Here is a 72,089-nt window from a genome sequence, read left to right as displayed (position 1 = left end):
TGGCAATAACAAAGTAAAGAAGGGCAGTATTGACATTTCTTAAAGGTGAAGGGGAAGGCTGACCAAGTCTGTCCTATCTCTGTCCTCCTGTCTTTAATTGATGTCTTCGATACTATCCCGTCCCCAAGCTTAGAAAATGAAGTTACACCCTGAACGAGGGTCCCCTTTTTTCATGTTACCCATTTATTGTTTTTTTTTTTATTTTAAAGATTTTAACTTTTATAGTATATCATTAAAATATATATATATAAAAAAAGTGTATAATGACGGTCTATAAAAGCAAGAAAAATAATACTCTATCAAATTATCGATCGTGATTTTAAAATATAATTAGTATCTATAAACGTGCGTCGCACATTATTAATGTTACATGATGGTTTAAATATTTATTTATATAAAGTAACAATAAAATTTAATTAATGAGTGGAATTTTATATGTAATAATACAACAATTATCTAAGTGCCAGAAATATTATTACATTAACATAATACATTAATTCGAAATGAATGGCCAATATCATTAGAACTTACATAAATGATCAATTTTAGTCATGTTAAGTAGATAATTATGTATTGTAGTTTAAAGGTATCTAATGTGATGGTATTTCACAAAACACTTCTTTATAGACGATATTTTTTTTTTTGTATATGTTCCCTTCTAGTGCTTTGGTTGCTCTGCCATAACCGGACCTCTTGTTGACGATATTGATATCTCTCTTGAAAGTGCAACATATAGTTATTCGTGCAAGAAAACATAACGTTGTAAATATAGTCCAATATTTATGATGTTTGTCCTTGTGCTTTATTTATTATAACTACAAAACATAAACATACTGAAAATGATTTTCACACAAATTTAAAAGGATATAATTTTATTTCGGAAGACGAAAGTTGAATTCGGGAATAAACACATAGTATTTAGAAGCACATTGACCAGTGTCATAAGTTCTGCATGTATGCCGTTATTGTCAAAACTTCTATGTATCATATGTGTACTATTACATAAGTTATTCAATAGATCTAAATTTCCATGCATATGTTTAATGACTAAATATTAGTTCATCTCTTGTTTTGAATATTTAATCTTAATTATAATTTTAGTCACCATAAATTTTATTTTCAAAGAGCAAAAGATTGATGTGATCTTTCACTTTTGATCTTTATGTCTGTAGAATCATTAGTGGTATTGACTCTTACCAACCATTTTTTTCTCTTTCTCTCACATTTATATTTTTAAATATTTTCTTAGTTGTTTAATAATTGGGTATTTTTAAATATTGACAAACATATTTTCTTCAAAATCAACCTATATGCAATGGAAAATCAATTTTAACTTAGTCTATTATATATATGGTGACACTAATATACGTAAGAAATAGTGAACTTGACAACAAGCATGTACAGTAGAAGACCATTTGGTGTTAAAGTATTTAAGTATTCTTCTTGATTGTAATTGTTGGTATCATCTTCTGCTAAGTCAAAACTGAAAAATATTTTTTTGTTACCATAAAACTTAGTAATCAACCTTTTATTTAGTGATCAACATATTCATTTCTGCTAGCTAAGATAGTCCTTTAATTTCTATCATGTAATTTGCACAAATTGTGTTTTAATATACCGATGAAAATATTTTCCTTATTAAATGCACTACTATTTCCACTGGGGTTGATAATCAAGTGTTATAGAAGAACCAAATCATCTTTTATTGGATGATCCTTTTCGTTTCCGACACGAAGCAGAAGTCACTAAATGTTAGATCTGTTCTCACTTTTATATTTCTTGTCATTTGAATATTTTTCAATTAAGGCCATAAGTATAATTTTGGTAATTAGCTTTTACAATTTCTGCTTTCGTCTATTTTGGAACTATTAATCGTACTTGACAAAAATCACCTCCCAAACTATTAATTTTTCACCAAACGGTTCATTGAATATCCAATATATCTCTAAAACTCTAGGTGACTGTTTCGATCGTTTGACGCTTAGCTAAAAACGCTTCATCCCATATTATCACTTTCGCTTTCCTCATAAATTTAACACTATTGCTCTGCTTTGATATATTTGTGTTGGTTATTTCAATTATTTGAAGAGGTATATCAAATTTAAAGTGAGTTGTATGACCTCATAATAAAATCGTTATTGGTACACCACTTGTTCTTATTGCTGACAATATCATGCTTCTTGATCTAACAATTTGCAAGTAATGCATGACATAGGAATATTATTTCGATTCCGCCAGAGGCATATACAAAGGATAATCTCGATATACCAGAGTCAATTTTTATAATATAGTCTTGAAAACTTATTCTTGTTAAGAATTTAGCTTTGATTGTGCTTCCTCAAACACTTGTATGCCTTCTTAATATTATACTAATCTTTTTTTACTTAATGATCTAACTTTTTTAATCTCTAACCCTCTTTTTATGGAATAAAGTTATGTACCATAAGATTTTTTAACTTAAAAAATAATATTACTCATATGATGTATTTAAAAAATAATTTAATTGGATTCTCTTGCTAAATAATTAAATGAAAGATTTGATTATTTCGTTTTAACATAAAATATTATTTATTTTCTGTTGATTTAGATTCTTAATATTAGTTCATCTCATGTTTGAATATTTAAGAGTAATTATAGTTTTATCCATCATACATTTTATTTTCAAAGAGTAAAAATATCGATATGGTATTCCACTTTTAGATCTTTATGTTTGCAAAATTATTAGTGGTATTGACTCGTACCAACCTTTTTTCTTTTTTTTTTCTCACACATTTATATTCGTAAAATTTTCTTAGTTGTTCTTTAATAATTGGGTAGGAAAGCAGTTCAAATATAATATAATATTATATTCTCCTAGGATTTTTTTCTCTCAATTTCAATGCTTTATACCGTCCGTATAATATTACTTTTATTTTTTCTTGATATGCAATATTATAGAGTGGTATGTATTGAGTTATTTATTAACGTATGTCTTTTTTTCTAAAAATTGGTTTCCTAACTATCCATCAAACCATTAATACATATTCACTTTTTTTTTTGCTTTAATTAGACACATCATTTTTTGACATGTTTGTAGTATCGACACAGGTAATTTTGAGATAATGAGATTGAATTCTAACGCTACCATGATTGCTAACTTGTAGTATTATATGTCTATGCCCGAAAGTAAATATACTAATAGGATTTCTAAAGGTAATCATGAAGAATTCCTAGCATGTAGTATTATGTCCTAAACCTAATAGAATTATAAGGCTAATGTCTAGAATTTCGGTTTTATCCTTTTACTATAAGTTATTATGCTTAGTATTATAAGGTTATTTTTGTAAACCGTATTGTACTCATGATTTTATAATAATATAGATTATCTCAAATTACTTCCCGCGATCCACAATAAGTAATTATTTTATCTTTTTATTTTGGTCCAAAATAAGTACCCACTTACATAATCAAGAAGGAATTAATTTTATTTTTTCAAAATTTTTCCTTATTTACATATTCCAATGTGTCAATGTAACAATTATTAAGGTTAATTTAGTGAATACATCATTTTTATCTAGAAGTTAGTATTTCCTTAATGAGTGTGCCAAAAGTAAACTAGTCACTTATTATGGACCGGAAGGAATATTTATTATTTTAGAAGTTCAATACAAAATTAGTTATATTTTCCCATTTTACCTTTAGTAGTAATTGTTCTTGAAAATGAAAATAGTATATAAATAGAGTTAATATTTAATGAAGAGAGGTTATATCTTAAGATATATTATCTAGGATAAAATAATCCAAAACTCCTTCTAACTAATGTTTATTAAGGGACGAATAAAAAAAATGACAAATAATTTGAGACGAAGGGAGTATGATCAGTTAGTTCAAATGCACCAATGTAAAAATTATTGTCAACAATGATATAAGTTAAATCTTTGTTTCCTAATCTATACTCATTCTCTAAATTTAGTATAACATATTCCAAAAGTAGATAAATGAGAAAGATAACAATAAATCAAAATTAATGTGAAAGGTTAAACGTGATGAATCCTTTAAATATTAGCGAAAAAATTTAAACGGTGAATTTAATACCAATATCAACTAATTTAAATAGTGACAAGTAATTTTAGCACACTCTCATTTTTTTTTACTAGTGTATTAATTTGTCATACTATGTAAAAGATTCCTTCTTTAGTTGAGTTGACAAATCTTTTGGTGTCATACCCAGTTGGTCCCGCAATTGATAGTCTAAGTTTTCTCGTTGCTGAAATCAAAATACAGTAGTGTTATTTCATTGTCAAGTTTTTACCCTATTCATGTTATTATTATATATATCTTCAATCTCGTGATTAGGGGTGTTCAAACCGAACCGAAAAATCACACCAAATCAAAAAACCAAACTAAGCCGATTAAAAAATCTGACTAAGTTTGATATTGAGTGAAAAAACCCGAAACAAACCGACATATAAATATATAAATTTTATTTATATTTTTAAGACTTTATAGTGATTTTTCTTTAGAAAATATAGAAATATTTGGGATCCTCTCATGTATTAACCTTGAAAGTGTAAATTAACGAAAAATTATTGTTAGACGACTAAGAAAATAACTATCATGTGTTACTAAAAAAAATGCTCCCATTAGAATATTTTAATAGATCATATTTTTGTCAATTTTTTCCATATTTATTAAACATATATTCACTTATCAAAACTTTATCTATAATTTTAATGAAGTAAGATTGAAATAATATACATGTAACAAAAAACCCAAAAACCCGAAAAACTCGACAAAATCGAACCAATCCAAACCCGATCCATATATAGCCCTTACTCGTGATATACGTTTGCTTATCATTTTTGTCATTCTCTTCTTCTGATATTTCTCTTATCCTCATTCCTGGAGTAAGATATTATCCTAATTATTCTTAGTGCAGATCTTGCTTTTTCTGATTTTTCATCTTTTCCCCTTTTTTGCTGACTTCCTGGTTATGATTTTGAGAAAAATGTACCTGATGCTTATATTAGGTAATTTACTGATAATTTTCCCCTTTTCCCCTTTTGCTTTTTTATTTTTTTCTTTCTTCTTTTCTTTTCTATCACTTTTCTGGTTGACAATCCTCCCAAATACCTTTGTCGATATTTATTTTACAATAGTCCCTCATATGATGCAGTTCGATTGGATATATAAAATTTAAGAAATAAAAAATTATTTTTAAAATATATAATCTTAAATACGACATAATAGTTGTATAACTGCAAAATATTTAAAATTTGTCAATTAAAATTTTGAACGGACTAATAAAGCAATAGTCTTATTCTTTTTGGAATGGAGGAAATATATGTTACGTTTTGATAAGTGCTAAAAGTTACAACGTTCGACATCAGGTATATACTAGGATACCAAGACTATATGATTAAATTCTCTCATCTATGATTTTATCTTATTTATATTGTTAAATCCATGGATCGTGCTATGTAAACCCTAGCTGAGAAGGAAAGCAATAGAAGCAGGAGATGAGCTAAAGTTAGAAATGCAAAAATCAATTTTGTTATTACTGTGTATACATTGTACAAACAACCCATATTTATAGAAGATAACCGACTTTATACATCTAACTACCTAGAGTTAAATAGACTAAACTACCCTTAGTTTGTTATACATAAAGTCACACCTCTCACCACACTCACCCTCAAGCTAGGAGGTGTAAATACATCAAATCAGCCTATTGTTCTCTTGTCCCAACATACATGGTTGAAACTAGTCCTTCCAATATCTTCTCCCTTATGAAATGACAATCTATATCAATATGTTTTGATCGTTCATGAAATACTGGATTTGCTGCAGTCTGTATTGCTCCCTTGCTGTCACAATAAATGTTCATAAGCAACTGAACCTCGACTCCTATCTCCTTTATCAACCACACTAGCCAAACCAATTCAGCAACTATGGCTGCCAAACTCCCGTATTCTGCTTCAGCAGAATACCGTTGTCTGCTTCTTAAACTTCCAAGACACCAACGAGCTGCCTAGTTTGATCAAGAAACCTGTTACAGATCTTCTAAAGTGTTGACATGCAGCCCAATCTGCATCACAAAATGCCTCCAATGTGCCTGTGGCTTTGCTGGACATCAATATGCACTCCCTAGGATGGTTTTTGACATATTTAACAACTCTCATTGCTGCCTCCATGTGTGATATCTTTGGTTGCTGGAGAAACTGACTTAGCATCTACACACTAAATGCCAAGTCAGGCCTTGTCATAGTCAAATATAGCAGCTTGCCTATTAGTCTTTGATATACACTTGGATCTGGTAGTAGTTCATCCACAACATCATTTAAAGTACCAAGATAATTATCATACTCTTTGGCAGTCAACTTTGCATTCACTTCTAGTGGAGTATCTACCGGCTTTGTTGCTCCAAGTCCAAGTTCAGATATAATCTCCAAAGCATATTTTCTCTGATGCATAAGAATCCCATCTGCAGATCTGACAAACTCTATTCCTAGAAAGTACTTCAACTCTCCCAAGTCTTTCATTTTGAATGCCTGTTGTTGTGCTTTCTTTGTCTCTTCAATTAGATATAGGTAGATACCAATGACTAGCATGTCATCTACATCCACCATCACTATTACTGTGCCTTCAGTAGTTTGCTTGATGAACTAAGAGTGATCATTTTAGCTCTGAGCAAAGCCAAATTGATACAAAGCTTTTGTGAGTTTCTCATTCCACTGTCTAGGGGCCTGTTTCAGACCATATAAGGATTTATGAACCATACAAAGCTTCCGTGAGTTTTTCATTCCACTGGTTAGGGGCCTATTTCAAGTCATATAAAGATGTATGAAGCATGCACACTGGTTGAGACTCCCCTGGCTTCTGAATCCTGATGGCAATAACATATAAATCTCATCAAAGAGATCACCCTGAAGAAAAGCATTATACATATCTATTTGATGAATATGCCACTTCTGAGCTGCAACTATTGATAGAACAGGCCTTAAAGTCACCATTTTCACTATAGGTGAAAAAGTTTCCTGATAATCAATCCCCTCCTTCTAACTGTACCCTTTAGCTACCAACCTGGACTTGAATCTCTCCACTTCACCTGATGCTCTGTATTTGACCTAATATACCCATTTACAACCAATTGAAACCTTACCTTCAGAAGAGAGACAATGTCTCGGATGTGATTGCTTTAAAGTGCTTCATTCTCTGCCTTCATAGCATCTATTTATCTAAGATCTTGATGGGCTTCAGCATATGTAGCGGGTTTTGCAAAAGAGGAGGAGGTTACAAGATAAATTTGGTATTTATGAGACAAACCATTGTAGGAGACATAGTTTGCAATAGCATATGGTACAACCTCATGTACATTTAGTGATACAAAATCCTTTATCCAAATAGAAGGATTCTTTGGACTAAAAGATCTTCTAACTTCTTCTTCTACAACTGAGGGGATAGCTAGCAATTGTTGAGTAGATGGAACCTGCACTTGACCCTGATCAGGACTGTCTCCAGTTGGATGAGCCAAGATTGATTCTCCTTCACTCTCACTTGCAACATTATTGTCATGAACATTTTGATTTGTACCACTGGCCACATCTCCTGTATCTGAGTGTGTTAACTTAGCCTTATGCTCACTGTTGTGGCTTATCTCAGAAACTTTTGGGATCCCTGATAGTTGAGTATAGTCTGCAGGAACATCTAATTGTAGGAAGATTAGTAGATATTTATTTCTTATCTATCTAAAAGGAAAGACAGTCTCTTTGAAGACAATATCCCTGCTAACAAAGAAAGAATGATTAGTTAGATTTAAGAGTACATAGCCTTTCTGAGTTGCAGCATAGCCCATCAACATTGTTGGTATAGCTCTTGACATGAATTGTCCTTTTCTTGAACTGCCTTGGCATAGCATAAATATCCTAGTACTCTGATATATTGTAGTGAAGGTTTACTTTTGTGCAGCTTCTAGAAGGATGACACTCTATTAATGACTGAAGAAGACATGCTGTTGATTATGTGTACTGCAGCTAGTACACAATGTCCTGGTATTTCAGAGGTATATGAGCTTGAAATCTCATTGCTCTAACAACCTCTAAAATATGTCTCTGCTTTATGTCATCTATATCATTTCGCTGAGGAGTATATACACAGGTTCTTTAATGAATCATTTCACGATTGCTAAATAGATCATTGCAAGTTGAATTCACAAATTCCAATCTATTGTCTGTCCTGATAATCTTAACACACTTGTTATGATGTGTTTTTACATAACACAAGAAGAATTTTAAGACCACACATATATCTGACTTATACTTTAGCAGAAATAACCATGTCATTCTAGAGAAGTCATCCACCGAAGTTAGGAAGTATTTATTTCCATCAAATGTAGGCACTCTATAAGGACCCCATACATCTGCATGTATCAAATCAAAACATTCTATGCTTTTAATACTGCTACTAGAAAAGGGAAGTTTAGTTTGTTTAGCTAATGGAAATACATGACAATTATCCACAATTGTAACACAGTTCTGAGTTTTAACAGGGAACAACTTCTTTAATACTATAGAAGATACATGTCCTAGTCTCCTATGCTACAAGTTAATGTCATGCTTCTCCTTATGTTCTGTAGTGTCCTTGACTATTAGTGTTATTTATGGATTGCTCTTATTTATGTGAGAGATCAACATATAGAGACCATCATGTTTCTTACCAATCTCTTTCACCCTCCCACTGTAAAGATCCAGAAATAGGCAGAAATCAGGATAAAAAGCAACACAACATTGTAAGTCTTTAGTTGCCTTGGATACTGAGAGTAGATTATATCTGAATCTTGGAACATGTAGGACATTTTTGAATATACTTCTTGCTGAAATTGGACTAGTACCCATGTGTGTAACATAGACTACATCTCCATTTGGTATATATACTTTCTTAGGATTACTAGGTTTGATCTCTTCCGATTTAGATAACAAGTTTAAATCAGACACCATATGATTTGTAGCCCTTGTATCAATGATCCACTCCGGAAGCTTATTACTCACTAATAAAATATAGTTAGTACCAGTTATGTGTGCCATATTTGTTGAGGGAGCAGTAAAAGAGCTTTTGTTCAGCATTTGTAAAATCTGTTCATATTGTTTCTTAGTAAATGTGCATGCCACTGGTTGTCTTCCTAATGTGCTGTCTCTTGAGGTTGATGGTTGCCTCTGTATTTGCACTCCAAACTGAGGTAAATTCTACATTTTTTGAGACTGATTCTGTACCTGCATAAATGGATGTACCTGATTATAGAAGGTCTGATTTGGCTCTTAAATACAAACATTATAGGCTGCAGATCCCCTTTTATTCTTAGACTCTAAATCTTGTGGATAACCAATGATCTTTCAGTAATTCTTGTTATTGTGCCCTGATCACGCCCAACTCTAGTCCTAAAAAGGATAAGCGGTCGCTGCAAATATAATCTTGTTTAAAAGTTCAGAGTCGAATCCCACAGAGAACTAAGGCTTAGCTATATCTGTTTAATATCACTAAAAAGACAAGTTTAAACAATTTTCTAAATTATAAAGATTGATATTTATATTTCTAACTAATTTACTAGCAAATACTATAAAATGGTAAAATTATCAACTAACGAGACAAAGAGTTGGAGACTAAATTAAGGAGGTCTAGAGTTATGATTTTCCAAATTGTCGGAATCCTTCTAGTTATGTTCCCTACAATTTTGCCAATGTATTCTCTATTGATCGTGAGCACTTTAGATGTCGTAATTCTCTCTTGAGCAACTATAACAATTTACTAGACATATTCTTTCGAACTACTCTAGTTGGCTTTATTTAACCGCTCATTATGACCACATCAAGGCTTTGTTATTTCTAAACCTACATTTAAACCCATTGTATTGATTTCTCACATATGTTAGGAGTGACATTGTTCAATAATTACCTAAATATGTACTCTCTCTCGAGCACTGCGCACTAAACATGCACAGTCAATTGATGGTCATTCAATCAATAACAACAAACACGTAGTTGAACTAGTAGAAAAATCCAACGGCTCAATTATATAAAAACATAACAAGAATTTATCCTACAAAAGGTTCTATCAAATTCCCATATAACAAATTAGCTATTCATAATAGTATGTAAAACTACAATACTACAAGTCATAACCAACAATGAAAAAATAGGAAGAGGAAGGAAAAACTCGTAGAAGAATTCTCCGCCTTGCTCCTATTGTGTTTGTGCCTCCTTAGGTCGAATCTGTGTCAAAAATTGATCTCCTCCCCTCAAAATACCATTTTTCGATGTATATATACCAGTAGGGTCGGGCCCAAACTATTATACCTTTTCCTACGCAACAAAGGACAAGTTTCCAGGCCTGGACGTCCGCGGCCCGGGCGCAGTATTTGGCAAGTCTAATTTTTCAGTCTGCGTCAGGTCCGCGGTCGCGGTTTCGACCGCGTTTTTCACCCTTTTCCATTTCGAATTCGAAAAAAGTAAAACATAAAAGTTGTAGCCCTTTGAGTATATTTCCAACCATATATTGTGGAGCCCAAATGGAGTTCTGAGCAAAAGGTTATGTGCATTTTACTAGACAGTGCGCAATATGCCTACTCGATTCTTCGTTTTGTTGCTCTATCATCCGTTGATCCCCGAATACGATCCCAGCTTAATTCCTTGGGCTTTTACTCAGACTTCAAAGATCCAAATCACTTGAATTCATTCCATAACATCTACGTAGCTCGGAATCACTCATACAAGGCATAAAACACACAATTAGTGCAAGACACTAGCGTTTAAAGCTCAAACTCAATTAAAGTGCAATAAATTTGAGTGTAATAAGCGACTAAAATACGTAATTATAGCCTATTATCAACACCCCATACTTAAACCATTGCTCGTCATCGAGCAATCAAACTACATTTTTTATAGACACGACATTTTTAAATAATTCTCCTAACTCATCACACCAAGAGTATTTAAAATAGACTAAGCACAAAAGCGTAACATCTTCACCTCAAGATTTGACTCACAAGTACCATGCATTATTCACAAATCACCCACTTACTCTACTATAGAGGTCACTAACATTACCTTTCCTTCATGAATCAAGTGCCCTCACACAACAAAAGAGAGTAGTTCCACACAATAAAATTTAAGAACACTTAGGAACTCAAGATAGAAAGAATTCACTCACTCACAGAAATAACATTCATATGCCACAAAAGATGCACCATAAGCTTGCCCATAGTGTACTAATCCACTAATCGAGCACATTCAATCTAGGATCAATTAGGACTTTATTTGGTTGTAATGTAGGCTACGGGACGGGTATGATACATTTAGATATAGGAGTGACTACACCTCCCTAAGCACTTTAATACATATACTTTAACATTCAAACCCCATACTTATGTCAAACCAAAACTCCACCTTCACATCAATGTATATTACCCCATTCTTCTTTAAGCACACTTACATCAAGAGCCACCTCTTATCAAGGAATTATTTTTTCGCAACAATCCAAATATTTTTTTTTCAATTCAAGTGGATCTTTCTTTTTCAAAACAGTGCACATTTCTCCTTATTTAATTAGTTCCACTCAAAAGCCAAACCAACCACCCCACACTTTAACCTTTACAAAGTTCATAAATAATTCAAGTGCTCATGGGAGGTTACAATGGTCCAAATAGATGGTTAATTCAAATAAATGGGTAAGGCTTGTAATGTGGTTGCATAAGAAACAGGATTACAGGTTCAAAGGGGTTAACTACGATACATAATAATTAGACGGGTGAAATATACATATCTGGCTCAACAAAGAAATGCCTATATCACTTCCTAGACTGAATAAAATTACTATTTCGCTTTGCAAACACACGGGGCAAGTACTAAGCATCAAATGCAATGCACAAAATAATACCTAAACCTCACACACACATGACACATAACTCACTCAGGATTGGATTTATCAAGACACTCTAGTCAAAACAGTTAAGCAAATTTAAAAATCATACAATATAAGGCACTTATACAAGAGTCAAAAACTGAGCCTAAGCGTCACAACTAAAGTACTCACTATTCTCAAGACATAACAAAGTCAAGAGATATTGCTTCAATTCTAAACACAACACAATGACTCCTATTTCTAAAAAAAACTAACTACACCCGATTAAAATAAAGCCCTAGGAAAAGAATCGCATCACAAAGAAAAACCAAGGGGGAATTGCTACACTACCTAACAAAAGAAAATCTTTTTATTTTATTTTTAGACTTAAATCTCTCAAGAAAATTGTCTAATAGATCCATCATCGGGAAAAGTCCAATCTTTTCTATTTTAAAAAAAAATATTCAATTAAACTAACACAACTAAAATAACATAGAAAGTCACCCGGACAATCTCCTCACCGCACACTTAAAATTGCGCATTATCCCCAATGCACACCATAAACAATAAAAGGGTAAAAGAGACTCCCTGGTAGACCAAAGGCCAAAGCACTAACAACTCATGGAGTTCTCAAACTTCTCCCAAGCTTGGTCCTTCGAGCGGGTACCTCACACTTAGTTCCAACCATTTGGTTTGTTGTTGCATCCTTCCAATACCTTTGCTTTCCAGGCTCCTAGAAAATAAAAAAATGACACTACAAAAATAATACAATTAAAAAAAATAAAATAAAAGAAAGCAATAAAGCTGGGTTGCCTCCCAACAAGCGCTTGATTTAACGTCGCGGTACGACACGAATCATTTTTTGCCTCCACCTCGAGCTTATGAATTGAACCCCCCAATTTGGCATCAAGTTTTTGGCTATGCTCCAGAGGTGGAGGAACAAATCTAATTGGACCAAGCAACCATTGTACTATTATACACTTCTTGGCTTTTAGATGAGGTATGTAGTCATGTCTTTCTGGCAAGAAAAATTTCAGAATGTAGGCACCTTGTTCCTCATTCCTTGACTTCTCAATCGGCCCGGATGACTCTATTTCCATATCGTCATCCAAGCACAATGTAGAAAAATGTTTGGAGTAAGGACCAATGCGCTCACACACATGAACTTCAGAACTTTCAGCATCCTCAATATCAATGATACTAGAGCCACCAAAATTTGTATCCTCAATGTCCTCGGCTGACTCTAGTCTCACTTCTTCAACATTGACATACTTAAATTGTAGTTGGCTAGGTTGTTGATGTTCTACTCTGCCCTCCCCAATTAACACCTCAAATTCATGCTCTTCTTGGCTACTATCATCAATATTGGCTTGTTGAGCATTAAAAGCTCCAACCACTTGACTCAATTGAGCCTCCAACTTGCGAATAGTTGCCTATTGCCTTTCTATCTGCAATTGTTTTTTATTATTTTGTTTTAGAAGGCACTATAACATATCCTTGATCTCCTTCAGGTCTGCATCCCTAGGTTCTTTGTTCCTATTAACTTTACAAGAAAAGGTAGAACCATCATAGTAAGGGGTTGAGGGAAGACAAGAAATATAAGCACAACCATTAAAGTGACCATTTTTACCACCACACACATCACACACATTCCACAAATAAGATTGAGTTGGTGCACATAACTTGCTCTCAGGAATATTTTGATAATTTTGATACAGGTGGTTTCCTTCACAATATGTATGAGGATCAATAGTAGAATTATCTACACCCAAATTTCAATAATTCCAAGATGTCATGTTTTTCAAATCAACAATTATAAAAAAAATACAAAACAAAATAAAAGTTCAAACTTGAACCATAGCAATATATACAGCAACAACTACACCGTTAGTTTCCCGGCAACGGCGCCAAAATTTGATCACGCACAACTCTAGTCCTAAAAAGGATAAGCGGTCGCTGCAAATATAATTCGGTCTAAAAGTCCAGAGTCGAATCCCACAGAAAATTAAGGCTTAGCTATATCTGTTTAATATCACTAAAAAACAAGTTTGAACAATTTTCAAAATTATAAAGATTGAGATTTATATTTCTAACTAATTAACTAGCAAATACTAGAAAACGGTAAAATTATCAACTGACGAGACAAAGAATTGGAGACTAAATTAAGGAGGTTTAGAGTTATGATTTCCCTAATTGTCGGAATCCTTCTAGCTATGTTCCCTTCAATTTTGCCAATGTATTCTCTACTGATCGTGAGCACTTTAGATGCCGTAATTCTCTCTCGAGAAACTACAACAATTTACTAGACATATTCTTTCGAACTACACTAGTTGACTTTATCTAACCGCTCATTATGACCACGTCAATGCTTTGTTATTTCTAAACCTACTTTTAAACCCATTGTATTGGTTTCTCACTTACGTTATTCAACAATTACCTAAATATATACTCTCTCTCGAGAACTACACACTAAATAGGCACAGTTAATTGATGGTCATTCAATCCACAACAACAAACACGTAGTTGAACAAGTAGAGAAATCCATCGGCTCAATTATATAAAAACATAACAAGAATTTATTCTACAAAATGTTCTATCAAAACCCTAGATAACAAATTAGCTATTCATAATAGTATGTAAAACTAAAATACTAAAAGTCATAACCAACAATGAAAAATAGGAAGAAGAAGAAGGAAAAACTTGTAGAAGAATTCTCCACCTTGCTCCTATTGTGTCTCTGCCTCCTTAGGTCGAATCTGTGTCAAAAATTGGTCTCCTCCCCGCAAAATATCATTTTTCCATGTATATATACCAACTAGGGTAGGGCCCAAACTATGAAACCTTCTCCTACGCGAAAAAGGACAAGTTTCCAGGCCTGGACGTCCGCGGCCGCGGCCTGGGCGTGGTATTTGGCAAGTCTACTGTTTCAGTTTACGTCAGGTTCGTGGTCGCAGTTTCGACCGCGTTTTTCACCCTGTTAAGTTTGGAATTTGAAAAAACGTAAAACATGAAAGTTGTAGCCCTTTGAGTTAGATTTGCAACCATATATTGTTCAGCCCAAATGGAGTTCTGAGAAAACAGTTATGTGCATTTTACTAGACAGTGCATAATATACCTACTCGATTCTTCGTTTTGTTGCTCTATCATCTGTTGATCCCGAATACGATCCTGACTTAATTTCTTAGGCTTTTACTTAGACTTCAAAGCTATAAATCACTTGAATTAATTCCATAACATCTACATAGCTCGGAATCCTTCCTACAAGGCATAAAACACACAATTCGTGCAAGACACTTGCGATTAAAGCTCAAACTCAATTAAAGTGCAGTAAATTTGAGTGTAATAAGTGACTACAATACATAATTATAGCCTATCACCATGTCCCTTCTTCTTACAGTAGTCATAATAGTCATTGTAGGTTCTCTTCTACTTAGAATAATTTCCAAACTGTTGAGAATTGTTTGGCTGAAAGTTATTAGGATGAAAACTAGGTTGGAAACCACTAGATCTGGATGAATATATGGCAGTTGACTCATAACTTTCAGCTAGAATAGGTAACGTCAATCCTAAATTTCCTGCTGTGACAACTATAGATTTTTGGTTTTCATCACTCATGATCATAGAGAATGCCTGATTGACTGTAGGTAAGGGATAAATCAATAGTATTTGACTCCTTGCTTGAGCATAAGAGTCGTGCAATCCCATAAGGAATTTGTACAACTTCTGTCTCATCATAAAAGCAACATAATCTCTGGACTTCTCACAATCACATGGAGCAGGGTCTAAAGCTTCAAACTCATCCCAAAGGTCTTTCATCTTAGTGTAATAAACAGAAATAGATGATGTACCTTGATATAAGGTTGCAATATCCTTGTGTAGGTTAAATGACCTAGATCCATCTACTTTGTCAAATTTCTCTCGCAAATCCTCCCAAACAGCCTGTGCATTAACTCCAAATACCACTCCTCCAACGAGCTATGAAGTTACAACATTCATCAACCATGAGAGTACAATTGTATTGCACCTCTCCCATTGTTCTTATAGATTTTCACGAAAATTTTCTTTTTTCCATGTTCCTTCAACCAACCATAGCTTATTTCTTCCTCATAGAGCTATCCTCATAGATCGATTCCATATAATATAATTGTCCGTACCTGTTAATTGAAAGGAAATCAATTGTTCTCCACTCGTATCTGCAGGTCCAAGGTATAATGGATGATTGTGAGGCAAACCAACTCCAAATTCCTCATTAGCTAGAGTATTTCCAATTCATGTATCTACACATGCGACAACATTAGCTGTGGTGTTATCAGCATTATCTCCCATGGCTATTCTGCTTTAATTGACGAGGCTTCGATTCTTCGATTGATTTTTCTTGAATCTCACAATTTTACCAATGGCGATGTGAATCGATGAATGAGACTAGTGATTCATAGTCTTACTACTCTGATACCATGTTAAATCTATGGATCAAGCTATGTAAACCCTAGCTGAGAAGGAAATCAATAGAAGAAGGAGATGAGCTGAAGTTAGAAATGCAGAAATCAATTCTGTTATTACTGTGTATACAGTGTAGAAGCGATCCCTATTTATAGAAGATGACTAACGACTTTATACATCTAACTACCTAGAGCTAAATAGACTAAACTACCCTTAGTTTATTATACATTTAGTCACACCTCTCACAACATATAGTGTATTGAGTGTATATGAAGGGATCCTGACGAAGTTATGTAAAGTTTTTGAAGTACTCCATATATTGTCCATAAAGCATGTTAAATTAGGCATGATTGTGTTAGAAGTATAAAATATCTTGAATACGGTATATAAAAGTATCCAAGGAGGATAATAAATTTTTTGATCTACTATGCCTATTGGTTAAGCTTTCATGTTAATTAGATATACAATTAGATTACTAAAATACCTAAACTACTTCACCTAGCTAATAATTGATTGAAATTTGTGTTAGAAGCTATAAGATAAATACTTTTATGTTATGTCATTTGCTCTACAAATTGAATGGTTTTAGTACACGCATTGTAAATACGTATATACTACAATTAGTTCAAGGTTAAAGTCTAAGAGAGGAGATCGAGGCGGAGCTAGAATACAAGTTACAGGTTCAAATGAATTTAGCAGCTTTAATCCAAACCTATATTTGTCATAAGAAATTTATTGATTATATTTAAATAATTAATTTAAAAATTCGATGTAAACATACTAGAATCCTGATTTAATAAATTTCAAATTTTAACTCTGATGGTATAGGGATGGTGACACATGAAGAAAGGGAGAGTTTTGGTAATTGTCGTGGTCATTTCTGGAGCCAGTTAACCAATTGTGAATAATGTAGGGTCAAGGGGGCATGGTGTCTGTTGTTATGCTTTTATGACTTTGTTTGTCCTTTCCTACACAGTGCATACCCCCTCTCTCTTTCTTTCTCCATCCTTTATTTATTATCATCTCTATCCCCCTCTTCTTTCATTCATTCTCAACATCATATCAATTTCCTCTTCCCCTTTCTTCCCTTTCTTTCTCTCTTAGTTTCATCAAGATTCATAGGAGGAAGTTCTCTCAGTTGAGGGGAATGTTGTCTGGCTCGAGGTCACCAACTAGATCCATAAACTCCATATTATGCTTTTTTGAATATAAAGATTAGTTTTTCTTTTCTTTTCACTAGGAAAATTTAAAGATTAGTTGATTATATTAAAAAGGGTTTATGGATCATGAGTTAGTGTTGTCGGACCAGGCTTCATTCCCCCCAATTGCTACTTCCTCTCTGGACTAAAATCAAATCTTTGACATGAGACGAGTTTTGGCTTATGAAAATGGTAAGTTTTATTTGTAAAAAAAAAAAAGGCAGCCCATGCACTAACCTTCCGCTATGAGCGGGATTTGTGGAAGAGCCGGATCACAAGAGTCTATCGTATGGAGCCTTACTCAGTATTTCTGCAAGAGGTTGTTTTTACTGCTCGAACATGTGAACTCCTGTTCGGCAAACAACTTTACTAGTTTTATTTGTAAGATCTTGATATACATGAGACGAGTTTCAGCTTTTGTAGTTAGTTTTGGACAAGAGCAGATTGGTGTAATGATGAAGAATTTTGACTCATTCCACTTTCCTGCCACGGTAAATGCAGACGAGTTTATTGAATACTACTATTTTTAACCTCAAATCTGATTCTGCTTTTATTTTGCTTGTCATTTGTGTTCCTTTTTCTTTTGTCAGTTACTCTCTCTGTTTGAGTTAGAGTTACTTATATCATTAGTCTGATTTTTCTCATGATGGCTTCTTGAATCTCTTCTGTCCGTTTCTGCTCTTTTCTTCTTTTTTAGATTTCTCTCTTTCTGCTATCATCATTATTATGAGGACCATTTTACTCATCATTTCTTATTTTAGGGTTTTACTTCCTAGTTCCCACATATGATATCTTATAAAGGAGAAATCATTGATTTTATGCAAAAACACATTCATTTCAGTTTCTCATCTTATTTTGTTTCTTATTTATTGTTTCCATTTTTTTTAAAAATATTTTTCACTCATTTCTGCTTTTCTTGATGACAGACTCGGAGATATGCAGACTTTTACCTTATATTTTGTACAAGATCTTGTGACATCATCATATACACAGGGTTATGCTAATAAAGTTTCTTCACATGAACAAGAAGCTACATTGCTCGTTTCTGTTTTACTTTTTGGGTTAAAACTTATACAAGTGTGAAAGAATATATTCATTCTAAGCTTTTGTAAAGCTGGCGTAAGATTTTTTATTTCTTGAAGAATGATCAGAGAATAATCTTTCAAATGTCTATACTCTTTATCATGGAGTAAGTTGTGAATGAGAAAGCAAACTATGTTGGGCAACTCTTCAAAACAGTGGTCGCACCCGTTTTGGATCCTATAGCTATGCATCATGCACCAAATGACATTTTCGTAGAATCCAAGCAATATCGTTGTTTTCTCTCATTGTGATTTACCTTATAACCTTGTTGTTTTTATTCTGCTTTTATATGACTTTTTGGTAATGTTCATTCTTTTCTATATTTTCATTAATGAGGTGCATATATGCTTTTCTGAGCCGATGATAAGACTGAGTACACACTACCCTCCCCATACCCCACAGTGTGAGATAAGATTGGGTATTTTGTTGTTGTTGAAGAATCCGAGCAATATAGGTTAAAACCCTCTTGCAGTAGTGACTTGTTGTTTTACAATATTTTCTTAATATTTACATGTGACAGTGAATTATTGTTTACCCTATACATTACAAACCGTAAAGTTACTATACCAGAGTGATTTTCTTTAATAAGAATTGTGTTGTACAATCAATATCAACCCTATTTGATGTGAAAATAAGCTAAGGGCCTGTGATTGTTGTACAATTACATAATGGATCTGTGGATGAACTGGATTCAACATTGCATATGGAACTTTGGAAATTGAAGCTAAATTCTGTCGCTCTCTTGGCTCTATTACATTCTTGTGATCTGCTCCTTTTTTTTTGATGGGATGTTTTTTGGTACTCTATACTAGCATTATTCACTCACAATTTAAAATAAAATAAAATTAATACAGTTCGAATATTGAAAGATTTGAGCGACTTTGGGAATATCTAAATAGAATGAGAGTAGGTTTTCAAGTAAATTTTTTTTTTCCCAAAAACTCAAAATTTGCGTTTGCAAATTTAGTATTTGAAAATTTAAAACAAGCACCACCTTGATTCATTTTTGAAAAACTGAGGTTTGAGGGTGCACCTATGTACAATAACAAACCTAGTTTAATCCCACAACGTAGGGTTTGAGGGTAGAGTGTACGCAGACCTTCCGATATACCCAACTCAAGAGAGTGCGTGTATGTAACTATTGGAAAATGATGTGTTGTCTAATGAATTCAATGGAAGTCATAGCAGCTCCTATGTACATTGCTTTGGTGTTAGAGGACTTCTCTATTAAGTTTGTTTTCTTGCCTTTCAGCAATGAAACTACTTGTACTTTTAAAATAGTTGAAAATAACATTAATAGTGTTACATCTTTGTAAAACAACAACAATAACCCAGTATAATCCCACTAGTAGGGTCTGGGGAAGGTAGTGTGTACGCAGACCTTACTTCTACCCTGGGTAGAGAGGCTAAACTTGTCCCTAGCTGTCCCTCCTCTGGATTTAAGCAATGAAGCTACTTAAACTTTTACCTATTACGAAAATAACACTGATAGGGTTACATTTTAGCTTAAAATGTTGGAAAAATGACGTCTTTAAATGCTTGGCCTTTCATGGATTTAATGTGTCAAACAGAAAATAGCATCTACTATTTTTTTCTGGGGTTGTCAAAGTTTTTTTTTTGGGTTGTCAAAGTTTGATCTTGTGATGCTGGTTGTACGATTTTATCAGCTGTTTGAGTGTTGAAACTAAACTGAAATAAAACAAGAGAATACATCAATTGAGGGCAAAGTTAGATCATTTCCCATGGTCCAGAGGCAAACTTTGATTTTTTTTCCTATAAAATAAATTAAACCATCCTCAAGTCAATAAGGTATACGATTAGAGGTAGGGCAAATTTAGGACGAAAAATAAAAATTAGATGAGCCAATAGGTTAACGAATTATGACACTGGTGGAAACACATGACATATCGAATGACATGATTTTCGAGAAGTAACACATGCAAGGATTTGTATCTTCCCACAGGGAGAGTTTTTAAGGGAATAGGAGTGGACATCTACAGTGGCGATGTGCATGGACATTTATGGGTGCTCGGTTAGTAAATTTGTATAGACAATTATATAAATAGTTAGATAAATATGGAGTGAGCACCCATGATTAATTTTTTTTTGCTCTTCTTTCGGATTTTTTATCGACGAGTACCCGTCACTTTAAAATTCTGGATCCACCACTTGACATCTATGCGGACTTCATGTGATTAGAAACCAACCACTACGAGTATTGCAAGTTTACAAGATGAATCAAATAAAATAGAGATATTTTTTAACCCTTCTCATTAAAAAAGAAAAAAGGAAAAGAAAAGATACAATTGAGGGAAGAATGAAGAATTAACTTTAGAAGTTACTATATGGATTAAAAAATTAGTGGGAAGTGAAATCCCTCGATAGAAATGTTGACAAAAACCTGGAAAAGAGTGAAGGCTCTCTCTCATTGTGTCATCAATTTTTACTGAAGCTGAGGCATCATTTTCATATTATAGTATGCTAACATTTAATGCCTTTACTACTCAGGCTGGCCTTCACGCCATTCCTCTTTCAGTAGAGTCAACATCAATATATCAGCCCATAGCATCTATATATAATATTGGATCCCTACATTTATATATATGTATGGTTTTTCACTTTACCCCCTGAGTTTCTGACCTCTACTTAATTAGACAATGATATTTCTCTCATTGTTTTCAAAAATTACTGCCAAGTTTTCTGGCTACATATATAAGCATGTCAGCTTGACTCCTGCATGTCTGTGCTTTTTTTCCTTTCCCTTTCATCACTAGAGTAGCCCCTTAATTTTCGCCCTCAATCCAGACAAATACGCACAAGTTAAATCTTGTTTCTCTTAGTTTTTAAATAAGTTTAATTAAGATATAATATCTCCGTTAGGGGTGGGCGGTCGGGCAGATCGGATTGGATATGAGAATTTCGGTTTGAATTTCGATTTTCTGATTGAAGAAATGACAATCCAAATAAGTACGGATTTGATCGGTTATTTTAAGTTCGGTTTCGGGTTAATCTGGTTGGCTATTATAGATTTTCGGTTTTGAGTGTATAAGCTGAGATATTTCTACTTTTTACAAAAATGAATATCAAAATAAAGTACTCATGTTAAATTGGCTGAAAAGTTCCTCATTCTTGCCGCAATCATCCAAATAAAATATTCAAGTACTGAAATTATTATAAAAGATACAGTAGAAACATTAATAAGGCCGATAAGAAATAGCAATAGTAAAATCATATCCAAATAGAAAGTATTTTGACGGTAACTTAGTAATTAATATTGAATATATGAAATAGTATATAATGGGTAGGGTATTGGACTTATTACTATTGACATATGGATAATGGACTAAATATAAAGTATAAAATTTTTGGATTTTCGGATATCCAAAAATCCGAAATGCGAAATGCAATATCCAAATTTTTTTAAAATTAAATCCAAAATCTAATCCATAGTCCGAAAATCCTATCCAAAAATTCAAAATTTTGAATTTCGGTTTTGCCCAAATTATGGCCACCCCTAATCTCCATGTAGGAAAAAGAGGGTGGGAAAAGAATTAAACCATACTGGGACATTGGATAGCATATTCTTTGTGTTTAAGATTTTGAGCGACTCTCTCATAAATTCAGCAAAATTACTTTACGATTTTTTTTTTGCTGATCAGTATTTGTATGCAATCTTATGAAAACTTAAATAAGAATTTAAAATATTTATCTTGAACTTAAACCAGGTAATAAGACCGCCATTGATTTGTTGCATTTCTTACTCTTTATTATATGCATTAAACTCTATGCCTCAAGTATACTGTATGCTTAGACGGGTCTTTATATTTGTCCACAATTTATATTTCTATTTTCCTCCACCCATCTCCAACACTGCCCCCTACCCACGACCCTCACCCCGGTGAATTTTTATGGCGAATCCAAGATTTGAATTTTATGGGTTAGAAATGCCACGAAACCAATACTTACCAATTACCATAGTTATTTGGTTCCAAATTAAATATCTGTACATATTTAGTAAACTTCTTAAAATATATACAGTATACGAACCAAAATTATTGTGTTCAACTGAACTCATAGCTTATATTCAGATGTAGAGCTAACATTTGAAACTTATGGGTTTATTATTCTAATTATTTAAGTTATTAGGTTCTAAATTAATAATTTGTACTTAATTCAATAATTTTTTGAGACAAATATAGAGTTTGAAGAAAAGTTACTAGAATTTGTCGAATCCGTATCAAAGGGCAAGCTCCGCCCCTGCGCATATTGAGTATTTGCTCATGAGGGTGTGGTAAGACCTCTAATATTGGTGATGGAGAAAGGAACTTTATCAAGGGAATTCAGAAAAATACTCTGTCACATTAGGGGATTCAACGATTAAAATATACATATAAATTTTACCTTATACGTGTATAATTATATTTATGTATAATATGTGTATAACTATAAAGAAAGTTGACCAATAAAAAAGAGAAATGTATATTACTAACAGCGCTAAAAGATAATAGCTGATAAAATGTATATATATTTTTTTATATATATGAGTATCTTATACATATATATTATATACTTTTTTGCTAGAGAATACAATTAGTTTAGGCTTATTTTACCCAATAAAGAATCCACCATGCTGGGCTTTATGATACTTACCTGGAGCCTTTCACCCCTGGCAGGCATGACCCGAATCCTTGGGCCCAAATGCCCAATTAAAGCCTGTGGAATAATAACAGGAATGTTTACATAAATAGCCGGTTTACTTTTTCTAGCCATATATATAAATTATATAATAATTATACACAATTATACACATATAATATATAAATTATGTATGTATTATACCTCCACCGATTATTTTTAGTTTAAGTTATTAGGTGAGCGCTGCTATTTTTGTAAAAATCCCTAATATATATTACGAAGAATTAACCAAAATATTATCATTTAATTTGTGTTGGGCTTCTTTGACTTGCAAACATATCTAAAACGTGATTTTGTTTTTATTCCGTCATCTTGAACATCCAATAAAATTAGTGAGCCCTGTGGTTTATGAAAGAATTCTTGAACTTTATTATTATTTTTTTTCTAATGTACCAGAATAAAATTAGAACTTACAGGCAAACCACTTCAACTATATAAAATATCGAATCATTTTGTAATTTTGAAATCACTCCGTCAATCTTAAATCATAATGACGTACAATATTGAAAATGAGGATTGTGTAGCTGGAAAACACGTTTAATTTACAACAAAAAGAATAATACTAATTTCTAGTAGAAAGCAAAGCTGCCCACATGAAAAATATGCCTAAACCTTTGCTTGGTCATTTTAGGTGTTTCCTTATGTGAACATTACTGGTTTCACATATACAAAATATGATGCTTATGTTACTATGTTGAGAAAAATATTAGTTAGCGATTGTCAAACGTTTTGGCCGGACAATTATGTCAGAAGCCCATTTTGTATTACAACATGATGTACAGTATTACAAAGTGAGGAATTTTCAGAAACCTATATTGTTTAGCGGTTATTAACTTTATATAGCTATTATATACATAATTATTTTCTATAGCTACTATTCAGTTGTTACGGTAGTGTATTTGATGTATTCACGCTGTTGTATTCATGAATACATCAGCAAAAAGCGCCTAAAAATCAGGGTAGTCCAACTGTACGCGTATGTATTCGCGTCTTGTATTCATAAATACAGCAACAAAAAACGTCTAAAATCAGAGCAGTTCAACTGTACGTGCATATATTCACATGTATTCGCGCTGCTGTATTTATGAATATAGCAGTAAAAAATGCCTAAAATCAGGGCAGTTCGGCCGTATGCGCATGTATTCACATGTATTCGCGCCATGTATTCATGAATACAGTAGCGACAATCACCTTAAAAATAGGTATGTCCAGCCGTCTAAGAGAGAGGAAAAAACATAAATAGCGTATTTCATGTCTTATTTCATGCCTTCGTGATAGTTTATACCATAAATACTTATTTTGCTATAAAATATAAAAGATAGCTGTAGAAAATAATATTTTAAAATAATTTTAAGGGTGTATACCTTTGCTATAGGAGGTAAAATTTTCTTACCAAAATAGTAACATAATTAATTAGGCTGAGGTTATTTTGCTTTGCGTGTTGCCTAATTAAATCATTATGCCATTAGTAATATTATTCTATTTCGCACAAAGCAGTATCCAAATATAAGCTTTTGGCTCTTCTTGAACTCTAACATTGTTAGGGATAATTATCATCAATGTAGTACTCTCTCCGTTTTAAATTTGATGAAGTACTTTCCTTTTTAGTTTGTTTCAAAATAAATAATATATTTTTTAATTTGGAAATAATTCAACTTTAAACTTCTCATTTTACCCATTTTACCGTTAATGAGAAGCTTTTATAACCACATAAATATCATGACCCCACAAAGCTTTTACCCCTTACGCTTTTAAGACCATAAGTTTTAAAAAATTTCTTTTCTTTTTCTTAAACTTTTTGTCAAGTCAAACTACCCCATCTAAAAGAAAATCGGAAGAATACTTTTTAATTACAAACTCTACATGAGAAAGAAGGAATCCTATCTAGATAATGATCAGTCCTATTTAAATTCATTCTAACACAATTTTGTATAGAATATAAGCTGTGAAATATAGAAAATCCTTAATTATGATCTTTAAAACACCTGATGATTCATCAAATGTTGTCGTAGCCTTTCACACTAATTCAGTTTGTGATTAATGTTTTCTATGGACTACAGAGATAGTAATTAAGTATACACACCCATCAGATTACAACGCATGCAACTAAACCCGAAAGTTTAATTGCTAGTTAATTAGTTCAAAGGTTCTTATTATTTTGATTTCTATATCTGCATTTCCCAAAGGCATGCAACAAAGTCAAGATTATGGTTTATGCAATGGCCCTTTAACATATACTATAATCAAATCTCTCCATAACAGCCTCGTTTGTTCCGAATATTTTTGGATGTTATAACGAGGTGCTGTTATATAAAACATATATTATAACATAACATGAAAATTGATTCCGGAAAAGCTTGGCTTTTATAGTAAAGTGTTATTATATAAGGATACTGTTATAGAGAGGTCTGACTATATATACATAATCGTGTACAATCAAATAGGCTAGGATTAATGCTTCAAAAATTAGATTGATCCTTTGCTTTTGTTAAATGAAAAGATATGAGAAGCTCCTTGCACCTGTAACACCTCAGACTTTAGACAGAGTTCCACATTGGCAAAATACAAGAGCGATACTGGGTATATAAGTTAACAAACCTTATATCCCAGTGACGCATTTTAAACTCGTGAAGACCCAAACCCAGAACGGATAATATCGCTAGCGGACTGGACGGTTATAGTACCCACACGTTTCTTCACGTGCATCCGTATAATTTTACGCTCAATGCTATGTGTTTATCTGAAAGGTCAATCCTCAGTCCATATTCAGAATGTTAATTCCCCCTATTTCATACGCATCTCGGAAAGTGGGAGTATAACACTTCTCATGTATATGAATCTAAAAAGTTTAAGGACCAGATTCAACGAATTTATTTAACTATAGTACCTCTTCAATTTTCTAATGTTTTTCCTCAATCATATCTAGTTCTCCACACCCCTCCCCCTCCCCCCCTTTTTTATTTTTTTTTATTTTTTTACTACTACTAAGTTTTTCTCCCTGTTTGAGATGATTGAATTCAGAAAGAAATATAATTAATCGTCAAGAAATATATACAACATGACTTCAAGAAAGCTCCTTGTACTGAAAAACAAAAAAGATTACCACATAATGGGGCAGCATAGTTGTCATCGTACTAGAATTAGAATCAATTGCAAATGTAGCCTTAGAGTGGGTTTGGCCAAGCTTCTAGAAAGAAAAAATATTATTTGAAAAACTCAAGATGTTTGGGCAAAATAAAAAAATATTTTTAAGCAGCAGAGACAGAGACAATTTTTTTGCTTTTAGAGATAAGCTACAAATTTTAGCTTCTTCCAAGAAGGAGAAGCAGAAAATTAATTTTTGTAAGACAAAAATATCCTTACATTAAACTTATATTTTTCAAACTATCCCTCATTAATTTAACATTTTTATTTTTTTTTCCTTTTTTTTTTACCATACATTTCTTTTCTTTTTGTTCTATCACATGTGATGACCCTAAAGGTCATCTCTTATTTTAGAAGTCAAAACTGTGTTACGAGACCTTAAAAACCACTTCTTGTCTTACCTCGATTAACGTGCGCAGTCCGAGCGCGTTTCCATAAAGCTTTTATGTGAAGTTTTAGAAAAAATAATGAATTTGGCCTTTAAAATGGGTTAAAGTTGACTTTGGTCAATATTTTTGGTAAACAAATCCGGACCCGTGATCGAACGGTCCCGTAGAGTCCGTAGTAAAAATATGGGACTTGGGCGTATACCCGGAATCGAATTCCGAGGTCCCAAGTCCGAGAAAAGAATTTTTAAAGAAAATTATTTGCTGGAAAGTATAAAGGCTTTTGAAGTGAGATGATGCATTTTTTTATGGTATCGGGCCTGTATCTTGGTTCCAGAGCCCGGTACAAGTTTAAAATAATAATTAAGTTGAATCTGTGAAATTTGGTAAGAATCGAAATTGATTTGGTATAAAACGGACCTATAGTTGAGAAAATAGAAATTTCAATGTTCTTGGGTAATTTCATGAATTTGAGGTTTAATTCGTAGTTGTTGATGTTATTTTGATAATTTGATCGCATGAGCAAGTCCATATGATGTTTTTAGACTTGCGTGCATGATTGATTCGGAGCCCCGAGAGCTCGGGTGAGTTTTGGATAGACTACTGAGTGAATTTGAACTTAGAAAAATTGCTGGTATATTGCAGCTGTGTAATGGGCCTATGATCTCGCAATTGCGAGATCAGGCTTCGCAAATGCGAAGTTCTCAGGCTTGGAAAATGCGACCCAGGCGTCGCAATTGCGAACCAAGCCATTCTCGCAAATGCACCAATTTGGTCGTAAATGTGAAAGAGTCAGGAGTCGCAAATGCGATATATCCTTCGCAAATGCGAAGGTAGCAGGCTTTTGAAGGGTTCGCAATTGCTATCCCTCTTCGCAATTGCGATAACTGCGCCTGCTAAATTAGATTTCAGATGGGATTTTTTTTATTTTTCCAACTCTTAAACCCTAAACCTCCTTAGGCGATTTTTCAAAAGCACAAACTTCTCCAAATCATTAGTAAGTAATTTCTAACTTATTTTCTTCAATCTATTACATCTTTTCACATGATTTTACTTTAAAATTTAGGGGTTTTCATGGGAAATGGGATATTTTTGGGTAGAAGTTAGGATTTTCAAATTTTGGGGATTTGGACCTCGATTTGAGGTCCGATTTCAAAACTAATTACATATTTGGGTTCGTAAGTGAATGAGTGATCGGAGTTTGGTTCGAACTTCGGGTTTTGAACAAGCAGGCCTGGGGTCGATTTTTGACTTTTTGGGAAAACAATGGGAAACCTATTTTCATGCATTAAAATTGGTTTATTTAGCATTTATTGATATCGTTAAGTAAATTGTGACTAGATACAAGTGAATTGGAAGTGGAACCGAGAGGTAATGCGGTAGTAGAGACTTAATCTTTTCCATGGAATCGAGGTAAGTATTTGCCCTAACCTTAGCTTGAGGGAATAAGAGTTATGGTCAATTTGCTATGTGTTTGTATCGAGTACGACGTATAGGTGTGGTGACGAGTACCTATATGTTGGTGTCAAGCATGCCCGTGAGTCTTATATCATGATTTTGTGACTCTAATATGTATCGATTATGCTCAATTTGATGATTTTTAATATTGAACAAAGCTTATCAAAGGTTCGTGGTAATTGTTTATTGTTGAGAATTGGCACAAGTTGAGTTTCATTCTTGTAAAGTAATTGTTGAAAACGAGATTAGTTATAGTTGATTCTCTTGCCAGGACATTATTGTTGATATTGTTATTTTCCTTGTCGGGACATATTGTTCTATTATTTGGGTGAGGAAGAGTGTAAAACACGAAGGGTGATGTCGTGCATGATATTGTGAATGAGAGTAATGCACGAAGGGTGATCCCGTACCGATATATGAGTGTTAATGCACAAAGGATAATGCCGTACCATGACTTGAGAGTTAATGCACGAAGGGTGATGTCGTGCCGATATTTGTGAGGAATAAAGCACGAAGGGTGATGCCGTGTCATGATTATGTGAGGTAATATACGAAGGGTGATGCCGTGCCGTTTATGTTGTTTCATATGGTGAGGACGAGAGTAAAATCATGAAGGGTGATGCCGTGCACGTGTTACCGCTTCATTATTTTGTTGATTTAAATATTTTGTTCATTATGCTCCTTTATTGATGCTTCTTTATTGGCTTATTGTTAGAACCTGATATTCCCCGCAGCATGTCCCCCTCCCGCCTTATTCTGATGATATCTGTTATTATGATTCTGTTTGTATATGATTTATCTACATAGGTATATGTGATTGTCGTGTCCTAGCCTCGTCACTACTTCGTCGAGGTTAGGCTCGACACTTACTCAGTACATGAGGTCGGTTGTACTGATACTACACTCTGCACTCTTTTGTGCAGATTTTGATACCAGACCCGATTAGTAGCTGAGGTAGCTGCCTTCAGTCCAGGGAGACCAAAGTAGATCTGCTGGCGTCCGTAGAGCCTGAAGTGCCCCTTCCCTGTTTTAACTTTCTGCTGTCTCTTTTCTTTTTGAGAACAGTTGTATTTTCTTTTAAGACTAGTATTTGTAGTAACTCGTAGATGTTCGTGAAGTTGTGATCCCAGACCCGTGGGTAGATTTGTATTGGATTATTTGATCATGTTATAACTCTTCAGCATTTATCAACTGTTTAACTTTAGTTTTTGTTTATAACTGTTTGGGAATGATTATTACTGTATGGAACCCTAATAGCTGGCTTGCCTAGCTTTCACGAGTAGGCGCCATCACGACTCCCGAGGGTGGCAAATCGGGATCGTGACATCATATTTTTATTTTCTTTCTCATATTTATATTTGGAATATTCTCTCTACTATAAATATATATCTTCTTTTATATAGTGAATAAGAGAGATTTTTAATTTATATTGAATGAATATATTGATATCATCATGTAAACAATAAGTAATACTAGATACCCCAATATTATCGCTTTGCAATAACTATATTTTATATTAATTGAAATCTATAAATTATATTTTTATTATAATAAATATTTAAATTTATTTATCTCATTTAATAATACTAATTGCAAACTGAATACTTACGGTTTTTTTTTTTTTTTTTTGTAATTTTATACTCAAAAGTACTTTATAGATTGCTTGGCCAAACACAATTTGATTGTAAAAAAATATTAATGTATTGACCAAACACAAATTACTACTTTACAAAAATATTTTTTTAAAAGTATTTTTAAAAATAAGTAATTTTTGACAGCTTGACCAAATGAAATTTTATAATGCAATGGATTAAATCAAACCTAGTGAATTAATTTTGAAGATTAAATCCATCAAGTTAAAAATATGAATATCCGCTTCTATCTAGAATGTTTTATTGCGGTTGGAGCCAAAATATTCAATGGTTGTCGTGACTCACATAATTAACACATAGTGAACATTCCCATGTGATACCCAAGACTTTAGGCTTAACGTTTTGCATCATATCCAAAGTTTGTCTACATCTTCGACAAGGTTCTCCTAAAATTGAAAGTTGCTCTACTCGACTCCCTTCCTTTCTCTTCTCGTATTTTCTGTCTTCTTGAGCCGAGAGTCTTTCGGAAATAATTACTTTATTCTTTCGAAGTAGGCAGTAGCGGGGCCAAGATTTTCATAAAGGGGGTCAAAATATAAAAAAATAAATTTACCAAGAAATCAAGGAGTGTCAATACATAGTATATATACATATTTTATAAAACAAATACCTAACTACACAGTGTAATTTTCCGACAAAGAGATGTCGGTTGACATCCCTTAAGTGCACGTGGCTCCGCCACTGGGGATAGGGATAAAGTCTGCATATACACCACCCTTCCCAGACCCCACTTGTAAAATTGTATTAGATTGTTGTTGTGGTTGTTGTATGCTCTACTTCGTTAATCCTCAAAGGGCTCATTTCAATTGTTTGAAATAAGTGTACGTTGTCGCAGGTATTTTTATCACGCTCAACATCAAATGCTATCGAATTAAATCCCATATGTAATTTGTAGCATTAGAATGACATGAAATTTTGTTAACAAATATATCATAGCTTTTTGTACGAATCTATAGTAGAAGTATAAAAGAAAAACGAAGATTGATGGGTAGAGAAATGTATTAAATACACCTAAAGCGTACGGAAAACAAAGAAATGGAAAGTTGTAGACTTGCGTCCAGTGGCGAAGCTAGAAATTTTTCTAAGTGTATTCAAATTTGAAAGAAGTGAAAAAATTTCAGGACAAAGAGTGTTCAATATATGTTATATAGCTCTAAAACGTAATATTTTATCTACATACACAATACAATTTTTCGACGAAGTGACCACCCTTGTGATCATTTGGCTTCGTCACTGCTTGCGTCCTTCTTCGTCTCATCTTATTTTGACGAGAAAGCATATTTGAATTTTGATCCAATAACTTAAGAAAAATGAGTCTGGACTACTACACATCATCTTTAATTTCCTTATCATAAGATGGTCAACCGATCTATATTAATAAACAATTGTGTCCGTACTATTTTGACTTTGCAATATGAAATGATTGTGGAAAAAGGACTTGGAAATTGTCATTTCCCAAGTGATTATGACTGACTAATAAGTACAATTTAACAAATAGAAAAATTGGGTCATGGACTAATAATCTATTTGGCCAAGCATTTTCAATTCTAGAAGTATTTTTTAATTTTAAAAAATGTTTTTTTTTTCTTGAAAGTTAAAGTGTTTGGCCAAGCTTTTGAAAAAAAAAAGGTGCATTTGAGGAGAAACAGAAAAAAATAGTCAAAAGTTTTTAAAAAAAATAAAATACTTAGAAGCAGTTTTTAAAAGTTTGGTCAAACACTAATTGCTGCTCATAACTGATTTTCAAATTAATTAGCCAAACACAAACTGATTCTCACCAAAAGCATTTTTGAAAAAAAAATACTTTTCAAAATAAGCTAATTTTGACAACTTGGCCTAACGGGATACGCTGAAATTTACTTTACCATACATAGTACTTCTATCCTCTAGTTTTCTTTTTCTTTTATGGATTCTCCATTAATTTCTCTCTTTAAAATATAGTAGTGTAGTAAACATAAATTCTTTTGAGATAAGATAAAAATTGCACGGGGCGTCCTATTTGGTCGCCCCCATTTAACTTATACCCATTTTTTTAAAACTTTTAATTTGTATCCATTTCTTAAATAATTTCAGCCCCCTTTCTCCTCCTCCTTCTCCATCACCATCACCTGCCCCCTTTCTCCTCCTCCTCCTCCAATCACCATCACCGGACTAGAGAGAAAAATGTCACTATCTCAATTATTGAATAAACATTGACTTCAACACATCAGAAACTCAAAATTCTCCTACAAACACACTTACAATACCTCCTTCGGTAAAATCCTCCAAATTAGCTGACTCATTAAAACCAACATGGCCTAAAAAAGCAAATGAGCTTATATCAAGAAAGGGTGTCTCATCTTCAAATAACTCAAATTTAACAAAGCAAATGAGCTGATTATCTCGAGGAATTCAATAAACGAAATGCAATTCAAGAAGAAAAGAGACAAAGACGACAGTGACACAGAAATGCTTTGTAATGCTTGCTCATGTGTTAAACGATGACGTCCATAATAAAAATGGTGTTGCTGCCACAAGAACAATATAATTCAGCTCTAGAGCTGAAGTTCGCCAGTTACAAAACAAAAACTTCAACTCTAGAGCTGAAGTTCGCCAGTTACAAAAACAAAAACTTCAGCTCTAGCTGAAGTTCGCCAGTTACAAACAAAGCTGAAGTTCGCCAGTTACAAAACAAAAATTTCAGCTCTAGAGCTGAAGCTTACAAACAAAAACTTCAGCTCTAGAGCTGAAGTTCTACTTACAAAACAAAAATTTTAGCTATAGAACTGAAGCTTACGAACAAAAACTTGCTAGTTACAAACAAAAACTTCAGCCCTAGAGCTGAAATTCGACAGTTACAAAACAAAAACTTCAGCTCTAGAGCTGAACTTCAGGCCCGACTACTAGAATGTTGAAGTTTTGCGTGATTGCCTTTGCTACTTCAACCCCGTATGCTGAAGTTATGCGAAAATGCGGGTACACTTGCAATTTATTTTGCAAAGCAGACACAAGTTAAAATGTGACACAAAAAGCGGGTATAGATGCAAATTCCCCTAAGATAAGGCAGTCACTTGAGTTTGGACCCACTCTTAGAGGGCTTAATAGTTTCAGGTTTGAATTGGGTAGAAAAACCTCCGTCTAAATCCTGAAAAAAAGAAAAGCCAGATTTATAACTAGTAATTGAATAATAGCCACAATTTTAAAAGTAATCGAAATTTAGTAAATTTTTATGTAAAAGTAAAACCTTGCTGGAGTTAGAAGTTTTTACATATGAGATTCTAGTATAATGTACTAAAATTTTATAATGTGTTGGAGTTGCAACATAATATGCTGGAAATTTATATGTAGAAACTCCATACTGAGGTGGATACAGGATTTCAAGAGGATATCGATGGTTGCAATGTTGTGAAGGAGTGTATCTAAAATTACATTTGACAGGTTTAACTTTAGTCTCTTTCTATGAACCACTACACTTTTGAAATTATAGATTCAAAATTATATTCTTTTTGAAAATTTAATAATTTTCACATATATATCTATACTCCGTACCAAAATTAAGACCGTTCAGAGTGAGATTTGAACTACCAATTTCACTTGTAGATTATGCATCCAATAACAATTGCACTATAGGATTCTTTGAGTATGAGTTCACGCACATATATTTAAGTAATTTTAAAAAAAATGTAACATTGTTATACATGATTTAGGGAGAGGAGTATGTGTTCACGTGAGCCCATATCCATCAACCCGGATACGCTTCTGGCTCCATAATCCTGCATATTATGTTGGAACTTTCTGTCTGTTGGAGTTATAACATAATATGCTGGAAATTTATACGTAGGAGCTTCATAATCCTGTATATTATGCTGAAACTTTTCGTATTTTAAAAAACCACCGGCTATTTTTCAAATGCTGACTAATTTGTGGATTACCAATCCAAAAAATAGCTAGCATATCCTATTTTCACTCCAAACCCCTCCAACAAGCGGGTTAAATTGGGTCGGTGTGACGAGCCTAACCGCTTTACCCGAGAATTAAAATCATTTTTCTATAAAACTTTTTGAGAGGTTCGTTGTATAGATATATATGATGTCGTTCTCATCACAAAGTTGTGTTCAATTGAGTATACTGTAAGCAGAACAAACTTTCTAAATTTGCATATCAGAAGTACAAGATTTTTTGTTGTCATATAAATTTGTTTCCTCATTCGATAGAACATGGAGATAGAGGGGTTAAGCCGTGGAGGAGACTGCTAAAGGTCCACTGCTTTCACATTTAGTTGTCAATTTCCGCAGCCTGCTCGAAATAGCACTCGACCCCATGCATTGAGTATCTTAAGTATCAGAAATGGACTCTAAATACAGGGGTGTGGCCAGGGAAGCTGTAGTGCTAAGGTTGTTTACCTTCAAAATCGGACAATAATTGAATTTGTAAGTGATTTTAAGGATACGCAGATTAATTTGATACAAAACTATAAATTTAATTAGATTGAACAAGTAAAGATAAAATGAATTCAAATCATGCGAATAAGACAATTTCAACCTTAGTGAAATTGTTCACCCTCGATTCGGGGCTTACTATAGTCAACATTGATAAACAAGTGAAAAACTAAATAACAGAGAAAATGATAATATATTGCCTTGAAACGCGTGTTACATTCGTTTTTATGAGTAATCAGACCCCCTTTATATAGTAGGAGAGCTCTATGTTAGGTACAACTCTATAAAAGATAAAAGATCTTCTGATTAACTGATTGTCGGTTTTCTATCGATACATGCCGAGATCCCCGCCGTGATATTCGGCCGGTCACAGATATTTCGGCCTTCTGTTGGTTACGCTTGATTGTCAACAATGTCCTTCGAAGTTGTTCGAGGCCAAGACCGATTCTGGAACTATGACCTTGATATTCTCGAGGGCAGGCGTCGTGTCCCCGGGATTTGGCTCGATGGGACTTTTGGCTTGATTTTGGTCCCTTGCCATCACATCTCGAGCTTGGCTTATCTTGTCGGAAGTCGAGGTGCATCATAATTAAGGTCGGTTTTACCCGTATACAAAGGTCTTAGAGCTCAAATACGTGTTAGAAAAATTTATTAAGTAAAATAGGAATATTAGTAATATATTTCGAATCTAGTTGATTAAATGGTTGCAATAGAATCCTGAACTCGAACTCATAATATTAAAGTTTAAATCTTGAATTCATTTGTCTTTAAGACCAATAAAACTTGTATAGTAACATTTTACCAAAAAATTCCGAAATGCGAATATATTTTTGTCTTTCTTATATCATCTCGAAGTAAACTTATCGTTATAATCAAAATATTTGAAAGAGAGAATTAACGCCATTTTATTGTCTTTATTTATTAGATCTTTGAAAGAGTTGGATGCATTCTTGTGGAGTATTTGGAATTTTAAAAAAAATGTACAATTAGAACAGTGTGAGATGGTCATCTTTAAGGTTGACACATTGATTAAAAAAAAGGTTGACACTATTTCATATTTCAACAGTTCTAGAAAAGAATATCAAGAGACCACAAGAACAAAAGACACAAACAATTGAGTCACCGTCCACGACTGCATTCCTTTTATCTTGGAGGTCCCCCATATATGTATATGAACTCAATCATTCCATATTTCTTTCTCTTAGCTCAGTTTCTGGTCAATCCTACGTACATTGATTGTTAAAATAGAAATCTACAGACCACGTGAAAAATGTAACCAAAATGTCTTATATATATATCTAATTCACTTTGTTATAGTGCGACCTTCATTTTCAGTATTAATATAATATTATTTCCCCTCATTTTTCATCTCTCTGATTTAAACATTAGTAAGATATTGAATAATGGAAGACATTACTTCAACTAATACCCTTCAAAAACACCTTCAATATATCATTCACAGTCGTCAAGAATGGTGGGTTTATGCCATCTTTTGGCAAGCATCAAAAGACGCTAATGGCCGTCTCATTTTCTCGTGGGGAGACGGCCATTTCCGCGGTACAAAAAATTTGGCTAATTCCGCCACAGTTCGTATCCCTAACGTAGACAATAACGTTAGCGATACAGAGTTGTTCTATATGGTATCAGTGCCTAAATATTTCGTGGCTGATAATGAGCTCATCGTCCGTGCTTATAATCCTACATCCTATATATGGCTGAACAATTATGACGAACTGCAACTATACAACTACGACAGAGCTAAAGAAGCTCACTTGCATGGAATTCGGACTCTAGTTTGTATTCCTACTCCTAATGGTGTCGTCGAATTGGGGTCCTCTGAAATTATTCAAGAAAATTGGGAAATAGTCCAACTAAGTAGGTCTCTATTTGGATTAAGCAACAACAATATTGTTACTCCATCACCAATTAATCATCAAGATCTTTCCAGCTTTAATTTTGTTCCATTGGGAGAAAATCACAAAGTGGAAAATGATTCACCACAAGCAACGGACACCAAATTAAAGCAAGAAACAGTTGATGGCAATATATCATTAGGAAATTCAGACAGCTTTGAGAATGAGTCATCGACGATCAACAATATTAATCGACCTATAAAACGAGGAAGAAAATCCAGTTCGAGTAACGCAACAGGGACAGAAATGGCCAAGAAACACGTTGAGGCAGAGAGACAGAGAAGAGAAAAGCTGAATAATCGATTCTATGCATTAAGGAGTGTGGTTCCTAACGTGTCGAAAATGGATAGAGCTTCATTACTGGCTGATGCAGTTACTTATATTAATGAACTCAAGGCTAAAGTTGAAGAATTAGAGTCGTACAAAATCCTGTCTCAGAAACCTAAGAGACAATGTGCTACTAATTCTGTACAAACCGTACCTTCCACTGTACTTAATCGTGCAAATAATTCATTTGGAATGGAAGTGGAGGTCAAGATTATCGGACTCGAAGCGATGGTTCGGGTCCGATCTCCTGATGTGAACTACCCGTGTGCGAGGTTGATGAATGTGCTGCGGGAGTTGGAGTTACAGGTTAACCATGCAAGCGTTTCCAGTGTCAAGAACCTAATGCTTCAAGATGTTGTGATCAAGGTTACTAATGAAGTGGCTAATGAGGAAGTTCTCAAATCTGTTATTCTCAAAAGATTAAGTGTTGCTAATTAGAATTGATACATTAATGTACTTAATTATGTCATACCATCAAGTTTTTTTAAGGTTGATGAGGGCCTTGTGTTCCTTGTTGTAAATCTTATTCATGCTATGTTTTTCTCTTTTTCTTTGGTAATTAAGATCATACTAAGTACAAAATGCGAGGTGACAATTTGCATGCACATGACTTGATAAAATCTTACATATCCATGTTTTGTGCTGCTACTGACCCTTCGTCTTAATTTACTCTTCATTAATTCAGACCGTTAATGTAATTCTGGCAATTACTGGTACATCATATATAAGAGACTGAAAACGTTAGTGTTTAACCAAAAATAAGATTTTTGGTTTAAGCTTGTTTTTAGAAGAGCTCGGGTTACTGATAATCAAATAGAAATAAGAATAATTAATGTAAATAATAGCTGGATAAAAAGCAAAGAAAATCAGTATATTCCAATAGTAGTTCGTGTCCTTACAAATGTTCATTCCTCACCTTTTATAGCTATTTGTAAGTAATAGGTTTTTACGTATTTCGTATTTCGTATTTCGTATTCTGTATTTCATATTTCATATCTCTTATATATTGTTGTTATTTTTATTACACATTTTTATGGTACTAATATATCATCTCCTATTGCTTTTTTGAGCCGAGGGTCTCCTGGAAACAGCCTCTCTACCCTTCGGGGTAGGGGTAAGATCTGCGTACATATTACCCTCCCCAGACCCCACTTGTGGGATTATACTGGGTTGTTGTTGTTGTTGTTGTTGTTGTTGTTGTTGTTGTTGTTGTAAGTAATAAGTTTCTCTCCTTCCATAATGGAGTTATTATGGACAATTAATGACATTCAATGTAACGTTATAATTGACAATCGTAGCTGTTTCGGTACAGATTCTATAACGTTTTCCGTAATTAATGCTCATTAATTACCAATAATACGTATCTATACTCTTTTACTATTTAGGTTCATTCTCCCGATGCTTCTTCAAATTATCAAGAGGTTCGAGCACCCATTCCTTATGGTTTTCGTGGATCTTTGCCCGTGTCTGTTAAAGCTCGCGCCTCTTCAATTATTCTTCCCCAACTGTCATTCCTTTGTTGATCCATGTGTCATGACATATCAGTACATAATTAACTCGATGTAATAACTTGATTTTCCCCAATACAAATAGTCCACCCACTTGTCATTTATTCATCAATAGAATATTTGGGAAGTGGGTCTCATTAAAGCGGGAATTTTTGTCGCCATTATACCTTTTCTGGAACTGACGCTTCATATGTCACTTCCATTTAATGCTCGTGACACGTGTCATCTTCCGATTGAATCTGCAACTCTTCAACGTCTTTTAGGGCTTTTTTGTGGCTTCATCAATTACGAAGTGACAGTTTTCATCATGACGTTTCCATCATTACACCTTTTCCTTTGACGGTTGCTTCTGAGTATAAATAAAGCTTTTGTCTTTGTCTTTCTCATAAAAAGTTACTTACCTTGGAATATTCATTCTTGTTTTCTTCTTCCTCGTACAGTTATGTCTTCTTCAAACCCTAATCCTCGAAGAGTCCCAATTGTTGACGAACTTCCTCTTGCTCCTGTTGGAAGCAGAAAATGGGGAAGATTGTGTAGTTTAGGGTCTTCATCTATACGGGGTGCTTCTTTACCTCCAGTGAGTTCTACCCCTCCTTCTAGAACTAGGGGTTCTCATTCACATAGATCTTCTTCTAGAGGTAAAGATTCTAGTGAACCAGTTCATGAGCCTTTAGTAGATGAGATTGCCCTTCTGAACTATCTTTTTACACTGATAGAGAATCGATCAAAAATCAAGTTTCTTCTATGTCTTCTTTAGATCGTGCTGATGTCTACCCTTCCCAAATTACCAAAGGTTTAATCTCTGTTATTCGTAGGGATTGCCATTGGAGATCTGACTTCCCTATCATAATTCCTAATGCAAACCAAAGAATTACATCTTACATGACCGTATTTTCTTTTGTGTATATATATCCCTTTATGCTGAATTTCAAATCCCCATTGATCCTATTATAATTGAGTTCTGTCGTTTTTTCAACGTTTGTGTAGGACAGATTGGCCCCATTGTGTGGAGGGTTGTTGCTTGTTTAAGGCACTTAACAAGGTTGGCTAATTTGCCTTTTACTTTTTTCCATTTGATCTATCTCTACTCCCCTAAGATTTTTCGACATAATCTTCACTTTAGTGGCGAGAAGTAAGAGAGTGCTAGTTAGCCCTGAGGATGATAAGTATCGTGGCTGGTATGCCAGATTTGTTGTTGCCCCTACTATTGGTTTAGTAGGTGAAGAAAATGTACCATTCCCCGAAAAGTGAAATTTTGTACGTAAGTTTTACTTTTTCATTTTCCCCCTTTTTTTTTTTATTTTGAAAGGATTTATTTTGCCCATAGCTGTTTAGCTTTGTCTTTTTTAGCAACCATGGGAACTGCTGATGGGATTCCCAATTTTCGTGGTTGGGTAGAGAAGTTACTGACTATTGCTCCGATGGAAGGTATATCTTGGAAAAATATTTCACACATATTTGGTTGGAAGGTTAAAACTCAAGGTAAATGTTTTACCCCTCTCCTTTTCATATTTTCATTCATCTTTTCCTTATAATTTATTTGACCCTTCTTTTTATCAGGGTTTCCCATATGTGGTGTAAGTGCTGAAGCGATTGCGGCTTCCAGAGTTTCTTTGGAAAGAGCTCAAGAGATAATCTTGAGTTCTTTATCGAAAAGGAAGTCTGATGCAACCCCAGATTCTGAGGAGGAGGAGGAACAGGATGGAAGCTCCTTGGTTAAAAGGCCACGGGCTAGAAGACGCGTCTTTTCAGATGATGAAGCGACTCCTCCCCATTCTGTTCCCATACCCGAGCCTGTTTAAGCCACCTTGGTGAGCTCTGATGATAATACTCTTGCGGCAGATCGTGACTCTGATGATCAGCTTTTCTCTCGTGGGTTTGATAGTGAGAATTTGGATTTAGTTTCTGATGAAGTACCCCTTGCTTCCTTTACCATGCCTGTCCCTGTGGTGCATTCTTTGCCAGTCATTACTGCTACTATTTCTGCTCCGCCCCAAGCTGTTATGACTTCCTCTACAGTTCCTACTACTACCGTTCCTCGTACTGAAGTTGGTTCTTCGAGTGTAAGTGGAGCGATGAAGCAGATTACCATTGAGGTCCCTGCCGATGGTAATCTTTTGAAAAAGTCAGGTCGGGCTGAAGTATGGTTGAAACCTTTGATCTATCCAGTCGAAAAGTCCAAGCTTAAGAGTCACAGCTCTTTGTCTTGGATGAATGATATAGTGCAATCATCACTGAAGCTATTTGCTCATGTTTACACTTTATTCCATTCTCTTCTCTTTATATTAAGGTTCTTACCCCTTTCTTCTTTTTTATTCAATCTTATTGGCACAGAGATTATAAAGAGAGTTTCTCATACAGAGCAGTTACTGCTTGATTATCAAATTGAAGTAGTCAATTGGAAAGAGCAATACGAAAGTCTACAACTTGAGATGGAAGTTCTAGAAGAAAGCAAGTGTACCTTAGAGCAGTAGTTAAGAGTCATGGCATCAGAGCTAGCAATTGAGAAGGCTTCTTCTAATCAGGCTGGCAAGGATACCTCTTTGAGACATCTTTTTTCGAACAACTCTCCAAAGGATTGAGGGATTTGCTAAACAAAAAATATGTTTGTGCAGGTGAACTTGTTCAGACCCAGACCCAGACCCAAGAGGATCTTCGTGTATCTTATGATAAGGTAAGATTTTTGGAAAGTTCACTTGCCCCTTTGCAATCCTCTTATGATGCTTCTTTGGCCGAGAAGGAAGAACTCAAAATGAGATTGACCAATGGGAGAAGGATTATGAAGCTCTCGAGGACAAAACTGCTATTGAAGTGAGTTGGGCTATCTTAAATACACGCCATGATACCTTAGTGGAGGCGAGCCAAGAAGGTTTTAATTTGGATGCTGAGTTGGCTAAGATAAAGGAAACCATTGAGAGAACTTAGCAAGACCAAAGTTTTTCTTCTCCTATGGCTGATACTCCTGAGTATATTGAAGCTAATGTAGGCACAGTGGATGTCCCAGCTCCTTCAAATCAAATCGAGCCTGTTGATGATGTTGCTTTAGACTCTTCTTCTGCTCCCCGGTGAAAGTTTATGAAGTTTTCTTTCTTTTTTTTCTTGGTGGAATGTGGTTTTACCCCTGATCCCATTTGGGGGTTCAGTATTTGGAAATGACAAGTCCTCAGACCTTTTCGGGGCATTTTGTAAAAATATGACAATCAGTTGATGACTTAGTCTTAATATTATAAAGCTTTTGTTTCAATTTAATTATCTTAAGTTTCTGTTTTACTCTTTTTGCCTTAATTCATTATATAAATTCAAGGTCTTGCTTTTTAATTCATGGGTTTTCGTCTTACCCTTTTTGCATTTTTTTATAAAATGCTTTACTAACTTTATGTATCTTTGAATCAGACATGAAATTATGAAAGAGGACCCTTTTATAGATGACACTTAATGAAGAAGACGTCTCAACTTCATAACGGTGTAAATATACGAAAAAAGAAATAGGAACACACATGTTTTTTGAAATAACTTTGATAAAGTTTTTATTTGAACTTTGTCAAGTTTAAGTAACATCTTACATGTATTTAAATATCTTCTATAACTTTTTCGTAACTGTTTTCTTTACAACAGATTTGCAAAAAAGGAAAGAAAATCCAAGGGTTTTTTTATAACCCATGGCTAAATACTGCCTTTAACCTAGACGTCATAAGATTTTGAAATCTATATGAAGGGTTTTTGATTGGCTTGTGTTATTGGCTCGTGACTTTACTCTGAACTTGATACATTTGATGAGTAGACTTTTGGGCTTGACTTGAACTTTAATTGTTTTCAGTCTTCTTTGCCTTCTTTATACATATATCATATGTATATTATATAGTCCCCCAAGTGTTTGAGCTTTGAAGTATGAAATCTCGAGCACTTGATTATTCCTTCCATGTGGTCCTTTTCCTGAAAAGGAAAAACATACTGGACTCGGAGGTATGATTTTAGATGAAGACTGCTTAACCCATTTAAATTTCTATCAGAATAGTTGTAACTCTAGACCGGAAATTATGTTCTTTCCACGTGTCTTTTTAGGTCGTAATTCATCATTTAGTGCGGGCTAGCTTTTTGCCTATCATCTAAAATCGTTAGTAAAATTTTAACAATTCAAAAATAAAAGTTATTAATGAGGGTACCTGCCCGTGGGTATTTCTTTTCCTTAGAAATAGTATCTCTTCAGATGAACAACATTCCAATTTGAAGGTAGAATCTTGCCACCCATTGTTTCCAGTTCGTATGTTACTTTCTCCTGCGATACCATGAATCTTATAAGGTCTTTCCCAAGTTGGACTTAACTTTCCTGCATTAGCTTCCCTCGTTGATTGGAAAACTTTCTTGAGTATGAAGTCCCCAATCTTGAAGTATCTGAGACGAGCTTTCCGTTATAGTATCGTTCCATAACTTATTTTTGCACTGCCATCCTTATTAATGCAGCTTTCCTCCTTTCTTCAAGTAAATACAAGTTTACTCGCATCTCTTCTCCATTTGATTCCTTAGTTGCTTGTGTATATCTCGTGCTTGGTTCCCCTATCTCGACTGAAATTAAGGCTTTAGCTCGGTATACAAGTGAGAATGGTGTTTCCCCCGTACTTGTTTTTGCGGTTGTTTGATAAGCCCACAAGACTCCAGGTAACACCTCTGGCCAATTGCCTTTAGATTCCTCCAACATTTTCTTCAAGTTGTTGATAATGACTTTATTTGTTGATTCAGCTTGTCCATTACCCATCGGATGGTAAGGCGTTGAAGTAATCCTTTTAATTAGCCAACTCTAAAAAAATTATGTGATTTGCGTGCCTATATATTTGTAGGCCGTTATCACATACAATTTCCTTTGGTACATCGAATCAGCATATAATGTTTCGCCAAATGAAATCTCTGACCTCTTTTTCTCGTACCTGTTTAAAAGCTCATGCTTCTACCCACTTAGTAAAGTAATCAGTGAGTACTAATAGAAATTTTACCTTGCCTTTGGCTTGGGATAGTGGACCCACAATATCCATCCCCCATTTCATAAAAGGCCACAGTACAATAATCGGATGTAATAATTCAGCAGGTCGATGCATGTTGTTACCATATCTTTGGCACTTGTCACATTTAGCTACAAAATTTTCTGCGTCTTCTTCTATTTTTACTAAAGATCTTCCCCCTGCGTGATTTCCACAATGTCCCTCATGTATTTCTCTTATCACATACTCTGTTTGAGAAGGTCCGAGGCATCTTGCTAGAGGACCACTGAACATTTTACGATAAAGATTGCCTTGCTTTAAACAGTATCGAGCAGCTTTTTTGCGAAGTGCTTGAGCCTTTTTCTTATCTTCAGGTAAAATTCCATACTGCAAAAAATTGACAATCTCGTTCCTCCAATCCTAAATTAGGTTATTGAAATTTACCTCGTTTTTGTCTTGATCAAGTACAGAATGAAATAAATGAATCACAAAAGCATTTTCGTCATTCGTTACTTCTGCAGCAGATGCAAGATTAGCTACGACGTCAGCCTCTGCATTTTCCTCTCTTGGTATCTGCACGACTTTCCAAGTTTGGAACTGCCTGACCAAATCACGTGCCTTTTCCAGGTATTGCTGCATTCTTGCCTCTCTGGCTTTATAAGTCCCCAGCATTTGGTTAACTACGAGCTGTGAATCGCTTTTGATTACAACTTGTTCTATACCAAGCTCTAGTGCCAGTTCTAAACCTGCAATCACAACTTCATATTCTGCCTCATTGTTAGTTATAGGGTGACATTTTATGGCTTGTCGTATTGTTTCTCCCGTGGGTGGTACCAAAATAATACCTAAACCTGCCCCTTTGACATTCGATGAACCATCAGTGAATAAGGTCCAAGTTTTTGGATTAGACCTGTTAAATACCTGCAATTCTTTTTCTGCTTCTAGTTGTATCTCTTGACTAAAATCGACCATGAAATCTGCTAAAACCTGTGACTTTATTGCAGTTCTAGGTTGATATGTAATGCCATATTCACTTAGTTCTATGGACCACTTAGATAATCTACCTGATAACTCTTGTTTATGCAATATATTATGCAAGGGATAGACAGTTACTACAGAGATGAGATGACATTGAAAATAAGGTCTTAACTTACTAGATGCCATGATTAATGCTAGTGCAAGTTTTTCTAGATGAGGATAACGAGTTTCAGCATCTAATAATCACTTGCTAACATAATAAATTGGAGATTGTTTACCTTGGTCTTCTCGAACTAACACAACACTTACCGCTAATTCTGAAACAACAAGGTAGATGAGTAGTTTCTCCCTATCTTTTTCTTTCGCAAGAAACGATGGATTTGACAAATATACTTTCAAATTTTTAAGCGCCTGTTGACATTCTTCATACCATTCCAATTGATCCTGCTTTTTAGGGCTGAAAAGAACCTGAAGCATTTTTCTGATGATTTTGAAATAAATCTTCCCAAAGCTACTATTCTCCCTGTCAGTCTCTGTACTTCTTTTTTACTTGTCAGTGTATCTGGGATTTCCTCAATAGCTTTAATCTGCACAGGATTTACTTCAATACCACGGTTAGAAACAAGAAATCGCAAGAACTTACCTGACGAAACTCCAAATGCACATTTCTCAGGGTTTAAGTTCATGTTAAATTTACGAAGAATCTGAAATATATCAGACAAGTGTTGGATATGATCCCCTTCTTGTTGTGACTTGACCAGCATATCATCTATATAGACTTCCATGGTTTTCCCTAAATGTTCTTGAAACATTTTGGTCACCAACCTTTGATATGTGGCTCCAGCGTTCTTGAGACCAAATAGCATTACTTTGTAACAGTAAGTCCCCCTGTCTGTAATAAATGAAGTTTTTTCTTCATCTATGGTGTGAGCACGTGATTTTTGCCCCACATGAATTACTCCTATAGAATTCCAAAAATTAGATTTTTCTTTTAATTATTTGCTATTTTAGGAATTATTGTAGAATTTTTCTAGTTATTTGCATTTTTTGTGTGCATGTTTAATTTTATTTAATTCATGAAAAATACAAAAATACATTGCATTTGCATTTAGGACTTAATTTTACATTTTAGATTAATTAGTAAATTAATATGTTTGACAAAAATAGAAAAATCACAAAAATAACTCATTTTTGCATTTATTTTTAGCTTTGAATTTTGTAGTTTAATTTTGTAATTAATTAGTTGTTGTAAATATCATTTTGAGTAATTAATCTAATTTGGTAGGATAATTTGGTTTAGAAATTAATTTAGGATTTTATTTTTTATTTGAAAAGAAAAAGAATTTTGAAATGAAAAGAAAAGGGAAAGAAATGGAAGAAGTCTGATTTTTGGGCCAAATTCACTAAATTCCCTAGGCCCAAACAAATTTTGCCAGTGCCCGTTCAAAAATAGGCCCAAACCCGTGTCCCTTAACCCGGTCTGCCCCACAAATAACTAAATGACCCCGTTTCCAATCCTCAATCGGAGCCGTTGATCTTGCTTAATCAAACGGACAAGAACTGATCCATGTGACAGTATAAAACTGTCCCAAAGCCTTACCCCCCGTTTCATCTCCCTCACTTCTCATCTTCCTCTTCAGAGATCACCTCTAACCCTAGCGTCGCCCCCTAAATCTCCAACGTTTCCGGTGGCGGCGCCACCTTTAATTTGTCCCAAATCAACACTACAAGACCCTTACAGCATCCCCTCTCCCAATCCCTAACTAATTTCCCTCGAATCTTTCCAGAACCCTTCAAGTCCAGAATCTGAGTTCGAACCCCTAAAAGCCCAAAACGCCTACCCTCGAATTGGTGTCATGCAAGGTCTAATCCCCGAGTTTCCTAAGTGTTCAAGGCTGATTTATCACAAAACAATGATGTTCGTTTGTTCTTGACAAAGAACAAGCAAATAATATTATGTTGGGTTAAATCGGAGTGTCAGTATCGATTTCGAGTTTAGTCGGTGAGTTTTCTTCATTTTTTCTGTCCATTTTGTGTTATTTCACCTCTTATTCCTCTTCTTTTCTTCTCCCTTTCTTTAGTTAGTTTTTAATTTGACTGAAATTCGACCAAGGTTTTGAACCTAGGTCTTCCCTTCTAGATTGATTTGTGTTCGTTTGTTCCATTTGCTTTTCTTTTCGCATTTTTAAAGCTTTTCTCTGATTCTTGTATGTTTGCTCAGTGGTCTGTTTAGTTTTTATTCATGTCGTTGAGATCCTGATTTTGATTTTCTTGTTTTAGTCTTATAGTCAATTTAATTAGGTCGTTTCGATTTAGTAACCTAGTCAATTCCATGCTTATTTGTGTTATTAATCAGTAGTGTAGTTAGATTTTTAGTTTTAAAATCATTTAAGTGTTTGTTTTCTTCTGCTTGTCATGAATTACTGATTTGGTTTGGATCATTTTTGTTGTTGGGCTTTGAGGCCATCTTAGACCCCACTTCAAGAGGCTTGTTTAAGTTCTTGGGTCAGAATTGACCCACGTGGTAGGCTGAACCTTGGGTCAATTTGACCCATTTGTTTCCAAGGGTAAATAACAGGGGTTTAAGGGTTAATTTAGGAATTTTAGGTTGAGGAATCTCGTATAACTGACTGGAAAAACTTCTAGGAAGGTGGGTTTGGGGCTGTTTTCAAAACAGATTTTAAAACTAAGGACATAGGAGCAAAAATAAAAATTGAAAAAGGATTAAAGAGCAAATAACTTAACCCATTTCTGCTGCCCTAAAGCTCCCTATAAAGGCATTGTTTCTTCACTCTCAAGTAAGAATGGGGAGACGGAAAATGAGTGAAAAACTGAAAACGGCTAAGCTTTAGAAACTTTGAAATAACACTGAAACCCCTGCATTTCTTTGTTGAAAATTGGTTCAATTCTGCCTTGAAACTTCATAGTTAATTAATGTGTTTTTGAGACTCCAAAGTCTGGTTGTTCATTTGAGTTCTCTACTGGTTTGAAGAAGCTGGGTTTTGTTTGGTGTTGCTGGGTGAAAAATGTTTTGAGTTTGGGGTTAAAAGTTTTGGTTTGAGCTGCTGATTTTGGCACTGTTACATTGTTGTGTTGCTGCTACTGCTAATTCCTCATTTCTCTTTGTTTTCTTATTGCATTCCAGGTATTTTTCCAAACCATGGACAACAAGTGATTGTGAACATATATTTTGAGTGGAAATCTGATTTGAATACAAGTTGTGTTTGGATTTATTTCTTCTGTTCCTTCTATTTCCTTAGCAATCTGTAGTAAATCCAATGCTATGTATGTTAATCTAGTTTTGCTCATATCATTGAAATGTTGTAAAGTGAATCAATGCTGTTTATTGACTTGATAAGAGTTTGAGTTGAGGTCTGGATTCAAGTGAATGATATGTTAATCTCCTGGGGTTCTGTACTGTTGGTATTGAAAAGGGTTTAGTTTAGATTAAATTTCATATGCTTACCTGTGAGTTAGCCTAGAACTGAAGTTAAGCATGAACACTTGATGTTTAGAATACCTGTTGAAAAATAGCTATGTATGGGAATCATAATAGCGATCTAGTGTTTAAATGAATGGTGTTTAAATTTGCTGCATTTTTTGTTACTTCAGTTAGCTAATGTGCACCTTGCTTACCATATCGAAACCATGTAAATCTGTTCGAGTTTGGACCCTAAAAGTGACATTTAGAGCCTAAGGCTTTTGGTGCCCAAGTTGTTTTTCCCCCACAGAGACTCGATCTTGAGTCCATGTTGCTGGTTCATTATTTCACTAAATTTGGGCTCATTTTGGGCCCAAGCCTGAAGGCCCTTGCGAATTGTGGAATTGTATGCTTTGTCATGGTGGGCCTGTTTTCTTTTCGATACAGTCATCTCAATTTAGGACTATTACTAGCCCAGACTATCTCCGAAGTAATTGGAGTAGTTTTACAAGTGCAAATCCGTTGATTATCAATTGAGCTTAGAAATCCCCTTAGCCTTTTAATTAATCAACTAGGCCCTTTAATTAGCTTGAGGCGTGCCATGTTAGTCGAACATATAATTTATGGCCCTCAAAATTAGATTTAGAAACCTTTTTAATAGAATAATTCGAGGCGTGCCATGCCAAATAAAATCTCAAAACCCATGGCCCTCACTTAATTAATTTTGACTCTTTAGAAATTGAGGTGTGCCACTAGTTGAATTTTCCATGGCCCTTCGCAAACTTGAAAGTGCGCAGTTGCTTTAGGCTCGTAATTTAAATTAATTTCCTTAAACTAGGGTGTGTATTTCATGTGACCCAACTCCAATTCCCAACAATGTTAAATAAAATGTGTCGTGGACGCAGGTGCATTTCATGTGGCGTGGTTCAAGACGTGCTTTAGATAACGTTAAATTTTCCTAAAATTAATTAAAAGCGGTTAATGAGTTAAAAAGTACCTTAGGTTAAAACATGTGTTAAAATCAGATAATATGCCAATTATAATAGTTTAAAGCAACCGTGCTAGAACCACGGAATCCGGGGGGTACCTAACACCTTCCCTCAGGTTAGCAGAATTCCTTATTCAGAATTTCTGGTTCGCAGACAATAATATAGAGTCAAACTTTCCTCGATTCGGAATTTAAACCGGTGACTTGGGACACCTTAAATCATATCAAGTGGCGACTCTGATCTAATAAATAATCCCGTTTCGATTGTCATTTAAATTGAAAAAAACTCCCTTATACCCTTTCGAGGGTAGTAAAAAGGAGGTGTGATAGCTTTGGCTCTGCTGGGGATCGAACCCAGAGTCTCTGGTTCAGGGTTCAGAATTCGAGCTTAGAATATCTGTTATAGTTGGCTTTATTTATTATCTGATGTTTACGTGTTTGAGCTTGCTAAATGTTGCTTTTTACCGCTTTGATATTGTTGAACTGTATATAAATTGTTACGAAACCCTCTTCTCTCTAAGTCTTCTAAATCATTTGGGAAGTGTGCACTTCGTGTGACTTCTTTTCTGTTAGAGTCATACCCCAATTTTAGAACGAGGTTCGGACAAGTTGCAAAGCCGGTGCGCTTCTGTATTCCCGATACACTGCCCCCCCTCGACTCGAGCTGTCCGCTCGGGTAAGCCAGGTCTAGAACAAATAAACCCAAGTTTTAAACCTAGTATAATGTAGCCTCATGCCAGATCCCTAGTAGGAACGCTTATTTGTATCATGTACATTTTGACTTTGGGGACTCAACACAGGGGTTGGGTCCATCTAGGACAGGTGCACCTGAAATCAAAAGACCATCCTGATGTATTTTGCTTGCTACTTGCGCATTTATTTTGATTCGGAATGCATGTTGACCGGCTTCTAGAATAAAGGAAAAATTGAGAAAAACCAAATTGAGGTGAGAGAGAGGAAATTACCCGCCTATGGAAAACCTGGTGCCCAAAATACCCCAAAACTCTGCCAAAATTTTCTGAAAAGAAAAGCTGTTTCAAAAGTTTGTGTTTTTTGTTGCGTCAAAATTGGCCGAACTACGCAAGTTTGATTCTCACCGGATGTGGGATACGTAAGCAACCCTCATCGGGTCCAACTACTTTTGCAAAAAATAACCCAAAAAAATGTGAAGTGTCACTGTTTTGTCATAAGTAAATTAGGTGGCGCCATTCTCGTCCAAAATAGCCAAAAATGCCCCAAAAGGCGTCGGAAGGTTGTTTTTGCAAGAATAGCCACTTAAGGTCCTTTTTCAAAATTTTGGTCGATTAACAAAAACAACCCTAAAATTGTTTTTTTATCATTATCTTGAGGTGTTGAAGGGCTGTATTCGCAAGAATGTTTTGTTTTAAATTTTGTGAAAAAGTGTTTTTCTCTTCAGTCAAAGCACATCACAGTCTTTAATCAATCACCTTAAATAAATGTACAGGATGAGCACAATTGAAAATGAACCCTTTATAGTCCGCGAGGAGATCCCGTTAGAACTACATATGTGGTGGCATGATTTGAGAGAAGTCAGCAGAAAAATTATGATAAAAGCTTTGGGTGGTCTTGTTGGGCTTCTGAAGATTAAGTCAAAGAAGGATATAATTGAGGCTTTAATATCCTTCTGGGCATATAATGTGTTCCATTTTGCTGACTTTGAGCTAACTCCTACGCTTGAGAAAATAGCGGGCTACGCTGGCTTCAATGGGAATCTAAGAAATCAATACCCGGTGGCACCTAGGACAGTGACTCCTCATAAGTTTCTGGACCTGCTAAGCATCAGTCGGGAAGTGTAAGATGGGAATCTGGCCAAGGGATTCTGCACATTCTATTTCTTGTAACGACGTGACAGGAATCCCCACGGTTTTGAGATGCCAGATACCGGTCTTATACACTCAGGAAACAAAGATAAGTGGGAAACGCGGCGAGGATTGACTTTTATAGTAGCATTTCTGGGTGTCTTGATTTGTCCTAGAAAATATGGAAATATAGAGTCGGGGCTTGTGGGGATAGCCGACTTCATGACTAAAAAGGCAAATGACACCATTGTACCGATGATCTTGGCGGAGATTTACCGAGCTCTAATCGTCTGCCGAGAAGGGGGAAAGTTTTTTGAAGGATGCAATATGCTCTTACAACTCTGGATGGAGGAACACCTTTGCTACCATTCGGGGTACATGAACTGTGGCATGACTGGTCTTGAATGCATTGAAAAACATGAAAAATGGGTGGAAGGCTATGAGTTTCCGTATGGTATGGAAGCATGGTATGCACACTTGAGCTATCTGACTGCAAACAAGATTTAATGGACATTCGGGTGGCTCTCGGTCGGTGAAGTCATTTATATGTCAGCCGAGGTGTGTTTTCTTCTATTGATGGGCCTCCGGAGCATTCAACCTTATGCCCCACACAGAGTTCTACCTCAGTTAGGCAGGTACCAGATCATCCCACATGATGAGAATTTGAGTCGGCAGGTCATTGAATTGGAACCAAAAGCTGCTTTCCCAGAAGAAAGGGTGCGTCGAATTTGGCATCAATGTAGGTTCTTAGAGCCAAAGACTCAGGTACGAGATCTATCCAGAGGCGAGTTGGATCCTAGTTACATAGCTTGGTACGGTAAAAGGTCCCAAACCCATCTAGAGCCCGAACGGCCTGCAAAAAGTCCCCATGTACAACAATTCATTGATGGAGCACATGAGCAATGAGATTGGTTGGCAAAGGAAGCAAACTACAGAGCCATCATAAGCAAATTGGAGGGACAGATCCAGGATCTTAAATTTGACAAAAGTGTACTGGCCGCTACTGATGAAGGGGAAAAGAAGAAATTGGCTCAAGAAAACCAGGCCCTACACAGATTCAAAAAATGAAAATAGCTGACAAGAATCAAGAAAGGAACCAAAAGGATGAAAGACTCATAAGGGGACTCAAGAGGAAAATAGCTGAGTGTGAGGATGATCTGGAAAATTCGAGGGTAATCTGGCGAGAGCTGGGGCAGAATTAGCGAAGAACGTAGAGGGACGAGCAACTTTCGTTCAACAGATGAAATAAAGATATGAAAAATGGGTCATAGGTTGGGAAAAGGAGATTAGAAACCTCGAAAGCAAAATGGCTAAACAAGCCAAGAGTTTCAAAGCCGATAGAGAACATTGCTACGCTTTGATGACACAGTTAGAGGGAGACCTATAGCACTTGTAAGAGCAGAATCATACCACCACCCAGATCTTAGAGGCTAGATCCCAGCAGGTTAGGCATTTGTTGCAAGAAAAGGGCATCATAAGGGAAAGGATCAGGAGGATCGTCGACATTATCACGATGAAATGCAGTGAGTGTGAGGACATGACCAGATCTATGTTCTTCGCCACTGTAATGATCTTTGTCCGCCAGATAATGGAGGATCTATATCGTCTCCAAGGGGATCTGACGCGTAGGCCCGTGGCGACACCGACTGATGTCCCACGGGTCCCCGGAGCAGTTGAGGCATTGATTTATTCATGATTTTTATTCGAATCTGTATTTTTGTCTTTTTGTTGGAGTCTGTTAGTCTGTTTTCGAGTCTGTATTTTCACCTTTCTGTTGGAGTCTATTAGTTCCCCTTTTCGAGTCTGTTAGTTTTTATGATTAAATTCGGTATGAGGAGTCACTATAATCAAAATGTTTTATTTTATGAAAATTTGAAAACCCCAAAATGTTTGTTATTATTTATTTTTACACTTATCCTCCAGAACTATGCTTGGTCTGATTCATGCGGCGTCATGATACGTAGGCAATCCCCACAGGATTCGATCATAATCAAAAAAAAAGAGAAGAGGAAGAAAAAGAGAGAGAAAACAAGAAACTGTGGGAAAGAAACAATGGCAAAACAATGAGAGAATAAAGAACAACGAGAAATCAAGCAAAGGAAGGCAAGAAAAAAAGAAGAAGTTGCAAAATGGAAATTAGGGAAAGTCGTGATGACGCAAGCAACCGATCAAATGCATAATAGAAATGGTTAACTGCTTAGGTGCATTGCATCCCCAATGTGCGGTTGCCTATCTGTTAATATTTAATCGCTAACAAGTTTATTGTTGAAATCAATCAGGCAGGTGGTTAGTTTGTTTGGCATTCTGGCAACTCACCCGTACAACACCAGGTCCAAAAACAAGTTGGTCATGGCTAACCAAGAACTAGATGCAAATGTTATTGATCCGTCAAGAGAAGGGGAAGAGTCTGAGGTTAATCTGAAAGAGGAGTTGTATAAGCTGAACCAACAGATGACAGAGATGTACCAGGCATGGGTGAAAGGGCATCCACCACCATCCTACCCCGCCAACCCTGCTTTCATCCCGCCGTTGGCTCAATACCAGGAACCTCCCACTATTGATTCATCTCCAAGCTTTCCCATTTACCACCACTACCAAGGCACCACTTCCCAAACACCACCAAATCCACCACCCAAACTAGTTCCATACCCTCCTCCACCGGCCACCCCTATTTTCGTGGCACCCCACCCGCTACACTCCACCGATCCTCCAGTGAGCCTTTATGCCAAACCCAAGATAACCAATACTATCCCCTGGAGCCTACTTTCAAGGCCCTAGAGCCTTACTCCTACACTCCTCGTTTCAACCTCCCTGTTGAGACTGAGAAACCACCTAAAAGTCCATAACAAGAGGAGATGTTCAGGAAGGTTAAAAGCCTGAAACAGTCATTCAGAAAAATGCAGGGATTGGGAGGCCAGGTGAGCGTGGCCAAAGATTTGTGTCTATTTCCCGATGTTCAACTGCCAGTGGGATTTAAGATGCCCAAATTTGATCTATATGACGGGCAAGGAGACCCGGTGGCCCATTTGAGGGGATTCTGCATTAAAATGAGAGGAAACGGTGGGAAAGAAGAGCTGTTGATGGCATACTTTAGCCTGAGTCTGAGCAGTGCGACATTGGAGCGGTACACTCATCAGGATCACAACAGATGGTATACATGGGATGATTTGGCCCAAGCATTCGCTTGTCATTTCCAATACAACCTCGAGATTGTTCCAGATCGTTTGTCTCTGACTAAGATTGAGAAGAAGCCTAGTGAAGGTTTCAGGGAGTACGGTTTTTGTTGGAGAAAACAAGCAGCAAGGGTTGACCCTCCGATGAAAGAGAGCAAAATGGTGGATTACTTTCTGCAGGCCCTGGAGCCCACTTACTACGTCCATTTGGCATCGGCCCTAGGAAAGTCCTTCAACGAGGTAGTGAAGATGGGTGGCATGGTAGAAAAAGGGCTTAAATCAAACAAAATCATAAGTTACTCGGCTATTAAGGTAACTACCCAAGCCATTTAGAACGGTACTAGGGGAGTAATCGGAAAGAAGAAGAAAGAAGATATGACAACAATTGATTCAGGATCATGGTTTGGACTTAGGGGCCCGTCACACCATTATACTCAGCCTCGACCCCACCATCAAACCTATACCCAAACCTATATAATCCACCCCAACATTATTTCCCATCACCAGACCCTTATTTTTCTGTCCACCATGTCTAAACATACACTCAACCTCCTCCCCACGCACAATGTCGTGCGCCAGTACCACAAAACATCTACCCAGCTTCACAAAATGCTTACCCACCCCTACGAGCCTACAAAAACCCTGCCGGCCCCAGGTTTTTGGCCTAATCAAACATTTAAAAACGAGAGGTTGCAGCGGAAGAAAACCTTCACCCCATTCAGGGAGTCCTATACTATTTTGTTCCACAGATTGAGGCAATTGGATATGCTGAGGCCAATAGAGTCAAAATTGCCAAATCCTCCTCCAAAGAATCTTGATTACTCTGTAAGTTGTGAATACTATTCTGGTACTCCAGGGCATGACACAGAGAAGTTCTGGCACTTGAAAAATGCCATCCAAGAGCTCATTGACACAAATCGGATAGAAGTCCAAACTCCAGAGGCACCCAACATCAACCAGAACCCATTGCCAGCCCATTAGGAATCAAACATGATCCAGATAGTACATAAGGGAGGGAAACCCAAGAAGCCTTCATAGACCGTCATGATGATTCGGTCCAGTGAGGTCAAGCCAGTCAAAAAACCCACGATTGAAGGATCAGTGAACAAGTTGAGTGGGGAAAACGGTGAGCCATCTGCAGTAGTCAAGAAAGGGTCCCCAAGTGATGTTGCAGCAAAACAAGAAAGGTCAAAAGTGGTTGTGCCAGGAGTGACAAACAAACCTATCATAATTGTAGAGGGTGCCCGTACGGATCCTATCATCATCAAGCTCGTAACCCAGTTGCCAATAATCAACAACAAGGCTATCCCGTGGAACTATGAACGGGTGATAGTGACCTACAAAGGAAAGGAAGTGAGAGAAGAAGTCAATGAGGCCCATGGATTAACTCGTCAGGGGAGATGCTTTGCCTCGGAAGAGTTAAGGAAAGGTAAAACACCCAGAGATAATCCAGTTCTAGTGAAGAAAGCAGTGCTAAAGAAGAGGCGGCAAAGTTTCTGAGAAAGATAAAAGTGCAAGATTATTCCATCATGGAGCAGTTGAGGAAGACGCCTACTTAGATTTCCTTGCTGTCATTGTTGATCCAATCAGATGAGCATCATCGTGCCCTGATGAAAACTCTAAACGAGGCTCACGTCCCCGACAAAATTTCAGTAAACCATCTGGAAAAGATCTCCAACAAAATATTTGAGGTGAACAGGGTCACCTTCTCTGATGATGAGTTGCCTGTGGAAGGTACTGAACACAATAGAGCTCTCTTTCTTACGGTAAAATGTGAAGCTTCTGTGGTTACCAGGGTATTAGTTGACAATGGTTCCAGTGTAAACATCTGCACACTCTCTAATCTGAACAAGTTGAAAGTTGATGATGAGAGGATTCACAAAAACAACATATGCATCTGAGGTTTTGATGGTGGAGGAAAAGACTCGGTCGGTGATATAGTGCTTGAATTGACAATAGGACCGGTGGAATTCACCATAGAGTTCCAGGTACTGGACTTGGCCGTCTCCTACAATTTGCTATTAGGTCGCCCTTGGATTCATACTGCTAAAGCAGTCCCGTCCACCCTGCACCAGATGGTCAAGTTTGAATGGGATATGCAGGAGATCGTCGTGCATGGCGAAGATAATTTGTGTGCTCACAGTGATGCCTCTATCCCGTTCATTGAGGTTGAAGATAAAAAGGGTCCTGAGTATATCAGGTGTTTGAAACAGTGCCGGTTGAGAAAGTTCCAGAAGGGAAATGTGTTCTAACTCCAAAGATAACCTCCGTATCAATCATGATGGCCTTTGAAATGCTAAAAAATGGCTTTGTGCCTGGTAAAGGTCTGGGTGCATCTTTGCAGGGTATCATACATATAGTGTCCCTTCCTAAAAACTTGGGTATGTTCGGTCTAGGATTTAAACCCACAGTAGCAGATGTGAAAAGGGCTAGAAAGTTGAAACAGAGGGCGTAGGCACTTCCAAAGCCTATCTCGTATCTCTCCATGTCTTTTGTTAAGCCCGGTGCTAGGAAACGCCCAGTGACAACAGTTCCAAGTTCTGTGGTCGACATTGATGAAGATTTAATTGAAAAGTTCCAGAGGTTATTCGATGATGTGAATATGGTGGAAGTTGGAGAAGGTTCTAGCAAAGCGGATGTGCAGTTTGTCGGGCCGAATGCAAAGCTTAACAATTGGGAGGCTACTCATCTCCCTACCCGGAAGGTGTTTTGGTAGTTTGCTTTGATTTTCTTTCAGTTTATCTGGAGTTTTCCTGGGCTGTAATTCAGATTTTATTTTCTGTCCGTTTGGATGTACAAATCCTGTTATCTTTTACTTTCAATGAAATGCAATTTTCCTTTTCCATCATTCCTGATAGTTTTATTTTGTTTTTCTTTTCTTCCTTGTACAGTTCTTTTTATGCTGGTTTCAATGACATGACATGCATGAGGAATCTTTGGCCCAGTCTTAAAAGTCAATCTAATTTTGAAATAATAATTCAAGAAATAGAGTGTGATGATGAATCAGAATATAATGAGGATGAGGCCTTTGAAGAGATTAGTAAGGAACTAAATCATTTTGAAGAAAAACCCAAGCCTAACTTGAATGATACTAAAGCAATCAATTTAGGGGATCCAGATAATGTTAGAAAAACTAAGATAAGTGTCCATCTCGAACCCCAGATCAGGGAAGAAATAATCAAAGCACTGTTTGAATATAAAGATATTTTTGCATGGTCATATGACGACATGCCGAGTCTAATCACTGACTTGGTGGTTCACAAATTGCCCATTGACCCGGCATTCCATCCCGTCAAATAGAAGTTGAGAAAATTCAAAACTGACATGAGTATGAAGATTAAAGAGGAGGTCACAAAACAGCTTGATGCAAAGGTCATTCGGGTCATGCGGTATCCCATGTGGTTAGCCAATGTTGTGTCTGTGCCAAAGAAAGATGGTAAGACCAGAGTGTGTGTTGATTACCATGATCTCAACAAGGCAAGTCTAAAGGACAACTTCCCACTGCCAAATATCCATATTTTGATCGTAATTGTGCCAAGCATGAGATTGGGTCTTTTGTGGATTGCTATGCGGGGTATCATAAGATTTTAATGGATGAGGAGGATGTAGAAAAAATGGCATTCATCACACCGTGAGGAACAAACTACTACCGGGTCATGCCTTTTGATCTGAAAAATGCCGGGGAAACTTACATGAGGGCAATGTCGACCATATTCCACGACATGATACACAAGGAGATTGATGTTTACGTGGATGATGTGATCATAAAGTCCAGAAAGCAGTCTGACCATGTTAGAGATTTGAGAAAAATTTTCCAGAGGCTCCGCAGGTACAATCTTAAGCTCAATCCTGCAAAGTGCGCATTTGGCGTTCCATCGGGGAAATTGTTGGGATTCATAGATAGTCGGTGGGGCATTGAATTGGATCCGTCAAAGATCAAAGCTATCCAGGAATTGCCATCGCCAAGGAACAAGACCGAAGTGATGAGTCTATTAGGGAAGCTGAACTATATCAGTAGGTTTATTGCGCAGCTCACGACAACTTGTGAGCCTATTTTTAAGTTGCTGAAGAAGGATGTTACGGTCAAGTGGACTGATGAGTGTCATGGGGCATTTGATAAGATAAAAGGGTACTTGTCAAACCCACCTGTGTTGGTCCCACCAGAACCGAGAAGACCTTTGATTCTGTATTTGACGGTCTTGGATAATTCATTTGGTTGTGTGTTGGGTCAGCACGACATCACTGGCAGGAAGGAGCAGGCCATCTACTATATCAGCAAGAAGTTCACATCTTATGAGGTTAAGTACACTCACCTTGAAAGGACATATTGCGCCCTAACTTGGGTCGCACAGAAGTTGAAGCATTCTTTGTCATCTTACACTACTTACCTTATTTCTCGCCTGGATCCATTGAAGTATATCTTTCAGAAGCCTATGCCCACAGGGAGACTTGTGAAATGGCAGATTTTGCTCACGGAGTTTGTCATTATCTATGTGACTCGGACTGCGATGAAAGCCCAAGCATTGGCTGATCATTTGGCCGAGAACCCGTTTGATGAAGAATATGAACCGTTGAGAACTTATTTTCCCGATGAAGAGGTGATGCATATTGACGAGCTGGAGCAGACTGAAAAACCAGGTTGGAAACTTTTCTTTGATGGGGCTGCAAACATGAAAGGAGTCAGAATAAGGATCGTGCTTATTTCTGAAACAGGGCATTACTACCCTGTTACTGCTCAACTTTGTTTCTATTATACCAACAACATGGTTCAGTACGAGGCATGCATTTTGGGTTTGAGGTTAGCTGTAGACATGGGTGTCCAGGAAGTCTTGGCCTTGGGAGACTTGGACCTTCTGGTGTACCAGATTCAAGGAGAATGGGAAACACGGGATTTAAAGCTCATACCATACCGACAATGTTTGCATGATCTTTGTCAACGGTTTCGATCAGTAGAGTTCAGACATATTCCAAGGATCCATAATGAGATTGCCGATGCTTTGGTTACCTTGGCGTCAATGTTGCACTATCCAGACAAAGCCTATGTCGACCTTCTGCATATTCAAGTCCGCGATCAGCATGCTTACCATAACGTGGTGGAAGATGGTGAGCCGTGCTTCCACGACATTAGGGAGTACATCAGAATGGGGGTATATCCGGTACAGGCTATGGGGGATCAAAAGAGAATAATTCGACGTTTGGCAAGTGGGTTTTTCTTCAGCGAGGGAGTTTTGTACAAAAGGCTATTCCGAAATCTGCGAACCATGGAGCGGGGGGTTTTGCTAGACAGCGGGGGGTTTTGCTAGACAGGCCACGACTCTCATGACCGAAGTACATTCCGAAATCTGCGGACCGCATATGAGTGGGTATGTTCTGGCGAAGAAAATTCTCCGAGCAGGTTATTATTGGCTCACCATGGAGCGATATTGTATTAGTTTTGTGCGCAAGTGTCATCAATGCCAAGTACACGGGGATTTGATTCATTCTCCGCCATCAGAGTTGCACACAATGTCTGCACCATGGCCCTTTGTTGCTTGGGGCATGGATGTCATTGGACCAATTGAGCCAACATCATCCAATAGGCACAGGTTCATTCTGGTGGCCATTGATTATTTCACTAAGTGGGTTGAAGCTAAAACTTTCAATCTGTGACCAAGAAGGTAGTGGTCGATTTTGTTCATTCAAATATCATTTGTCGGTTCGGAATCCCAAAGGTGATCATCACAGATAATGGTGCTATTCTCAATAGTCATTTGATGAAAGAGGTATGTCAACAGTTTAAGATTACGCATCACAATTCCACCCCATACTGCCCCAAGGCAAATGTAGCAGTCGAGGCAGCCAACAAGAATATAAAGAAGATACTTCGGAAAATGGTGGAAGGTTCCAGGCAATGGCATGAAAAGTTACCCTTTGCGTTGTTGGGTTATCGCACTATTGTTCGCACTTCAGTAGGTGCAACTCCTTATTTGTTGGTATATGGCACTGAAGCAGTGATACCCATAGAATTTGAAATCTCATCCCTCCGGATTGTTGCTGAAGCCGAAATTGATGATGATGAGTGGGTCAAAACCTGTCTGGAGCAATTGAGTTTGATTGATGAGAAAAGATTGGCAGCAGCGTGTCATGGCCAGTTGTATCAAAAAAGAATGGCAAGAGCATACAACAAGACGGTGCATCCCCGAAAATTTGAAGTGGGTCAGCAAGTATTGAAACGCATCGTTCCACATCAGGTTGAAGCAAAAGGCAAGTTCGCCCCAAATTGGCAAGGGCCGTTTATTGTAACAAGAGTGTTGTCCAATGGTGTATTGTATTTAACAAATATATAAGCTAAATGTGTAGATATGGCTATCAATTCTGACGCAGTCAAAAGATATTATGTATGATTTCTTTGGTTTAAATTGTTTTATTTGCACTTGGCATGTTTTGAAGATTGGAATGACGATGGCGTTTATTTCTACTATCTAAATACTTTATCCTTTGTTACCCCTTTGAGCCTTATTTATTTCCTTTCGTACCCCTCTTTTGGAATCAGTAGCAAAGTTCAGAAACGCGAGAGCAATAAGTAAAGGAAAAGAGAGAAAAAGAGAAAAAAAAAAAGAATGAAAAAGAGTGAAAAAAGAGAGAGAGAATTCCGCCATAAAATTTTTTGGCATCTTACGATCATAAAATTGGAATTCCGCCTGATTCCCATATTTTTGTGTGATATAGCCTACGCATTCCGCCATTGGCCTGGGCCCCCAAACCCGGATCGCCTAAAAATTTTCCTGGCGTCAATACGACCTAAGGAACAAATTTTTAAAACCCTACCATGACCATTCCTAATTTTTTGGCGTTTTACGGCCATAAAACTGGAATTCCGTCCGATTTCCATATTTTCGTGTGCTATAGCCCACGCCTTCCACCGTGGGCCCAGGCCCCAAGCCCGTATCGCTTAAAAAATTTCTAGGAAGTCAAATTCGACCTATGGAACCATGGTCACCACCCATCCATGATCGTTCCTCATTTTTTGATGTTTTATGGCCAAAAAACTGGAATTCCGCTCGATTTCCGTATTTTCGTGTGCTATAGCCCACGCCTTTTGCCGCGGGCCAGGGCCCCCATGCCCGAAACGCATAATATTTTTTAGGACATCAAATACGACCTGAGAAACCATAGTCACCGCCCCACCATGATCGCTCCTCATTTTTGGCATTTTGTTGCCATAAAATTGGAATTCCGCTCGATTCCCATATTTTCGTGTGCTAAAGCCCATGCCCTCCGCCGTGGGCCCGAGGCCACGAACCCAAATCGCCTAATAATTTTTTGGGATGTTAAATACGACCTAAGGAACTATAATTAGTGTCTCGCCATGACCGTTTCTTATTTTTTGGTATTTTACAGCCATAAAATTGGAATTTCGCCCGATTCCCATAACCCCGGACTTGAATCACTTTAAATTCTTCTGGGACATCAAATACGACCTAAGAAACAAATTTTGATCACCCCTCCATGACAGTTCCTCATCTTTTAGCATTTTACGGCCATAAAACTGGAATTTTGCCTGATTCCCATATTTTTGTGTGTTATAGCTCACGCCTTCCGCCATGGGCCCAGGCCCCTAGACTTAGATTGCCTTTAAAATTTATGGGACGTCAAATACGACCTAAGGAGCCATAGTCACCACCCCGCCATGACCTTTCCTTATTTCTTTAGCATTTTATAGCGATAAAACTGGATTTCCACCCGATATCCATATTTTCATGTCTATAGCTCACGCCTTCCGTCGTTGGCCTAGGCCCTTGAGCCCGAATTGGATAAACAATTTTTGGGATATCAAATATGACCTAAGGAACATTATTCACTTCCCCTTCATGACCGTTCCTCATTTTTTGGCATTCTACGGCCAGAAAACTGGAATTCCATCTGATCCCCAAATTTTCGTGTGCTATAGCCCATGCCTTCCGCCGTACGCCAGGGATCATGGAACCAGATCGCCTAAACATTTTTCGGGACATTAAATATGACCTAAGGAACAAATGTAACCACTATGCCATGACTGTTCCTCATTTTTTGGAGTTTTACGTCCATAAAAATGAAATTCCGCCCGATTCCTATGTTTGTGTGTGCTATAGGCCATGGGCCTAGGCCCCCAGATCCAGATCGCCTAAAATTTTTTTGGGACATCAAATACGACCTAAGGAATCATAGTCACCATCCCACCATGAACGTTCCTCACTTTTTGGTATTTTACGACCATAAAATAGGAATTCTGATCGATTCCCAAATTTTCGTGAGCTATAGCCCACACCTTCCATTGTGGGCACGGGCCCCCTGAACCGGATTGCCTAAAAAAAATTTAGGATGTCAAATATGACCTAAGGAACAAATTTGACATCCCTTTCATGACCGTTCCTCATTTTTTGGCGTTTTACCGCCATAAAACTGGAATTTCGCCTGATTCCCATATTTTTGTGTGCTATGGCCCACGCTTTCTGCCATGGGCCCAGGCCCCTTGACCCGGATCGCCTAAAATTTTTTTGGGACGTCAAATACGACCTAAGAAACCATAGGCACCACCCTTGCATGACCATTCCTTATTGTTTGGCATTTTACGGCCATAAAACTGGAATTCCGCATGATTTCCACATTTTCGTGTGTTATTCCCACGCCTTCCACCGTGGACCAGGCTGCCGGACTCGAATCGCCTAAAGTTTCTCCGAGATGTCAAATACAACCTAAGGAATAAATTTTGACCTCCCTTCCCTGACCGTTCCTTATTTTTTGGCATTTTATGGCTATAAAACTAGATTTTTGCCCCATTCCCATATTTTCGTGTGCTATAACCCACATCTTCTGTTGTGGGCCCGGGCCTCGATTGCCTAAAAAATCTCTGGGATGTCAAATACGACCTAAGGAACCATAGTCACTGCCCCTCCATGATCGTTCCTCCTTTTTTGGCATTTTACAGCCATGAAACTGGAATTCCGCCCCATTCCCTTATTTTCGTATGCTATTGCCCACGCCTTCCGCCGTAGGCCCAGGCCCCCAGACCCGGATTGCCTATTAATTTTCCTGGATGTCAAATACAACCTAAGGAACAAATTTTGATCGCCTTACCATGACTGTTCCTAATTTAAGGCTTTTTTTGGGACTCGCTTCGGGGCTCGTTGCGAGACTTAATTTTGTAAGACTTATGCCCCCAAACGCCCGATCGTGCACTGATAACTAGGAATTTTGACGCATTTTATACTCCTTCTTGCTTATGCTTTGATTAGAAATTCATACAAAATAGTCCCAAAAGGCTCACAAGTTGTGCTTGATTGTAGGTTTGATCAACAAAGTGACAAGATGTCAAAGATCAGCTCAAAAGGAGTGAAACTTGCATAAGTACCAAGACAAGAAAAAGCTCAGGCAAAGCAAGGCCAGTGCGACCGCACTACATTCTATGTGGTCCGCATTGTTACGTTCAGAGAGCATGACTTTCAAGGCACAAAGGGCAATGCAGCTGCACTGGGATTTGTGCGGTCCGCACTGAAGGAAATGCGGCCGCACTCAATTTAGTGCGGTCCGCAGAAACCAAGATCAGAGAAGTGCCAGTTTCAAGGATTCAAGTCAATGCAGTCCGCATTTCATTTTGTGCGGACCGCACTAGAAGCCTCCACGGCCGTAGTCCATTCTCTGCGATCCGCTGTGCCTGAGTTCAGAGAGTCAGATCTTTAGATTCAGAGCCCTAGTACAGCCGCACACCATTTTGTGCGGTCCACACTAACCCCGCATGGGCATTTTTGTCCAGAATTTTCAGCTTAGTATAAATAGCTTCTTTTCCATTTTTTAGGGTATCAAATATTGTAATTAAGTAGCTACGCTCGTGGGTTCGAGATTCTTAGCTATTTTGGGCAATTTTATCTACTTTTCATCATTGAAACTTGTTATTTAGCTTAGCAATTAATTAATATGAGTTGTTCTTCATCTATTTCTTGTTTTCCTTCTTTGATTATGAGTAGCAAGACCCATAAGCTAGGGTTGTGGCTCAACCCTAGTGTGGGTAATTGATGGGTCTTGTATTTTAGAGCTAGATTGACTATGGGTGTTTGATATTTGTGCCAATTTCATGGTTAATTGCTTAATTAGTGATTGCAAACACTAGTTTGTGTTTAGTTGACTTGAGCTCTTCTTGAGAAAGAGAGCATAAGTCTCCGAAATTGGTCCAACAAGGAATTAGGGCGTACTCAAGAGATTGATAATCCCAATTAAAGGGTTAAACCTCGAGAGAGTAATACCCGACTTGAACCCTAGTTGTTTGTGCAAATTTGCATACCTAATTGGTCTTGAGAAAGTCAATTCGGGCAAAATCATTCAAACCACCGAGAGGTGTAGAGTGGGTAAAGTTGTGCAACAGTTATATCATACTCCCCAATTATGTCAATCATGCCTGAAGAGGTTCTGTTTTCTTTGGACAGGCAGGAAAGAGAGATCGGGATGATGGTGACTCAAATACCCGTCAATTGACCATCTAGGCGAAAGTCACTACCCTTTTAAACCACTTGAACAACCGATAGCATTAACTCTTAGCTGAATCTAGTTGCATTTACCATTTGTAGTTTGATAATAGTAGAAGTAAAAAAAGAAAACCCCAAAAATGATTAGAAGTGTAATTTGGAACACATACGCAATCCTAAACTAGATAGATACTCGATTCCAAATTCTAGCTCTCTGTGGAAATTGATCCCGACCCAAAATCAGGTAAAAGCTTCTCCGACCCTCTCTCGCTACTTAATTAGTAGCGCGGAGTAGGCCGCGATCACCTTTTTGGCGTCGTTGCCGGGGAGCTAACAGTTTTTGGCTATCTGTAAGCACGTGATTTTTTCCCTATGAAAGAATTACTCCCAAAAATTCCAAAGAAAAAATATAATAATAAAAAAATAATTTTTCGATAGTTTGCATTTGTTGTGAATTTTGTGTATTGTTTGTATTTGTCTGTGCATGTTTATTTATACTTTAATTAAGAAAAAAAATATGTGTCACATGCGCATGTACGATTTAATTATGCATTTAGGAATTAATTAAACTTTAATTTGGTTTTAAGGAAAAATCACAAAAATATGCATCTTTTATTCTATTTGTTGTCATTAAGTGATTTTATTTTATTTAAATGGTTAATGTGTGTGATAATTGTTGTTTAAGTAATAATCAATGTTTGTATAAGATTATTTTTTGATTTTACAACTTAGTTAGGAATTTTGTTTAAATTAGAAATTAAAAGAATGAAAAGAAAAGAGTTTAAATTGGAGAAAAATCCGGGTTTGGGCTCATATTTGAGACCAAAATCAGGTCCAAATCATTTCACGACCCAGTCCAAATCGGGCTGCCCAGGCACGGCCCCAAAATGACGCCGCATAGGGCGTTTGATCTGAGCCATCCATCCCGTCCAATCCAACGGCCCAAGACCCCTTCAGCAACCCGTTTCCAAACCCGACCCAGTAACCGGTTCAAACCGACCCCCAACCAAGGCCAAACGGTGTCGTTCCACATTAAATGAAAGATCCTGGCCATCGATCTCGCTTCATCCAACGGCCGGGATCTAACTGCCCATTACATATATAAGCCTAACCCTTTACCCAGCCCCCCTATCCGAACACCCCCCCTTCCATCGTCCCAAACACAAACCCCAAACTCCCATTCCAAACCCTAGCCGCCCCTGTGCCCCTTCACCGTGAAGCCGGTGGCAAGGACGCCGGTGACCACCACCTTAACACCCTAGGACCTCCTCCACCCCCTGAACACAGATCCACTAGCCGTGGGTCTCGAATCTTCCCCCACGATCTCGAATCTTCATTTGAAGATTCGAGCCGGACCTCGATCTACAACAACCTACCCAAAATTCATACCAGGTGTCCCCTTGACCTTCCTCGTGACCAAACCAAGTTTGGTTTGGTCCGAATCTACCCACAAATCCCAAAACCCCAAATCTGAAGATTCGAACCCTAGAACAAGAATTTGTGGAGAATGTTTGGATTTAAACGGAAGTTTGGGGTCTAATAGACCCTAATCGAAGTGTTCTCATTCGAGAACACCTTGATTAAAATCTTTTCAACCCCAAGATGGGCAAATCTGGTCAAAGCTTGGGGGGGGGGGTTCAACTGTTGTTAGGCTTTCAGAGTGAGTCTCTTTGCTCTTTTCCATTGTTGTTTTAAACATTTGTTTCATTTTTGTCAGCATGTTTAATTAATTGGTTTGATATGTCCGACATGTTCTTTCAATCCCCCCTGCCTTCATGATACCTTTTATTTGGTCAAGTTTTTTCTTCATTTACTAATCGTATGTATGTGTGTGAACTGTACAATCGACTGAAATTGAATTTGGTCGATTAATTGGTTCCCCAGATCATTTCTTGTTTTGACAGTGCAATCTGAACCCTTTTGTTCAATACTGTTCGATTCCGATCATTAGCTATTTGATTGTATGTGTTGTAATTCGCGTAGTCGATTCAATATATGTCATCGATTAGCTTCAGCTGTGAATGATGATAATTCGACTCATGTTGTTTGTTTTCTGCTGAAGCTTTGATTGAATCAAAATAAGAATTGAGTACAGTTGGTGTATTTGAATAAGAAATATCTAAGGATTGGGTTGTAGCTGCAGTTCAGGGCTAAGTCTGAATTGATGGCATGTGCACTTGTGGACAGCATGTGCATTAAGGCCATTAGGAGATTAAAATTAACCAGGGCATATTCCTGCTGCCCATGCTTTGCTAATTGAATAAGAGATTAGGCCACTTTAACAACCAGAAAGAGAGGGGCTGTCAGGGGAATCTCATGGGAAGGGCCTTTTATTTTTAAGTTGTTCAGTGGGAAAAACAGGAGGGGAACATGGGAGGGGGTTTAGTTGGTTTTAACAGGCTGTTTTGGATAGAGCTGAGGCTGGTATAAATAGAAAAGGTTTCCACTGATAACAGGGAGGGGATTTTTGAAAGAGAAAAAAAAAACAAACAGAAAAAAGAGAGTTCTGAAAAACAGCTGAGAGGTCAGTGAATATTGAGAGTATAGGTTGGAAAATTACTAAGTGTTCAGAGAGAAACAAATTGTTAAATTCTGAAGGGTTCAGGCTGTAACTAGTTCATTAGGGTATTCTAATTTCCCTGAGAGATTACTACTGAAATCTGGGCTTCTGCGTGCTGTCGATTGAGTTTGGTCTTATTGCTATTGAAGTTGTTGTTGGTTATTCATCGAGTTTGTTGTGATTATTGAACTGTTGTCACTATTGCACTTGGATTATTCTGGTTTTTCTGCTGGTTTACCACTCTGTTCTGGGATTGTTGGTTGTATTGTGTCTGGTTGTTGCTGCTGTGATACTGCTGTATTGCTGCTGTCTGTTTGATTGCTGCTGATATCATTCTTCTTCTTCTCATTCTTGTTGTCCAACATACAGGTACACATTCTAATTGCACTGGTGTAATGATGAATTTGGAGCATGAATAAGGGCATAAGAAAAATCGCAGTCCGAACATTAGCATAGTTACTTTTATTTTGCTGTTTGTAGTTTAGAACATCTTTGTATGTTTGACATGTAAAGTTTGGGCTTTTAAACTATATAATGAAACAGTTTTCAGTCCATAAGAGTTTGGCCCGGTAAATTTGTCGTTGTATGCAACTCAGAAAGAAACTAGCGGAGTAGCAGTGATATTTGGCCAACGATGATTTCACATAGGGTCTGTTAAAAATGTCAATACAGTAATTACGTTTGTTCCACCCTAATTCATCAGTAGATAATGTATATTTCGAAGTCACACTAGGCAATTTGGATTATCGCAAAAAGATAAGAAATCGCTTAGTTAGGCATAAAACATGTAGTAATATCACCCAAGTTAGATAGGGTCAGTTTTAGTTGTTTCGTTTTTTTTAAGTGTCAAGCATGTAAGGAATAATTAACTGAATCTCATATGTATGCCCGTCAATAAATAAGGTTGCATACGTCTAATTTCTTCATCTAAAATAGATGATCTGCTTCGATATTATTGTGCGTCAATCTCATGTTTCATTGTTATTAAATAATAGAACATAGAACGGGAGCAATCTCTTTTTGTACAAACTCGATTGCAATTTTCCATTTGCATTAGCCGCAAACTAATAACTAATAAGTTCGACCTTTTCAGCATGTAATTAATTGAGGGATTTTCTTTTATTTTAGAGACAAACTTAATAGCAGAAATGTAGTCACTGTAGGTCTATCCTTAAAACAAAAAATGAGACGAGCCTCGCCCAATAAAAAATACCAATTGCGGGGCCCTCAATAAATACATAACCATTGACTAGACTTTGGATTTGGCCGTTTAATGAACCTTCACGGCCTCTTCCTAAAATAACAAAACGTTAGTCTCTTTAGGACGCGCCTTAATAAATCTTACTTTCTTAAACTCGGGTGCACATTTATGTGACCCAAATCCAAATCTCAACGGAGTCGAAATGTGGCTCTAATCACGGGTACATTGATTGTGACGTGATCCGAGATGCATGTCCACGACATTGCAAATTCCTTTAAAAAATAAGAATGAGATGAGCCTCGCCAAATAAAAATACAAAATTGCGGGGCCCTCAGTAAATATTTGCTTTAAAATTGCTTAGACTTCGGGATGGACCGTTTAGCAAAATTCCACGACCCTACCCCAAAGTAGATGATACGCTAGTCGCTTTAGGCGTGCCTTTAATAATTTAATTTCCTTAAACTCGGGTGCACATTGATGTGACCCAAATCCAAATCTCAGCGGAGTCAAAGTATGTCGACGGCCACGGGTACATTGATTGTAACGCGGTTCGAGATACATTTTTCACAACGTTGCAATTCCTTATAAAAAAATAATAATAATTATGAAAGCGGTAAAAAGTTAAAATTTGCACATAAGTTCATATTTGTATAAAATCAGATAATCAAGCCGAATATAACAGTTGAGCGACCATGCCAGAACCACGGAACTCGGGAATGCCTAACACCTTCTCCCGGGTTAACAGAATTCCTTATCCGGATTTCTGGTGCGCAGACTGTAATATGGAGTCATTCTTTTCCTCGATTCGGGATTAAAATTGGTGACTTGGGACACCCTAAATCTCCCAAGTGGAGACTCTGAAATAAACAAATAAATCCCCTTTCGATTGTCCTTTAATTGGAAAAAAATCCTTCACCCCCCGCGGGGCGGAAAAAGGAGGTGTGACAGCTCTGGCGACTCTGCTGGGGATTTTTTATAACCCAGAACCACTGGTTCAGGGTTAGAAATTCGAGCTTAGAATAATTGTTCTATTTGTCTTTATTTATTATCTGATATTTTTATGTGATATGTGCTTCATGTGCAAAATGATGTGTGTTACCGCTTTGATATTATTTGACTGTATATATAAACTGTGCCGAAACCTTTCTCTTCTTACCTCCGGGGAGAAGCTCGCTGGTCGAGACTCCCTATTCTGTTAGTGTCATACCCAAGTAGAAAGAGGCTCAGATAAGTTACAAAGTCGGACGACCCCGTGGGTCCCCGGTACGTAGCCCCTTCCTCGACTCGAGTTGTTCGCTCGTGTAAGCCAGGTCTAGAACAAAGCCCAGTTTGAAGCTTAGTAAAACATAACTTCATGCCGGATCCCTAGTAGGAAAACGCTTATTTGCATCACGTTGCATTTGACTTAGGGGGCTCAACACAGGGGTTGGGCCCGTCTAGGAATAGCAACCTAGAACAAAAAGACCATCATGTGGCATCTTGTCTGTTAGCGCATTTAATTTGCTTCGAATTTGCATGTTGACCGACGGGTGATAACGGGAATTTTGAGAAAAAATAGATAAATAAATAAATGAAGAAGATTTTCAAGAGTTTCTCACTTAAGAAAAGCAATGTCCAAATATTTTTCAATTTTGAGAAAAACCCGTGATTTAGATAATTTTCTTACCCGAACTACGTCGGTTTGATTCTCACCGGATGTGGGATACGTAGGCAACCCTTATCGGGTCCAACTCCCCGTTTTTGTTTTACCAACAAAAAAAGGGAAAATGTTTGGAGTTTGGAGTCAAAATAAAAATCTTTTTTTTCTTAATAAATGTGCAGAATGAGCACAAGTAGGAGTTCATCTGAGGCCATTATAAACAGAGTTCCTTTGGGTTTACGCATGTGGTGGAACGACTTAGAAGAATCAGGGCAAGATACAGTCAAAATATACTTGGGAAATTTGGTTGGATTGCTGGACATCGATCCGCGAGGGGACGTTATCAGGGTTTTAATTTCATTTTGGGACTCGGCACACAATGTATTTCACTTCTCAGACTTTGAGCTCACCCCGACACTGGAGGAGTTGGCAGGGTACATTGGATGTCCTAAAATCCCTATAAAAGAACAATATCTCATTGCACCAAGGACCGTAACCATACACAAGTTCCTGGACATCGTAAAGATCCGCAGAACGGTACATAACCCAGAGTTATCAAAAGGGTTTTGTAGTTTGGCATTTCTGTACGACAGGTACGGTCATCTGGGAGGGTTCAACAATCCCGAGAGTAAGATTTGCAGTGGGGAAAGCCGGTTGAAATGGGAGAGGCATAGATGTATTGCTTTTATGATAGCCTTTTTGGGTTTTCTGGTGTTCCCTAGAAAGGATGGGAAAATTAACATACAAATCGCTGGGGTCGTAAGCACTTTGCTCAAACAAGAAAACAGCACTCTGCCACCAATGATAATAGCAGATATTTTCCGCGCACTCACTATTTGCAAAACCGGAGGAGGTTTCTTCGAGGGATGTAATACACTACTGCAAATGTGGATGATAGAGCATCTATGCCATCGCCCTCAGTTGCTGAGATATGGGTCATCACAAAAGATTTGTATAGAAGAGTTTCCCAGCAGGATCGACGGTTTCAACCTGCCAGAAGGGGTCGCCGAATGGGTCACGCTACTGCGCTCTGTTTCAGCAAACCAGATAGAGTGGGCGTTCGGGTGGCTACCCATAGACGAAGTCATACACATGTCAGCCACCGAATCTCATTTGTTGTTGATGGGTCTCCAAAGTATCCAGCCCTACGCACCATGCAGAGTGTTGAGACAGTTGGGGCGATACCAGATAATCCCGAAGGAAGAGGATCTCAGTAGCCAGGTGATCGAAATCGGACCTGGTGGGCAGTTCCCTGAAGCGGTCGTTCGGAGAATCTGGAATGAATGTCAAACCCTGAAGGTAGATACTTGTGTACGAGATCGGGCCAAGGGCGAAGTGTCGCCAAAATACCTCACGTGGTACAGAAGAGAGCTTGAGCATCAGAGACCAACTAAGAGAGCTCACATCCAAGACTTTGAGGAATCATCACATACACAGTGGGGCTGGTTAAAAAGGGAGAAAGGCTACCGGGCTGAAATCGGGAAGCTAAAGCAACAAGTTGAAAGGCTTGTATTTGAGAACAACGTGCAAGTCACCTCCGAGCGGGGTGAGAATAACAAGTTAGCCCAAGAAAACCAGACACTAAAGGCCCACATCCGCCAAGCCAGTAAGAGTAACACCGACCGATAGAAACGCCGCTCCGACGAAAGATTGATAGCTGATTTGAGAAATCAGGTCAGCCAAAACCGAGAAGAATTAGAACAATCAGAAGCTTGCATAGCAAGGATGAAGGTCAGATGGGCAAAAGGTACAATGGACCGGAGGCAGCGTCTGCAACAAGTCATAAGGGATTATAAAATGAGCATCGGGATATTAAGGAAAACAAACTCCACTCTTCATGAACGGATCTTCAAACAAGCACGAGATGCCCAGGCCGACAGAAGACGTTGTTACGATGCAATGACCATCATGGAGAGACACATAGAGATGTTCCAGGATCGACTTGCCGACAATGCTCGAGCACTGGGATTAAGAGACCGGCGAATAGAGCAATTATTCGTTGAAAGGGACAACATTCGAGGGAGAATTGATGAGATTGGGCACTACATCTACATGAGATGCCTGGCATGTGAGCAAATACCTCGGAAAACCCTCCTTGTTTCCATCATGGGCTGCGTCCACCAGATCATGAATGAGTTGAAGAGCTTGCAGAGAGACCTTACACCAAGGGCCGCGGAAAGGCCGAGCGATGCCTCGCGAGCCCTCAAGTTGGAGTTGTAGCCTTAAGTTCGAGTTTTGTTTAATTGGCTTTGTTGTCTTCCTATGTGTTGTTTTCTTTATGTCAAGGAGTTAGGTTAAAAAACTTTGGAATCTGTACTGTTGCTATTCTTTGTTTGAAGTAATTTGTAATAGCGAATTTTGATGATGAATTAAATGATTCCAAAAGAATTTTGTGTGTCTTTACTTTATGGCAGAACTACACCTGGTCTGATTCACGCGGGGACGTGATACGTAGGCAATCCACATAAGATTCGGCCACCATTAACAAAAAGAAAAGAAAACGAAAGAAAGAAAAAGAAAATATGAAAATAAAATAAATACAGGGGTTCCCAAAGTACTTTTAAAAGGGACAAATAAGCAAGTCGAGATGACGCATGTTGTCTAAGCAAAGCATGTTAGAAACGATTAACTGCCTAGGAACACTTGCATCCCCCATGTGTTATCAAATCTGTTAAAGCTCTAACGCTAACAAGTTTGCTATTTTCCACAAAATACAGATAGTTAGTTGTTAAAGAATTCTAGCAACACACCCTTACCAAACCAG

The 72,089-nt window shown here is 36.9% G+C and overlaps 2 protein-coding genes and 1 long non-coding RNA gene across 3 annotated transcripts; 2 read left to right on the top strand and 1 right to left on the bottom strand.

Annotated features, from left to right (window-relative positions):
* Positions 1 to 17,364: 17,364 nt before the first annotated feature.
* Positions 17,365 to 18,903, top strand: LOC107767853 (uncharacterized). The gene is made up of 2 exons (XR_001644005.2): positions 17,365 to 18,001; positions 18,437 to 18,903. It is a non-coding gene; the product is annotated as an uncharacterized LOC107767853 (long non-coding RNA).
* A 16,778-nt stretch (positions 18,904 to 35,681) lies between these two features.
* On the top strand, positions 35,682 to 37,230 carry LOC107767856 (transcription factor MYC2-like). The gene has a single exon (XM_016586955.2). The coding sequence runs from the start codon at positions 35,750 to 35,752 to the stop codon at positions 37,022 to 37,024; it is 1,275 nt and encodes a 424-aa protein (XP_016442441.1). The 5' UTR covers positions 35,682 to 35,749; the 3' UTR covers positions 37,025 to 37,230.
* Positions 37,231 to 43,487: 6,257 nt separating this feature from the next.
* Positions 43,488 to 44,522, bottom strand: LOC142164259 (uncharacterized). Its single transcript, XM_075221906.1, has 3 exons — positions 44,324 to 44,522; positions 43,919 to 44,179; positions 43,488 to 43,813 (listed from the first exon to the last, which is right to left on the bottom strand). Exons 1-3 carry the CDS (start codon positions 44,520 to 44,522, stop codon positions 43,488 to 43,490), a joined length of 786 nt encoding a protein of 261 aa, XP_075078007.1.
* Between the last annotated feature and the right edge of the window lie 27,567 nt (positions 44,523 to 72,089).

The sequence above is a fragment of the Nicotiana tabacum genome, chromosome 1 (assembly GCF_000715075.1).
Source record: "Nicotiana tabacum cultivar K326 chromosome 1, ASM71507v2, whole genome shotgun sequence".
Taxonomy (NCBI): domain Eukaryota; kingdom Viridiplantae; phylum Streptophyta; class Magnoliopsida; order Solanales; family Solanaceae; genus Nicotiana; species Nicotiana tabacum.
The sequence above is the reverse complement of the archived record's forward strand: the minus strand, read 5'-3'. Positions and strand labels throughout refer to the sequence as shown.

What these genes read in the sequence shown, in the direction of transcription:
- LOC107767856 (XM_016586955.2), top strand. Translation starts at nt 35,750, where the DNA reads ATGGAAGACATTACTTCAACTAATACCCTTCAAAAACACCTTCAATAT.
- LOC142164259 (XM_075221906.1), bottom strand. Translation starts at nt 44,522, where the DNA reads ATGCTTCAGGTTCTTTTCAGCCCTAAAAAGCAGGATCAATTGGAATGG. An exon ending in GTTAGTTCGAGAAGACCAAG is followed by an intron (nt 44,180 to 44,323) that starts GTAAACAATCTC and finishes TCATCTCTGTAG; the next exon opens with TAACTGTCTATCCCTTGCAT. An exon ending in ATCGAATGTCAAAGGGGCAG is followed by an intron (nt 43,814 to 43,918) that starts GTTTAGGTATTA and finishes TTGTGATTGCAG; the next exon opens with GTTTAGAACTGGCACTAGAG.